Source organism: Triticum dicoccoides, chromosome 1A, assembly GCF_002162155.2.
Source record: "Triticum dicoccoides isolate Atlit2015 ecotype Zavitan chromosome 1A, WEW_v2.0, whole genome shotgun sequence".
Taxonomy (NCBI): Eukaryota; Viridiplantae; Streptophyta; class Magnoliopsida; order Poales; family Poaceae; genus Triticum; species Triticum dicoccoides.
The window spans coordinates 48,700,246-48,772,334 of NC_041380.1; positions in this window are offsets into that span (position 1 = coordinate 48,700,246).

Consider the following 72,089-nt stretch of genomic DNA (forward strand, 5'->3'; position numbering starts at 1 on the left):
ATGGGGATAAACCCAGCAAGAATCCGCCGTAGCAAAACCTCCTTTCAAGGGGTAACGCCTGGTCCGGACACCCATTGTATGGGTTTTCTCCGGCTCAAAGTTATATTCGGCTTTGCCGATAACTTCCGCCGTGAAAAGCTGACCTTCCATATCGTCCCGTTCTCAAGTCGCTATCAAGCACTACTGGGACGCGAAGCTTTCGCCCGCTTTAACACAATACCGCATTATGCATCTCTCACGCTTAAGATGCCCAGTCCACGAGGCATCATCTCTTTGAAGGGTAAGCACTAAAGTGCGCCTCCCCAAGCGGAGGACTGTGCGGCCGCTTTGACAGCCCCACAGTAAAATGGCCTCACCGGCCAAAAAACTTCGAAATAGGTCATTAAAGACCACGAACGTGGATAGACGAGTTCGGGACAAAATCATCATTGATGCAGGCTTAGTGACCATATACCCCCACTAGGGGCTCCATGCATATACAATAAGAGACAATAAAGCTCAATTATATATATTTTACTTTATACTTTGTTTATTTTAGACTTTTGTTCGGCACGACCCGTTTTCAACTCAGTTCCTCTCTTTTACAGATGAACATCGTGCGGCGCCCGTCCAGGATACGGCACAACGGAGACACAGGTGCAGACGTGCAGTAGGGACCCGTCCTAAAGGATTCTTTTTAGATTAAGACCCTGCATAAACCTTTTTTACTGTCTCTTGTTGCTACACATCCCCTGGTTTTTTCTGATATAACCAAAGGAGGAGGCTGGCGTCTTGGCATGTGGCCACGTCAGAATTTTTTGCATGTACCTGGACACTAGGGGCTTTTTTAATAAAGAGTGTTGTTTCGCCCGCACTCATAAAGACCGAACACCTTAGGGAGTGTTCAGCGTCGCGAGTTTTGGCATTATATGCATCAGCTCCGAATCATGTCTTTGGTCAAATGTTGGGTTGCCCGACTCCTGAGTTCGGCTACCTTATGTTCCGCTCTATCGGCTAAGGTAGCACCAGGAGAACTACTATGATTGTGCCCCGGTTCGGCCGGGGGAGCACCTCAGTAGAGAAAGCCGAAAACTGACTGTCATGATGTAGCCTGAGACTGGTCAGCCACTCGATGACCTATCGGAATCTATCGGATTCCTCCGCTTTAACGAAGGGTCGCTTCCCGGTCAGGCACATACGCGCCCCGAACTCGGGCGAGCGCAGTCGCCACCAAGGGGCTACCTAAATAGTCTCACTGTCAAGCTCCTATGGCTAAGTGAAAGTGTTAAAGCATTATAGTCCGGTTGCCTGGCCCGCTGTGCTATCACCTCCTTTGTAGGACCAAGACGTTGGGTTAAGTGTGAAAATGCGTCTTCTGTGAGCACCCCCGCACTATGTGCGTGGGGGCTGAAGCCAACGACTGCCATCTTTCAGATTTTGTATATATACATATATATATCTTAAAACGGCCGCACAGGGTGTTCCCAATACTTGAAGGCACAAGTATAAAAAGGCCACTACAGTTTATCAAAATATTACTTTATAATTACATATGCTATCATAACATAGCATCTTTCGAGCACTTCGTCTCTATTACACGAGCGCCTTCAAGGACTTCCTAAAAATAGTGCTCGGAGGGTACTCGACTTTTGTCCGAATCTCGGGATGCAACAACGGTGGTCTCCATCTCTGCCCAGTATGTCTTGACACGGGCAAGAGCCATCCTTGCGCCCTCTATGCATGCTGACCTCTTCATTGCATTAATATGCGACACCGCGTCAAGGAATTGCTGCACCAAGCTGAAATAACTCTTCGGCTCCGATCTCCCCGGCCACAGATGACCCATGACGTACTTCATGGCTCTGGATTGTGAAACTGCGACCAGAAAAGCTTTTCCACTTCGCGATCTTTCTGATCTCGAAAGTGTGCGGTCGCATCAGCAGCACTCGCTGCCAAATCCAGATAGGTATCCTCCACACTCCACATCCGGTCCAACGAAGCAAACTTCGGATCGCAAAATTTCCTTCGCAGCATAAAGGGCTTTCCAGCCGCAATCTGTTCGGCCTGACGCGGCTCCTCCTTCGCAGCTCTCATCGTAGAGCGCGCGTCCTTGGCATTGGCAACGGCCTTCTCTAAGTCCGTCTGTTTCGCTGGTCTTCTTTCTCAAGAAGTCTGCAACGGTCTGCAGCACTCTTTAACTTTTCGGCCATCTCGGCCATCTCTTCCTTGCTTCGACAATGAGCAGCTTGTTCGGCTCTCAGCTCTTCAAGGGCTTTCTTGGCAGCCGCATCACTTTCTCTGGCTTGTTCTTTAGCTCAGGCAAGTTTTGCCCTAAGACTCTCCATGGCGGCCGCACCATCTGTGTCAAGCACACACATCGTAAGACACTGGCATAAAACTCTTCTTACCTGATGCCGCCCGAGGAATTACATACCTTGAGCCTCATCAAGCCGCTTGTTGACAAGCGCGATGTCGGCATCTGCCACGTCCAGTTGCCGCTTTAGTTCGCAAAATCATCAGTTCGGCTCGATTCCGGACACCTCACCGCCTACATTCAAAGGCGACATCTTAGACCTAGGATTATGATCCTCCGCGTGCCGTCATTTCTTAACGACGCGCAGAGTCTCAGGGGCTACTATCTACACAGGGCGCATCTTATTCATGCACAACTGACAAAAGTGTACATTGTCTAATGTACCTCAAAACCCATCAGTAAACTTTTGATGGCCTCATGCAATCCGCTCTCTGCGGATGAGATCCTTTCAATCACCGTGCCCATCAATGCACGGTGATCCTCCGAGATAGAAGCTCGCCCCAGCAGAATCTTTAGCTCCTCCGGCCGAGCACCAGACAGTGCTGGACTTGTCCCACGACCTCTTTCAAAGGCCGGACGCGGAGAACCTCAGGGGGCCACATAGCTATCTTCTGCCCCTGCTGGATTCGGAGAAACCCTCCGCGACGACACCTCAGGGTCACCCGCCTCGCTAGGCGGCACGGCAGGGGGAGGCGTCCCGCTCTCCATCATCTCCGGAAGGAGATCCCCCGAAGACGAGCTCTGCTGAGAAGAGCTGAGGTCCGAGCTACAAGGAAAAAATTCGGTTAATCTTCTCAGATATAAATCAAGGATTTCCCTCATCCCTCAAAAGGAAAATCTTTATCTACTTACGGCTCGCTGGAGGGTTGATCCCCTTGAGGGCGTAGTCCGGCCGAGGAACTCCCCGGCGTCGGACCCTCTAACGAGGATTTTCCCCCCGCTTCGAGGCCATGGTTTCCGCGTCGTCAGAGCGGCTCTCTTCTTCCCCTTAGGCGAGGAATTGTCGGTTCCTCCCTTCGGAGCAGCCTCCTTCGAGGAGGCCATAGTTTCCTTGTCCTCCCCCTTGCTTCCCTCCAAAGGGATTATCTCCAGCATGCTGACCAGCACGGGATCCGGCCTGGTTTCGGGAAGGGGAGTTGGACACCTGATCAGCTTTGCCTTCTCTATCCACTCCTGTTTAAAAGGACGGCTCTTTTAGGGGCAAGTTTATGACAATTATACGGATAGAAGGTCCGGGCACAAGGTTGCTTACTTGAGTATCCGGGCGATTGCAGCTTAGTCCTGCGTCCTCGGTTAAATCCGGACACATCTCTTGTGATCCGAAGAACCGTTTATACATCTCCGCGGGCGTTGCGCCCATGAAATTCTGGAGAGCTCGCGGTCCCTCTGGATTAAACTCCCACAGGCGAAGGGAACGACATTTGCCGGGCAATATTCGGCGAATCTGCATGACCTGCGTCACCTTGACCAGGCTGAGGTCTCCTTCCAAGAGATCCTTAATGCGGCCCTGTAACAAGGGCACGTCTTTGGGCAAACCCCAATCTAACCCTCTGTTGACCCATGACGCTAGCCGTGGTGGGGGACCCGAGCGAAAGGAAGGAGGCGCCACCCACTTGGTGCTCCAGGGAGCGGTGATATAAAACCACTCTCGTTGCCACAAGCCTAGCTCCTCTTGAAAAGAGCCCTCGGGCCATGGAGCATCAGCATTTTTGCTTATAACAGCGCCTCCGCACTCTGCGTGCCGTCCCTTGATCATCTTCGGCTCCACTTTGAAGGTCTTGAGCCATAATCCGAAGTGAGGGGTAACATGGAGGAACGCTTCACACACGACAAGAAACAAGGAGATATGGAGGATGGACTCCGGAGCTAAGTCATGGAATTCCAGCCTGTAATAAAACAACAGTCCCCTCACAAAGGGATCCATTGGGAAGCCCAACCCCCGAAGGAAGTGAGACATGAACACCACGCTCTCACCGGGCTGGGGACTGGGAATGACCTGCCCTTGAGCAGGCAACCTATGCGAAATTTCGCCGGTCAGGAACTTAGCCTCCCTCAACTTTAGTACGTCCTCCTCCGTGACGGAGGAGGGCGTCCATCGGCCTTGAAGGTCAGAACCGGACATCGTCGAAGGTTCGAAGCGCCTGGAATCTGGAGCCTAGGGTGTTGGAACTCGAGGCGACGGGCGAACTCGCTTGAGATTGAAACAAGGAGTAAGGCCTTGGTCTCTTTATAAGAGGTTGAATACCAAGAGCCCTCCCCGTAACCGTTCAGGACTCGTCTTTAATCGAGGAAACGTGCTAACGGGCACGGTTGGGTTACCCACGTCCGTATTGATGAGAATCCCGTAAAAGGGGTGCACGATCTCTGCTTTGACAAGACGTGCCAAGGAAACCGCCTCGCAAAACGTGCTGAGGTGGAAAAGTAAAAACGATTCGAGTAAAGGACTTGGCCATAGTGTGATGACGCACTGCGGAATACATCAGCAGATTTGATTTGTGTTAATATTATTCTCTCTATGGCAATATGTGCAAACTTATTTTGCAGAGCCGGACACTACTCTTGGTGTTTACAATCTTCTATGAAGGACTTGGAGGAGGAACCCGCCTTGCAATGCCGAAGACAATCTGCGCGTCGGACTCGTCGTCATTGAAGCCTGGTTCATGGGCTACTGAGGGAGTCCTGGATTAGGGGGTGTTCGGGTAGCCGAACTATACCTTCAGCCGGACTCCAGGACTATGAAGATACAAGATTGAAGACTTCGTCCCGTGTCCGGATGGGACTTTCCTTGGCATGGAAGGCAAGCTTGGCGATGCGGATATTCAAGATCTCCTACCATTGTAACCGACTCTGTGTAACCCTAACCCTATCCGGTGTCTATATAAACCGGAGGGTTGTAGTCCGTAGGACATCAACTCCATATACAACAATCATACCATAGGCTAGCTTCTAGGGTTTAGCCTCCTTGATCTCGTGGTAGGTCTACTCTTGTACTACCCATATCATCAATATTAATCAAGCAGGAGTAGGGTATTACCTCCATCGAGAGGGCCCGAACCTGGGTAACAACATCGTGTCCCTTGTCTCCTGTTACCATCCGGCCTTGATGCACAGTTCGGGACCCCCTACCCGAGATCCGCCGGTTTTGACACCGACAATCTCCATCATTATTTTCATAGGAACTAGAAGAACACGCTCTTATAAAGGCATCTTTCTTAGCACGCATCCTAGCGGTTCTTTCTTTGCACTCATCAATAGAAATTCTCATGGCTTTGAGAGACTCATTGATATCATGCTTAGGTGGAATAGATCTAAGTTTCAAAGAATCAACATCAAGAGCAATTCTATCAACGTTCCTAGCCAACTCATCAATCTTAAGCAATTTTTCTTCAATCAAAGCATTGAAATTCTTTTGCGAAGTAATAAATTCTTTAATATTAGATTCAAAATAAGAGGGCATCTTATTATAATTTCCATAAGAATTGTTGTAGGAATTACCATAATTATTAGAGGGATTACTAGGATAAGGCCTAGGATTAAAATTTCCTCTCTACGCGTTGTTACCAAAATTGTTCCTACCAACAAAATTCACATCCATAGATTCATTATTATTCTCAATCAAAGTAGACAAGGGCATATCGTTAGGATCAGAAGAAACACTCTTATTAGAAAATAGTTTCATAAGTTCATCCATCTTTCCACTCAAAACATTAATTTCTTATATCGCATGCACCTTTTTATTAGTGGATGTTTCAGTATGCCATTGAGAATAATTAACCAAAATATTATCTAGGAGTTTAGTAGCTTATCCTCAAGTGATTTCCATAAAAGTGCCTCCCGCGGCCGAATCTAAAAGATTTCTAGAAGCAAAATTCAATCCGGCATAAAATATTTGTATAATCATCCACAAATTTAAACCATGAGTAGGGCAATTACGTATCATTAGTTTCATTCTCTCCCAAGCTTGTGCAACATGTTCATGATCAAGTTGCTTAAAATTCATAATATCATTTCTAAGAGAGATGATCTTAGTGGGAGGAAAATACTTAGAGATAAAAGCATCTTTGCACTTGTTCCATGAATCAATACTATTTTTAGGCAAAGACGAAAAACAAGGTTTAGCACGATCTCTAAGCAAAAAAGAAAATAGCTTCAATTTAACAATATCATTATCCACATCTTTCTTCTTTTGCATATCACATAAATCAACGAAGCTATTAAGATGGGTAGCGGCATCTTCACTAGGAAGGCCGAAAAATGGATCTTTCATGACAAGATTCAGCAAAGCAGTATTAATTTCACAAGATTCAGCATCGGCAAGAGGAGCAATCGGAGTGCTAATAAAATCATTGTTGTTGGTATTGGTGAAGTCACACAATTTAGTATTATCATGAGCCATTGTGACAAGCAAGCAAACTAACACACAAGCAAAAAAAGCAAGCGGGCAAAAAGAGGCGAATAGAGAAAGAGAGGGAGGATAGAGAGAGAGGGCGAATAAAACGACAAGGGTGAAGTGGGGGGAGAGGAAAACAAGAGGCAAATGGAAAATAATGTAAGGCAGGAGATAAGGGTATGTGATGGGTACGTGGAATATTGACTTTTGCGTAGACCTCCCCCGCAACGGCGCCAGAAATTCCTTCTTGCTACCTCTTGAGCACTGCGTTGGTTTTCCCCGAAGAAGAAGGGATGATGCAGCAAAGTAGCATAAGTATTTCCCTCAGTTTTTGAGAACCAAGGTATCAATCCAGTAGGAGGCTACGCGCGAGTCCCTCGTACCTGCACAAAACAAATAAATCCTCGCAACCAACGCGGATAGGGGTTGTCAATCCCTACACGGCCACTTACGAGAGTGAGATCTGATAGATATGATAAGATAATATTTTTGGTATTTTTGTGATAAAGATGCAAAGTAAAATACAGGCAAAGTAAAAAGTAAAGGAAATAACTAAGTAGTAGGATATTAATATGATAGAGATAGACCCGGGGGCCATAGGTTTCACTAGTGGCTTCTCTCGAGAGCATAAGTATTCTACGTGGGTGAACAAATTACTATTGAGCAATTGACAGAATTGAGCATAGTTATGAGAATATCTAGGTATGATCATGTATATAGGCATCACGTCCGACACAAGTAGACCGACTCCTGCCTGCATCTATTACTATTACTCCACTCATCGACCGCTATCCAGCATGCATCTAGAGTATTAAGTTAAAAACAAAGTAACGCCTTAAGCAAGATGACATGATGTAGAGGGATAGACTCATGCAATATGAAGAAAACCCCATCTTGTTATCCTCGATGACAACAATACAATATGTGCCTTGCTGCCCCTACTTTCACTGGGAAAGGACACCGCAAGATTGAACCCAAAGCTAAGCACTTCTCCCATTGCAAGAAAGATTAATCTAGTAGGCCAAACCAAACTGATAATTCAAAGAGACTTGCACAGATAACCAATCATACATAAAAGAATTCAGAGGATATTCAAATATTGTTCATAGATAAACTTGATCATAAACCCACAATTCATCGGTCTCAACAAACACACCACAAAAGAAGATTACATCGAATAGTTCTCGACAAGAGAGGGGGAGAACATTGTATTGAGATCCAAAAAGAGAGAAGAATCCATCTAGCTACTAACTATGGACCCGTAGGTCTGAGGTAAACTACTCACACTTCATCGGAGAGGCTATGGTGTTGATGTAGAAGCCCTCCATGATCGATGCCCCCTCCGGCGGAGCTCCGGAACAGGCCCCAAGATGGGATCTCGTGGATACAGAAAGTTGCGGCGGTGGAATTAGCTTTTTGGCTCCATATCTGATCATTTGGGGGTACGTAGGTACATATAGGAGGAAGGAGTACGTCGGTGGAGCAACAAGGGGCCCACAAGGGTGGAGGGCGAGCCTGGTGGGGGTGGGCGCGCCCCCTACCTCAAGGCCTCCTCTTTTGTGTCTTGACATAGGGTCCAAATCTCCCGGGTCTTGTTTGTTGAGAAAATCATGTTCCCGAAGGTTTCATTCCGTTTGGACTCCGTTTGATATTCCTTTTCTTTGAAACCCTAAAACAGGCAAAAAACAACAATTCTGTGCTGGGCCTTCAGTTAATAGGTTAGTCCCAAAAATAATATAAAAGTGGAAAATAAAGCCCAATAATGTCCAAAACTGTAGATAATATAGCATGGAGCAATCAAAAATTATAGATACGTTGGAGACGTATCAATCGCGAGGGTGTGAGATTGCTGAGTCCCCGTGACTCACAGATAGTTCCAAACAGATGCAGGTGCCGATGATGCCAGTGCAGGGGACGCTACTGAACTCAAGTGGGAGTTCGACGAGGATTCGGTTCGTTACTATGTTTCTTTTCTGGATGATCAGTAGAGGAGCCCAATTGGGACGATCGGGGATCTAGCATTTGGGGTTGTATTTCTTTATTTTGGTTCCGTAGTCGGACCTTTGATTGTACCTTGGATGATGTATGATATATTTATGTATTTTGTGAAGTGGCGATTGTAAGCCGACTCTTTATCCCTTTCTTATTCAGTACATGGCATGTGTAAAGATTACCCCTCTTGCGACATGCCTACCATGCGGCTATGCCTCTAAGTCATGCCCCGACATGTGGGAGATATAGCCACATTGTGGGTGTTACAAGTTGGTATCAGAGCCTTCCCCAACTTAGGAGCCCCCTGCTTGATCGAATCACTGACGTTGTTGAGTCTACATCAAAATGTTTTGAGTCTTAGGATTATATATATCGGAGAGTAGGATTCTTTTTACTCCTCAGTCCCTTCGTCGCTCTGGTGAGGCTTCCTGACATAGAAGTTTTGACTCTCCTCTCCTCAAATTTCACTAAAAAAAATTTAGGATCACACGGGCATCTTGGAATCGTTCCGATAGTCTTGTTTGAGAACATTGTTCTTGGTGCCTCCTGACATTTAGGGGTTGTGGCAGTGTCCCGGGGAGTTGATGTCAGGACCGGATTTTTCAGGATATCAATTTCCCAAAAAAATTGGTCCTTGTGCTCACCATCCCCAGGATTATTGTTAGTTAATGAGGCACCAACTTGATACAGAAATTCCAAGAAAAATACAAAATATGTAGTACAAGACCATTCTGGCCTATGAGTACAACACAAGGTTGCTAGTGGCGGCTGGCGGAAGCAGTTTGTGGTTCATCAGTGTCTATGGGACTCCATTTCTCACAGGAACAGCTAACCTAGATGACTCCTATCTTTGCAAGGCTGCTATCACCATTGCGTAGGTTCCGGGGCTGTCATTGCAACGCTCCTCTACATACAAGAAATCTGGCGAAGACAATAGCCAGGGACAAGCCAGTGAGTACTTTGAATGTACTCGCAAACATTATGAACACAGGTATAATATAATAAATGATAATCATGCTCTGCAATATTATATGATCACAACGTCAGTCACAAAATAAAAATCCTTGATGCTCGCAAGCAGGTTATTCATGAATATGCAATAAGGGAGTAGAAATAGAATGCACCGATCGGGTGTCTGAAACGACGCCTCGAAAGGACAATAATAACAAGCATGCCACAGTCGGGCGTCTGAGCGACACCACATAAAGGGCTTATAAGTAATTTAAATAACAAGCATGCCACAGTCGGGCGTCTGAGCGACACCACATAAAGGGCTTATAAGTAATTTAAATAACAAGCATGCCACAGTCGGGCGTCTGAGCGACACCACATAAAGGACTTATAAGTAATTTAAATAACAAGCATGCCACAGTCGGGCGTCTGAGCGACACCACATAAAGGGCTTATAAAAGAATAATCACAGTAAATATCCAGGAGGTAGAACCGTCCCGGGGATACTCAATAATTCAAATAATACCAATGGTTAGGCTATAGTAATAATATTCATAATCATCATATGTCCCAAGTCATGATCAATGTTCTGGCTTAGCAATTTTTCCTCCGAAGACCGACACTTGACCCATCCCAGACTGTAGTCCTTAACTATGGACACGACTATTCAAATAGATATAATCTCTGCAGAGGGTGTACTCTTTACCCACGAGTAACGGATTCCTTTAGTCCATCGGGACTAATTCCGTCTATGGTCTTTTAATTGAAAACACACCGGACTGCACACACTAGCCTAACTTACCAGTGCCTGGAATCACCCACGACACCCGTTAAGCGAAACTCTAAGTGGGGAGGCTACAACCTCGACTAGCATGGGGTCACAAAATTTATAACGCGCGCAAACTAGGGGAGCTACCCCCTCGGCTCCAACCAGAAACACCCATGCCCCCAGACCTGGTGGCATGTCTACTGGATGCAGCCGGTATCTTCCACCATGGCCTCTCTGTACGGCGTGTGCTAGGAAGAGGTTGACAACTTACTGAACCGTACCCTACCTATGGCAGGGACAAGTGGTAGTACGAAACAAGTATGGGGGTTACTGGAACAAGACTCGATCTACGGTCGACTCAGGAGGTTAAGGCATTCCCTGCAGGATTAGTATAACAAATATATTTCATACCAACAAACAGAATCACCACTCATCATACCTCACCATGCCTTACCGGACATAATCGTCTGAACGAATTATTTGAGACAAGTTCGTGTCTACCCAAGACAGAGACTTTCCCGGATTCCTTCCGGTAGGCATGAAAGGCATACGAGGGTGATTACTATCACAAGCATATCAACAGCAAGGAATCTTCATTATGCACTCATGAGTATGATCATATCCTCACATAAAATAACGAATACTTCGTGTCAAGGTTGTGTCGTAACCGTATCAAACAACACACAACAATATTATGCCAGGGTTCAGAATGCTTGCCTTCCAAGAGTATGTAGGTGGGGTGCACTTTTCGAAAGTTGTTTCCCTCTCCAAACTCCTATTTAAGAAAATTTCAAATTAACACATAGTTTCAAAATAGTACAAAAAAGTTGTTCAGAAAAATTTCAAATAAATATGAAAATAAACTAGACAAAATTTGAGAAACAACAGAAAAAGAATCCAGTCAAATGGACTTGTATTTTAAAAGTTATAGCCAGTCAAAGTTTAGTCAAAACTGCGTTTTAAATAAAACAGAAATATAAAAACGGTTCGAATAAGAATACGTTTTCGAGGCGGGAAGACGTGCTTCTGGGTTTACGTTTCCACTTAAACCAGCGCGGGTCGTCGCTGTGTCACTGACAGTGGGTCCCTTGGGCCCACTGGTCAGGTTTGACTAGTCGCCCGCGCCTCCTGCCTCCTCTGGCCGAGCGGAGGCGGGGCTCCGGCGATTGCCGCCGACGAATGGCGGCTCCCCGTGGGATTTTGAGGGCGGGGGTGGATCCGCTGGTACAAGGCGGTCCTCCCAGTGGTCGAAATGCTGGTGGGGACGAAGGGAGTCACCGGCGGCGAGCTCCGCGGTGGACGGTGGCTTTGGGAGCTAAAGGGGTTTCAGCCTAGGCGGCTCCCGGTTGAGGCTGAGCGGTTGGGCGGCTCCGTACGGTCTAGGGGAGTCGGAAGGTGGCACTGGATGGACTGGAGAGGCCCTGCTCGCGACGAACGGGACCAGAGTGTGGCGGCGGCCTAACTGACCGGAGGAGGGGAAGGCGGCATCCCTCCGTCGATTGCTGGCTGTGGGGGCTCTAGAGGGATGGCCCAAGGTCGCCTGAGGGTCTGGTTGAGCACGGGGTCTCCTATTTATAGGGAGGGGAGGTTGGTTCCGTCTACGGGCGAGGATAAGACCGGCGAACCGCCGTTCTATTGCTGGCAGGGCGACATGGTGGCGACGGGCGCTAGCGGACGGGCTCAGGGATGAGATCGTCCTGCTCCTGGGGCAGCTGGCGCGCTGGAGTGGCTCGGGCGGCGCCGTCCATGGCAGAGGCTGGCGGAGCGGCAGTGGCAGCTTGCGGTGGTGGCGTTGTGGGGTGCCAGGAGGGGGCCAAGGAGACTCTGCGACGAGAGAGGGGTTGGGCGCATTGGCGGCGAGTGGTAAAAGATCAGAACGGGCGCGGGGAGGGCGGCAGCGAGACGCGGCGTCTCGGGCGCACACACGTGCAAAACGCGCGCTCTGGCCGCGCCTAGAGCACGCACGCCATGTGTTCGGCAAAATGCTAAAGCATGCTAGGGGGCCTAGGTGAGGCTGGGAATTAAAAGGGCTAGGTCAGAGGTAGCTAGGAGCTTAGTGGACATGGTTGTTGGGTCAGGGGATCAAGTTCATAATGCAAACTAAAAACTATGTCAAATCTTGCCATGCACACAAGGTGCTCGACAGAATGCCATGGGCATCTGGGCATCCCTTCTGGTGGCCAAAATCTCCAGATCAGAGTCTCTTTAGATGTAGGTGATGGTGGCAAGGTTAGTTTGGCAAGACCAGAAACTTGTTAGTGCAAGTTTTTGAGAAAACCAAATATGGATGGAAAATGAAGGCTACTATTGTATGGACCAAAAGTATTCCAAAGGGCCCAATCTCCTGGACTTAAGGGTTTGGTATGGTGGTTTATAAGTAGGAGAAAAATCATGGGTAATGGGGCAAGATAAAATATGGTTGCAGTAGAAAATACCGAACTGGACCAGAGAGCAAAAGAGGATGATTTGCTCAAATTTTTCAAAAGAACACCAATGGGTTTTTGCATATAGTTCAATTATATACTACTACTAACATCCCCCAGTTTTGGTGGGATCTTTAAACAAATACTTAAATAGATTGTAGTGCAAATTACAAACTGGACCAGATTTGAAAACTTGAGGTAGGGCTCAAAATCTCCAAATGACTAAAAGAGATTTTTGCATAAAAGTGATGTAGGGATATCACATGTCATTCCCAATTTTTTGTGGAATTTTTAAAGAAGTATTTAAAAGGGTTGTAGTGCAAATGGGACTCTAAAACTTATGAAAAATCATTTTTTTAGAAATAAAGCTCAGGAAAAATAATTGTAGAAATAATTCCACTGATAAAAATAAATGGTCTTGGGGAGATATACAAGTCCAACAATATTTTTGAAAGGTTTCCACCTAGAAGGAAAAACTCAAAAATTCAGAGGGACAGGGTGATCTGGAATTAAAAGATAAAACCAGAAAATAAAAAAAAAATTAATTTCTAGCAAAATTTTAATTAATAAATCAAGGTCAAAATTTTTGGGGTGTTACAGTTGAGCTCCGAGGTGTTGTCGTCACAATTTTATCGTTGCAATTCTGGAATACCTGAGTTCGCCGACATCGAAAATCTCTTTTATGCAGTTGTTGGTGAGATAACCTCGACGCCACCCAGTACTGGGGCGGGAGTTCGGAAGTATTGCCATAACTCGTATAACGGATGCTTTTTGAAGGTTGAGGTAAATGATTTCCGAAAGTTTCTTGGTTATGTGTTGAAGGATGGATACAACAGGATGTAGGAATTGTTGGTTTGGGTGAGATATTATGCTTCCCCTGTATCCCCAACACCTGATTGCATAACCAGAAAGTTTCGAGAGTTTATAAGTGGAAATTCAAGTATCACGTAGGATATCCTTCCAACAGACACATGATACGATATGGTATCTATCATATGTTTGTTCCTGCTTATTCTGCAAGCCAATCCTTTGTTTTGTTTTGGTTTGTGGTATTCGAGTTGCTTCAATGTCAAGTGTTGAATCCACAATTTTTCCTAAATGGTGTTCTCATATTTCTATGGGAATATTAATCCTTCTTGATCATCGAGTTTGTCATCTCAATTTCTTCTCAACAGGTGTGCTCCTCTTCAAGTGGATCTGATTATTTTCAACATCCGCAAGATCAACTCAAAGTCTGCTCAAAGTTATTTGTTTCATCCGTCCCAACTTGCCTTTGTTTTCCCGCCCTCCCACCCTTTTCTTCAAGGATTCATATTTCTTAAGCATGTATCCTATTATTTGTGAGAAGTCTCTTCAGTCTTTTCTTTCAACGTTTTACCCGGTGTTTCTTATGAAGATGCTAAGGGAGCTTCAAGTTCGTCACTCTTCACTCGTTTTCTTCTCCGGTGGATTCAATTCAAGCTTTCGGTGTTGATCATATTATTTTCCTTATTTCAAATGTTTTCTCACGTCGGTGCACACCCCTAATCATTCACTTCTCGCTATTCAATTTTTCTGGAGTGCCGAAGATATCTCAGAAGATTCATGTTTCCATTATCAATCCGTTCAAGTTATTTTGAGGTTGTTATCTCATACAAGCCATTTAATTCAACCGATGCAATCTCTCTTTTAAATCATTTCAGCGGTGTTTCTTTTGAGTGGCCCCTAACCCACAGGTCTTTTCTTAGGATCTTACCCGACTCTTCTATTTTTCTAGAGTTATTCTCAAATTCTTTCAAAGTTTGACGTAAGAATGAATTTCATCAGTCACATGTCTTTCTCCAAGATCTTTCAAATTCTTTTCATCTTTGGCTCAACCTTTCCTCTTTTAATCATTCCGGAGTGCCTCAAAAATTAATGGTGGTGTTTCTCGTCGTCATTCTCAACATTTGAAGACCGAAGAAGAGTTTCTCTTCAATCATATCCGTTCTCTTGAAGATTCGTGGTTATAGCTTTATGCCATCCTCTCATAATTGTTTTCGGTTGTGAAAATTCTTTTCACCCATCCAGAGCAATTCAGGAGTCTTTTAATTTTGATTCTCTAGAGCTCATCATCTCAGATTTATTCGTTCTCGACGTTCATCTCTCATTCCCTAATGATACTGGTGCATCATTCAAGTATTCTCTTATCAGCTCGTGATCTCTTCGTTCTCATGTATCTAAATTCCCTCAAGTATCATCTTTCGTTTTCCAATTCTTCCCGGTGTATTGTGCCTTTGCTACCTTCATTTTCAATTCTTACGATGGTTCATTCAAGATTCCTCTTCTCTTGGTATCATATTGATTCATTCGTTGTTTCCAAATCCTACCGGTGGTTCGTTAAAGTCTTTTCTCAAGTTTGTGCTATATCTCTCTTAATCCTTTCTATGAGAATAAGTAGTATGCCAAATCCGTTGCTTGTCATCAAGTTAAGTTGATGAAGGATAAACATACAGTAAGTCTGATTCTTGTTTTCTTTGAGGTGATTCAATTCTTTTATTCCGGAGTTCATTCATGATATCAATTTGTCGGTGCTATTTTTTTCATCTTTCTTTTCCGAAGTTTCAAGTTTTCTTGTTTATATCATCGCGAGGCTCCATCTGATCATTGCAAGACTTCAATCTTGTTCGCTTCAAAACTTAAAATTCTTTTATGTTATCATTTCCTATCCGGAGTTCTTCATGGAGGTTACATGGGGGTTCGTTAAGGATTATTTTCATTCTTCAATTGTTCTTCAAGATTTCTCACGAAGTTAAGTTCCACCAAGCTATACTCAAAAACTAACATGGTGTTAAACACATGTCTTGTTTTGAGGAGTTCAAGCATTCTTCTTCTTGCATTCCAAAGATCAATTCTTTCTACCTTATCTTTTGAGGTGGTGTTATGTCATTTTTGACAATTTCCTTCATGTTTCATGATTCAAAAGTTGTCAAGAATGAGATAGATAAACACATCAATTTCTTCGAGCATGAGCTCTTCTCAGTCCATCAATCTCTTCGTTGGAGTTATCTTGGGTTATATTTCACCTAAAGCGTTCCCTAAGGAATGTTGCTATTTATGGTGGTTATAAACGACCCAAGTTCTTCATTTATCATTCAGGTGAAATAAGTTTCACGTCTCCTTGTTGTTTTCAATCCAATCTTTTGTTTCTGTAGTGGCAGGATCAAGTTTTGGGATGTTTTCCATAAGCCCACAACAAGCTTATTGTTTTCGTTGTTGATTTTTCAACAACTCCGTCCAAGCCTTCATCGTAAGGATGTTTCTTTCAAATTCATTTGTGGGAGTTATCATTTTCTTCTCCGTTCTTTCGTTCCATCAATCTAGATTCTATTCTTTCTTCCAGAGGCATTATGATGTTGCTCTCTTCAACCCATCATCTTGTTTTGTCAAGATCTTGTTCTTTCCTTTGCTTATCTATTCAACCGGAGTGTCGTTTCATCCATCCAAGTTCTCTAATCTTATCAAGTTTTGCCTCCCTTCTCAACCGGAGTGTTGTCTGAAATCTTTCTTACCTCTTGTGCCACTCTTCTAATAGTTCCGGAGGAAGTGTGTTGTTGATTTCATCAAGTATCTTCTCATCTTGTCAAGCTCATCTTCAATTCCTTCCATTTACAGTCGGAGTGCTGCCCAAATTATATCATTCTTTTTCCTTCTCTATCATGTTTTAACCGGAGTGTTGTGGCTATCATTCCTCTTCTAACCGGACTCTCATCCAAGTGCTTTCATTTTTCCAAGCGCATATTCTTTACCTTCCTTTTCCAACCAGAGTGTTGTCGTAATTGATCCTTATCGTTCCTTGTGCATCTCGTTTCTACCGGAGTGCTTGCATGTACTTCTTGTCCATTGCAACCCTTTTCTTATGTCTTTCAACCTACAAGATTCTAGTAACGTTCCTTGTTCCTCTTTCCTAACGAAGTGTTTTCAACTTTGTTCATCTTTGTTGTATTCTTTCTTTCAATTTGTTCAACCTCTCAAGGTTCGTGGTTTCACTCTTTTGTCAAGAAGCAACTTAGTTTTACCTCTTCTCTTCCTCTTCCATTTCTCTCCGGTGCCATCCTACATCTCGGGACGAGATCCTCTTGTAGTGGTGGAGTGTTGTGACGCCCCAAGACCAGAGCTCCAGATGCCTTCCTTGGTTTCCGAGATTCGTGATGTGATTTGTTTTTGCTTGTTGCATTCATCACTGCATCATGTCATCATGCCTTCATTTTTTCAAAGCTAACTAAAACTCAACCAATTAAATTGTATGGATCTTCGATTCATTTAAATTGAGGGAACTCATATGGTGGTTTCTCTTTAAAACATACCCTCCCAATATTTAGGGAGATATTAGAAAATATTTCATTGTTTTGGAATCACCCATGAACCCACTTGCATATGAAATCCCTTGGCCTGTTCCTTCTTCAAGTTTCGACTCTCTAGCCTTGCCAATAATTCTTTTACCATTTTCTGGAGCTCTACCAAAATTCACAACATTTTTGGATACTCCAAAAACCTCGTCCTAGTTCAAACACATTGGTATTAAATTCAAATGAGTTTGAATTCTTATTGTTCGATCTAGCCTTTTCTAATTTTCTCGGACCAAAGCATATTTCTGAGAGTCCAAGAAAATGACCCACATGCTCAAATTCGTTCCCTAAACCCCTCTTCCTTTTTTTCCTTTCTCTCTATTGTTTTCTGTCAAAGTAGTTTTAAGAGGGGGAAGAGAGAAGCCCATCCGGCCACTTAGGCCTCCCTACCTCCCGCGCCGGCCGAAGGCCAAACCCCAGACGCATCTATGGCCAACCCTAGCCCGAAACCCTTGCAGCCTCTCCTCTCCCTTGATCCCCATCTCCCTCCTCAGCACCGCCTTCCCCTCGTTTCTTTCCGCTCGATCTCCTCTCTCCCCTTCGTCCTCCTCCTGCGCCGCACACACAGTCAGGGAGAAGCGAGAGCCTCCTATCAATCCCACTTCTCCACCTTGCCTCGCGCCGCCTCTCCCCCCTTCCTCCCGTCGCCGTTTCTCTCAAGCCGCCTCGTCGCGCAGGTCTCCCGTTGCCGTCTTCGGCGGGAGTAGGAGCTCCCTGCTACCGCTCTAGTTAGCGAGTCCAAGCCGCCGAGCAGCACCGTGCCCTCGTCACGTTCCCCTCTCCCTCCTCCTTTGTCAGCCTCGTTGCCGGCCGACCGAACCGGCAGGAGTTCCCTACCGCACCCGTCCCTGATGATCGCGTTGGCCGGCGCCCGACGCCATCGACCTCGAGCTCCCGTGCCCTGCCCTGTCCGCGCGCCTCTGGCGAAGCTCCGGGAGCAGCCATGGCCATGGATGTCGTCCTCCGCCTCCAGCAAGAAGCTCCGGCGCGCCCAAGCCTCGAAGGTGACCGGATCGACCTCCCCAAGCCCTCGTCGCTGGCCTACCCTACTTCTGTCTGCTGAACCACGACGAGCAGCACCATCCCCCCTGCTTGCCCTACTGTCATGCCTTTGTTCTGTCTCCTGGTGAAGCAGACGACTAGCCGCACCCAACCCCGTTGACCGCTGCACGCGCAGGCCCAGTGCACCCACCATGGCCTCCCCTCTTTGCGTGGGCTACGCCCCTCTCCATGGTCAAGACCGGGACCTCATGAACGTCAAGTTCCTCCATGATGCCCGAACGACTACATGATGACCCTGGACATGGGATTGCAAAACGCCAAGTACATGGATATGCCAAGTTCCTCTCCGAAACGTGTATGAATACGCCCGGCGATGCGACAAGTACCTCTACCGGCGACCTTCGAAGAGTTCGGATTCGTCAAGTTCGACAACCGTGGCGTGAGCCACTACTCCCACGACGTCGTGTGTACCCCTACCATCACCCCGAAGACGTTGGAGTCATCAAGTACCTCTCCGAACGAACGTGAACTACTACTTCCGCTACTATCAAACCGAATCCGCTTCCAAAATGAACGCTTCGAAGGTATAACAGCCGGAACGACGCCCGTGGACCGAATGCATGTGTTGTATGAGATGAACTCCGTGTTTGCACCGTGCCCGTTTGTTTCATGCACGTCCCCGTTTGCCATGCCGTCGACCCGTGGAAACCCAGTAACCGGAACCACCCCACCATCTTTTGCACGCTCCCGCCACACTTCCTTTGCACCGGTATCTCCATGAGCTACATGAACCGTTATGTCGCCGTGGCAACATTTTCGGATTCGTTCCCGTGGCCCCTTTTCCTTCTGCCGTGGCGAAAAATGCTCCATATCATGTTCATATCAACATTTTCATAAAATTGCTTAAAACTTGCAATGTCATCCGCATCATGATAACAACTTCAAGAATGTTTAATTTGTTGTTTGCTTCAAATTACTAAATTCATATGGGGAATTACCGGCATTGTTGTTTGATGTTTCCGGCTTCATTTAAAATGCCTAGCTGTGTTTTATTCTCATGCTTCACCCTCTTGCCATGTTTAAACAACATTTAATATTGTTGAGTACCTAACGGGAGAGAACTAAATAAATGTATGTGGTGTTTCGTCAATATGCAACTCGTTGCATATTGAGCTCCACTTAATTTGTAGTATTGTTTGTGCAATTTGCCATGCCATGCATATTTAAACCGGACATGCATCATACTTGTTTGCGCATCATGCTATTTTATGTGATGGTTGTTTACTATGTTGCTTTCTTCTTTCCGGGTTGCTTCTCTCGTTAGCTTCGGTTTTGTTCCGGAGTTGTGAGGATTCGTTCGACTATGTTCGTTTGTCTTCTTCATGGACTCGTTCTTCTTCCTTGTGGGATTTCAGGCAAGATGACCATATCCTCGAAACCACTTCTATCTTTGCTTGCTAGTCGTTTGTTCTATCGCTATGTCGCGCTACCTACCACTTGTTATATCATTCCTCCCATTTTTCCAAGTCAAGCCTCTAACCCACCTTCCTAGCAAACGGTTGTTTAGCTATGTTACCGCCTTTTCTCAGTCCCTCTTATAGCGTTGCTAGTTGGAGGTGAAGCTGAAGTTTGTTCCATGATGGAACATGGATATTGTTGGGATATCACAATATATCTTATTTAATTAATGCATCTATATACTTGGTATAGGGTGGAAGGCTCGGCCTTATGCCTGGTGTTTTGTTCCACTCTTGCCACTCTAGTTTCCGTCATACCGGTGTTAGGTCCCTTGATTTTGCGTTCCTTACGCAGTTGGGTGTTATGGGAACCCCTTGACAGTTCGCTTTGAATAAAACTCCTCCAGCAAGGCCCAACCTTGGTTTTACATTTGCCTAACAACCTATAACCTTCCCTTGGGTTTTCATGAGCCCGAGGGTCATCTTTATTTTAAACCCCCCTGGGCCAGTGCTCCTCTGAGTGTTGGTCCAAACCGAGCCGCCTGCGGGGCCACCTCGGGGAAACTCGAGGGTTGGTTTTACTCGTAGCCTGTCTCATCTGGTGTTGCCCTGGGAACGAGATACATGCGACTCCTACCGGGATTTGTCAGCACATCGGGTGGCTTTGCTGGTCTTATTTTACCATTGTCGAAATGTCTTGAAACCAGGATTCCGAGACTGATCGGGTCTTCCGGTGAGAAGGAATATCCTTCGTTGATCATGAGAGCTTGAGATGGGCTAAGTTGGGACACCCCTGCAGGGTTTTGAACTTTCGAAAGTCATGCCCGCAGTTATGGGCAGATGGGAATTTGTTAATATCCGGTTGTAGAAAACTTGACACATAACTTAGTTAAAATGAATCAACCGCGTGTGTAGTTGTGATGGTCTCTTTTCGGCGGAGTCTGGGAAGAGAACACGGTCTCGTGTTATGCTTGAACCTAAGTAGCTTCAGGATCACTTCTTGATCACTATTAGCTTCTCGACCGTGCTTTGCTTCTCTTCTCGCTCTCTTTTGCGTAAGTTAGCCACCATATGTGCTTAGTGCTTTCCCGCAGCTCCACCTCACTACCCTTTCCTACCTTTAAGCTTAAATAGTCTTGATCGCGAGGGTGTGAGATTGCTGAGTCCCCGTGACTCACAGATACTTCCAAATAGATGCAGGTGCCGATGATACTGGTGCAGGGGACGCTACCAAACTCAAGTGGGAGTTCGACGAGGATTCGGGTGGTTACTATGTTTCTTTTCCGGATGATCAGTAGAGGAGCCCAGTTGGGACGATCGGGGATCTAGCATTTGGGGTTGTCTTTCTTTATTTTGGTTCCGTAGTCGGACCTTTGATTGTACCTTGGATGATGCATGATATATTTATGTATTGTGTGAAGTGGCGATTGTAAGCCGACTCTTTATCCCTTTCTTATTTAGTACATGGGATGTGTAAAGATTACCCCTCTTGCGACATGCCTACCATGCGGCTATGCCTCTAAGTCGTGCCCCGACACGTGGGAGATATAGCCGCATTGTGGGTGTTACAAGTTAGTATCAGAGCCTTCCCCGACGTAGGAGCCCCCTGCTTGATCGAACCGCTGACGTTATTGAGTCTAGATCAAAATGTTTTGAGTCTTAGGATTATATATATCGGAGAGTAGGATTCTTTTTACTCCTCAGTCCCTTCGTCGCTCTGGTGAGGCCTCCTGACGTAGAAGTTTTGACTCTCCTCTCCTCAAATTTCACTAATTTTTTTAGGATCACACGGGTATCTTGGAATCATTCCGATAGTCTTGTGACAAGAACATTGTTCTTGGTGCCTCCTGACATTTAGGGGTTGTGGCAGTGTCCCAGGGAGTTGAGCTCTTAGGTGTTATCGTCACAATTTTATCGTTGCAGTTCTGGAATACTTGAGTTCGCCGACATCGAAAATCTCTTTTATGCAGTTACTGGTGAGATAACCTCGACGCCAGCCAGTACTGGGGCGGGAATTCGAGAGTATTGCCATAACTCGTATAATGGATGCTTTTCGAAGGTTGAGGTAAATGATTTCCGAAATTTTCTTGGTTATGTGTTGAAGGATGGATACAACTGGATGTAGGAATTGTTAGTTTGGGTGAGATATTATGCTTCCCTTGTATCCCCAACACCTGTTTGCATAACCAGAAAGTTTCGGGAGTTTATAAGTGGGAATTCAAGTATCACGTAGGATATCCTTCCAACAGACACATGATACGATATGGGATCTATCATATGTTTGTTCCGGCTTATTCCGCAAGCCAATCCTTTGTTTTGTTTTGGTTTGTGGTATTCGAGTTGCTTCAATGTCAAGTGTTGAATCCATACTTTTTCCTAAATGATGTTCTCATATTTCTATGGGAATATTAATCCTTCTTGATCATCGAGTTTTTCATCTCAATTTCTTCTCAATCGGTGTCCTCCTCTTCAAGTGGATCTGATTATTTTCAACATCCGCAAGATCAACTCAAAGTCTGCTCAACGTTATTTGTTTCATCCGTCCCAAGTTGCCTTTGTTTTCCCGCCCTCCCACCCTTTTCTTCAAGGATTCAGATTTCTTAATCATGTATCCTTTTGTTTGTGAGAAGTCTCTTTAGTCTTTTCTTTCAATGTTTTACCCGGTGTTTCTTATGAAGATGCTAAGGGAGCTTCAAGTTCGTCACTCTTCACTCGTTTTCTTCTCTGGTGGATTCAATTCAAGCTTTCGGTGTTGATCATATTCTTTTCCTTATTTCAAATGTTTTCTCATGCTGGTGCACACCCCTAATCATTCACTTCTCTCTATTCGATTGTTCCGAAGTGCCGAAGATATCTCAGAAGATTCAAGTTTCCATTATCAATCCGTTCAAGTTATTTCGAGGTTGTTATCTCATACAAGCCATTTAATTCAACTGGTGCAATCCCTCTTTTAAATCATTTCAATGACGTTTCTTTTGAGTGGGCCCTAACCCACAGGTCTTTTCCCAGGATCTTACCTGACTCTTCTATTTTTCTGGAGTTATTCTCAAATTCTTTCAAAGTTTGACGTAAGAATGAATTTCATCAGTCACATGTCTTTCTCCAAGATCTTCAAATTCTTTTCATCCTTGGCTCAACCTTTCCTCTTTCAATCATTCCGGAGTGCGTCAACAATTCATGGTGGTGTTTCTCGTTGTCATTCTCAACATTTAAAGACCGAAGAAGAGTTTCTCTTAAATCATATCCGTTCCCTTGAAGATTCGTGGTTCTAGCTTTATGCCATCCTCTCATAATTGTTTTCGATTGTGAGAATTATTTTCACCCATCCAGAGCAATTTAGGAGTCTTTTCAGTTTGATTCTCCGGAGCTCATCATCTCAGATTTATACGTTCTCAACGTTCTTCTCTCATTCCCCAATCATACCGGTGCATCATTCAGGTATTCTCTTATCAGCTCGTGATCTCTTCGTTCTCATGTATCTAAATTCCCTCAAGTATCATCTTTCGTTTTCCAATTCTTCCCGGTGTATTGTGCCTTTGCTACTTTCATTTTCAATTCTTACGGTGGTTCATTCAAGATTCCTCTTCTCTTGGTATCATATCGATTCATACGTTGTTTCCAAATCCTACCGGTGGTTCGTTGAAGTCTTTTCTCAAGTTTGTGCTATATCTCTCTTGATCCTTTCTACGAGAATGAGTAGTATACCAAATCTGTTGCTTGTCATCAAGTTAAGTTGATGAAGGATAAACATACAGTAAGTCTTATTCTTGTTTTCTTTGAGGTGATTCAAATCTTTTCTTCCGGAGTTCATTCATGATATCAATTTGTCGGTGCTAATTTGTTCATCTTTATTTTCCGGAGTTTCAAGTTTTCTCGTTTATATCATCGCGAAGCTCCATCTGATCATTGCAAGACTTCAATCTTGTTCGCTTCAAACCTTTAAATTCTTTTATGTTATCATTTCCTATCTGGAGTTCTTCATGGAGGTTACATGGGGGTTCGTTAAGGATTATTTTCATTCTTCAATTGTTCTTCAAGATTTCTCACGAAGTTAAGTTCCACCAAGCTATACTCAAAAACAAACATGGTGTTAAACACATGTCTTGTTTTGAGGAGTTCAAGCATTCTTCTTCTTGCATTCCAAAGAGCAATTCTTTCTACCTTATCTTTTGAGGTGGTGTTATGTCATTTTTGACAATTTCCTTTATGTTTCATGATTCAAAAGCTGTCAGGAATGAGATAGCTAAACACATCAATTTCTTCAAGCATGAGCTCTTCTCAATCCATCAATCTCTTCGTTGGAGTTATCTTGGGTTATATTTCACCTAAAGCGTTCCGTAAGGACTGTTGCTATTTATGGTGGTTATAAACGACCCAAGTTCTTCAATTATCAATCCGGTGAAATAAGTTTCGCGCCCTTGTTGTTATCAATCCAATCTTTTGTTTCTGTAGTGGCAGGATTTCATCTCAAGTTTTGGGATGTTTTCCATAAGCCCACAACAAGCTTATTGTTTTCGTTGTTGATTTTTCAACAACTCCGTCCAAGCCTTCATCGTAAGGATGTTTCTTTCAAATTCATTTGTGGGAGTTATCATTTTTCTTCTCCGTTCTTTCGTTCCATCAATCTAGATTCTATTCTTTCTTCAAACTGGACTCTCATTCCTCTTCAAACTGGACTCAAATTATATCATTATTCTTTCTTCAAACCGGCGTGTTGTGGCTATCATTCCTCTTCAAACTGGACTCTCATCCAAGTGCTTTCATTTTGCCAAGCGCATATTCTTTACCTTCCTTTTCCAACCGGAGTGTTGTTGTAATTGATCCTTATCGTTCCTTGTGCATCTCATTTCTACCGGAGTGCTAGCATGTACTTCTTGTCCATTGCAACCCTTTTCTTATGTCTTTCAACCTACAAGGCTCTATTAATGTTCCTTGTTCCTCTTTCCTAATATAGTGTTTTCAACTTTGTTCATCTTCGTTGTATTCTTTCTTTCAATTTGTTCAACCTCTCAAGGTTCGTGGTTTCACTCTTTTGTCAAGATGCAACTTAGTTTTACCTCTTCTCTTCCTCTTCCATTTTCCCCCGGTGCCATCCTAGATCTTGGGACGAGATCCTCTTGTAGTGGTGGAGTATTGTGACGCCCCAAGACCGGAGCTCCAGATGCCTTCCTTGGTTTCCGAGATTCGTGATGTGATTTGTTTTTGCTTGTTGCATTCATCATTGCATCATGTCATCGTGCCTTCATTTTTTCAAAGCTAACTAAAAATCAACCAATTAAATTGTATGGATCTTCGATTCATTTAAATTGAGGGTCTCACATGGTGGTTTCTCTTTAAAACATACCCTCTTGATATTTAGGGAGATATTAGAAAATATTCCATTGTTTTGGAATCACCCATGAACCCACTTGCATATTAAATCCCTTGGCCTTTTCCTTCTTCAAGTTTCGACTCTCTAGCCTTGCCAATAATTCTTTTACCATTTTCCGGAGCTCTACCAAAATTCACAACATTTTTGGATACTCCAAAAACCTCGTCCTAGTTTAAACCCATTGGAATTAAATTCAAATGAGTATGAATTTTTATCGTTCAGTCTGGCCTTTTCTAATATTCCCGGACCAAGCATATTTTTGTGAGTCCAAGAAAATTACCTGCATGCTCAAATTCGTTCCCTAAACCCCTCTTCCTTTTTTTTCCTTTCTCTCTATTGTTTTCTGTCAAAGTAGTTTTAAGAGGGGGAAGAGAGAAGCCCAGCCGCCCACTTGGGCCTCCCTACCTCCCGCGCCGGCCCAAGGCCAAAGCCCAGCCGCACCTGTGGCCAACCATAGCCCGAAACCCTTGCAGCCTCTCCTCTCCCTCGATCCCCAGCGCCGCCTCCCCCTCATTTCCTTCTGCTCGATCTCCTCTCTCCCCGTCATCCTCCTCCTGCACCGCACACATAGTCAGGGAGAAGCGAGAGCCTCCTATCGATCCCACTTCTCCACCCGGCCTCGCGCCGCCTCTCCCCCTTTCCTCCTGTCGCCGTTTCTCTCAAGCCGCCTTGTCGCGCAGGTCTCCCATCGCCGTCTTCGGCGGTAGCAGGAGCTCCCTGCTGCCGCTCTGGTCAGCGAGTCCAAGCCGCCAAGCAGCACCGCGCCCTCGTCACGTTCCCCTCTCCCTCCTTCGTCAGCCTCGTCGCCGGCCGACCGAACCGGCAGGAGTTCCCTACCGCACGCGTCCCTGATGAGCGCGTTGGCCAGCGCCCGACGCCATCGACCTCGAGCTCCCGTGCCCTGCCTTGTCCGCGCGCCTCTGGCGAAGCTCCAAGAGCAGCCATGGCCATGGATGCCGTCCGCCGCCTCCAGCTCGAAGCTCCGGCGCGCCCAAGCCTCGGAGGTGACCGGATCGACCTCCCCAAGCCCTCGTCGCTGGCCTACCCTGCTTCTGCGTGCCGAACGACGAAGACCAGCGACATCCCCCTGCTTGCCCTGCTGTCGTGCCTTTGTTCTGTCTCCTGGTGAAGGAGACGACTAGCAGCACCCAGCCCCGTTGACCGCTGCACGCGCAGGCCCAGTGCACCCACCACGGCCTCCCCTCCTTGCGTGGGCTGCGCCCCTCTCCATGGCCAAGACCAGGACCCTGTGAACGTCAATTTCCTCCACGATGCCCGAACGACTACATGATGACCATGGACATGAGATTGCAAAACGCCAAGTACATGGATATGCCAAGTTCCTCTCCAAAACGTGTACGAATACGCCCGGTGATGCGACAAGTACCTCTACCGACGACCCTCGAAGATTTTGGATTCGTCAAGTTCGACTACCGGGGCGTGAACCTATAACATCCCGATTCTCAGAATGTTTAAGAAAAAGTTTTTCAAAAATCAGGGCGAGAAAATTTCGTTTGTTTTATTTGTTAGCAAAGCTTAATTGGACTTTTATTATTTGAAGGATTTAATTTGAACTAATACCAACCTAAATTAAAAATTGCAGTTTTGTTCTTCTCTTGTAGTTGGATTTGTTTTATTGCCTCCGGCATATTAAATTATGCGTCACTAATTTTTTAAGTTGTTTGCTATTGCTCCAACTTTAATCCCTTTCTAGATTTTCCTTTTCTAAAAGGAAAATCAATTTGTGATTACTTATTCTCTCTATCAAACCCTGGCCATAATTTTTCAAGGTACAATCTGATTTCTTTTTTTCTCATTTTCTTTCGCCCGATTGGGCGATGCCCATTTTTATTTTCTTGCTAACTATGTTGGGCTATGGCAACTCATCCCTCTTACCTTATGGGCTGGCCAAACTGGCCCAACTCTCCGGAGCGAACCCCTCTTCTTCTTTCTTTGTACGTTCACAACAACTCAAGGAAAGAGGAAACATCAACAGTCACGTACATGTAGAAAAGGAAAGGACACAAGGAATTTGCTACCTTCCTTAATTCCATAAACCCATCGGTTTCCAAAACGGAGAGGGTTATCATGCGCCTCCACTTCCTCTTCCATCGCAAGGGCTTCTTCTTTCTCCACTCACATGTACGTGCACACATTACAGAGAAGAAGAAACGTTCACCCACTCTTATGCCCTCCCCTCAACTCCCATAAATCTCAATCATTTTCAGTTTTGAAGATACCTAGACGTCCACCACGATCTCCTTTCTCATTCTCATGAGTCCTCATACCCTCTCTCTTCCTCCTCTGCCCAAGAACCCTCACTGAACTTTCGAAGCTCCATGGACGCAAGGTTTCAATCCCGGTGGCTCGGACCATCTCCATCCATACCCTTGCGCCAGAAGGTTCCCCTGCACACCATGGTTCCATTCAGGGAAGAATGAACGCGATCCGTCAAGCATACATGAAGAATTTTGCATGTCCGCGTACACTGTTCATCAAGTTCGTCGCACTGTTCCATCAAACTCGGTGAGCCTCTATAAAATTCCTTTTGCATGCGTACTTGTCATCACCTAGTGTATCCCGTAGACATCATGATTCAACCTATCTCTGTCGTTGGCCGCGTGTGTCCAAAACCGAATTCGATTCGATGTCATAGGCATAATTCTTTTGTTTTGTTCATCATATGACTTTGAGCCCAATAGATAATATTCTCCATATGACCGTAGAAATCCAGTGATGGGGTTATATTGTGGGTTCTATCTTGTGATCGGTAGAAGAGATATAATCTTAGTCGTTTTTTTGTATGGAATCCAAATAGGTTTGTGTTGGTAAAACTTTTCTATTGGTATGTTATTTCTATGTCTCTCGTTATGCCTAGGAGTATAAAATGTTTTACTCGATTGATTTGAAGATGTGTTTTATTTTTTTTGTAGCATTTCTTGTAGATAACTTTGTGCATCATCTAAAAATATGATATGCCTTTGTATTAGTTCCTTCGAGCTATTACCTTGTGTAGGAGTTGATTGGTGCATTAGTTATCATCCCTCATACATGATTGGCACGTGTTATTATTTTAATTAGATTTAGAGCATTATTAGTGTAATCTTATTATCATTATTTTGGTTATATTTGATACTTATTGTTTGCGAGCGTACAATATTTGGTGAACGCTCGACATGCTTATATTTATGTGGAATTATTCTAAACTTTGCTTTATGTATCGAATAATGGAATATTTCATGTTCCGATTATTTCTTTTGATTAGAATGAATATATCTTAGATATATTTTCTATATTCATTTACATCCATGTAGCATGTGTGTTTTATATATTCAAAACCATGTCATGCCTATGATAGTGGTCCGTCAATCTATTATTTTGTTGTTTAGTTTCTTTATAGTAGTTGTCTTGAATTGGCATGTTAACTTGGAACATAGCCATGGTTGTGATGAATTACTTGTTGTAGGCACTCTATTAGCATTTTAATTATCTATCACATCATGCGTGGTTCAAGCTCACTTTCTCACTTTGCTAAGTTGTGTGACATGTCATGTTTTATGTGTTATTTTGGTAGCAACTTTTGAGTAATTGTTAACGCGATTTTGTAGATGTTTATTGTTTAGTATTGCATGGATAGTTGCTTTATGTCATTGTTATATTTGCATTCTATATAGAATTTATTCGTTGTGACATAGAGTTCAATTTATTGTTTCTTGGTAATTAGCAAACATGTTATATTTACCTAGGATAGTAGCTATGCATGCTTAGTTGATTAATGTGTCATATTAATATTTACTCAAGTAGAAGGCGTATTTGGTTGTATGCCTACCATGTGTTATATCATTGATAGTTTGTACCTTATGTTCATACATTTGGTTAATGTTTACTTGGTAGACATATCATAGTGAGTTGTTGATACCATACATTCTTTTATTTAGGAATTTCTTGCCTTATCAATACCATGTCATGATGATCGATTGTATAACTTGATTGCATAACGCGTGTGTGTACCAATCTGTGTGTTTTATGATGCTTAGTTGTGTACCTTTTGTATATTTGCAAGTGTATGATGACTACATAGAAATGCATGTCATCTTGTTATTCATGCTTCTATAACACATGTTGATTTGGTTGATGAGATGATCTAGTTGTATACTTTCCTACATGCTTAGTATGCTTCCATGTTCTTATTTATCATGACTAGCATGGTAGTGTTGTATGCTAACGTCGTGCTTGATCTTTAGGTCACTTGTTATCAACTAGGTTATCTCATAGTTACACGTTGCATTTTATTAGTAGAATATTTTGGTATCTCGTGCCATGATCATCCATGCTTAGCATCATATCTGGTTTAGCTTACTGTTGCATTTGTGGTATGCCTAAGTCTAGACATCAAGTCATGCTAGTTATCTTTCATGTGTTATTATATTCCATGTGTTATAGTTGTACTTGTGTTGCTCATATATTGTAACATCCCAAATTTTCAATTTGGAATGTTATACATTAGGTCATCATGCATATCATATTTTATTTTGCTTTTGGTTTTGATCCTAGAAAATCCTAAGCAACTCAAGGACCCACGGAGAGAGTTGGGAATTTTGTTATTTACATATTTGAGTTTTCTCAAATTTTGTAAACAGGATTATTTGATTTTATTTATTTTATCATCAATTATTTCTATTACAAAAATATGAGAGAGGGAATAAAATGACTTTCCCAAAATATAGAAATATTGAGGATTTAATAAAAAATCAAATAAAATTTATTTCGGAGTTTTTCGGTATTTTTAATTGAATTTAGGAAAAATGCGCGTTTTCCAAATTGTAGTTTGGGCCCAGATAAATGTTCACTTTATCGGGCTTGATTTTAGAAACCCGGGAAAATTTATTTCGTGATTTTTGGAGTTCGTTTAGTATTTCTTTTTATTTCTCTTCCGAGTGGATTTAAAAAAAACGCGGAACCGACTTTGGGCCGTACTCGGCCAGGACACCACCTGGCCGGGGCCTTTATAATGTGCGCCCGAGGCCCGAGCCGAGCCAGCCCACCCCCGCCGCCCTAACCCTAGCCGCCGCCGCCAGCCGCCGCCACCGACTCGCCGGAGCAGCGCGCCGCCCGAGGTTCGCCGCCGCCTCGTTTTCCATGCCGTTTAAAAAAAAATTCTGTTCGTTGTTTTTTTTTTCGTCGGATTTTCGCGGTTATTTTCTGATCGCGATTTCGGATCCAATTTTTGCTTTAGTATAACTTTTCGCTCGTTTATTGGAATCAGGCGATTCAAGCGCCTGGAGTTTCGTCTCGAAACCCTCTTTCCGGATAATCAACTTAAATATGTTTTTGCTACTGTAAAATTTGGCTTAGATCCAGATTACTAGAACGAAGTTGTTTCTTTCGCCGTTTGTTTTCTTTTGCTTCGTTCGGTTTGATTCTTTTTGCCAACCAGGGTTCTTAAGTTGAACTTTCTGGTTAGATCTTCTATTTGCGTTTTACCTGTGCATTAGATGAGTACTTATTATATGCTTGTTTGTTTGTCTGCGCTAGAGTACCCAGAGTGCGCCGCTTGTTAGTTGAATCTCTAGGTTTCGCGGATCATCAGCAAGGCAAGTAACACTTTGATCATACCTTTTTCTACAACCCAGTTTTATTGCATTAGATCAATCCTCACACATTGCATGAATAGGATCTAATTAAATTGTGGGATGGGAAGTAGATGAGGTAGTACCTATTACCTGTTTATTACCAAACCTTTGGGAGTTACTTCTACGTTTGCTTATTATACCGTGCTATGCTAGTAGACGTGGATTGGGTGAGTGAAATCCATGACAGATGTGAGATTGTTAATTAATGGTTTATCTAAGGTGGCAACCTAACACACATCTGGGTGGATTGAGGCACCTGGGGTTTCCAGGACTTGCCTGTTTTTCTTTTGGACCGCCACCCAGGCTCAAAGGGATCATGAGATTATTCATACTAGAAACTTCCGTGTGCAGCCACAAGCCATTATGGGCTCTGGCATAGTTGACTAAGTTGTGCGAACTCTTATAGTGGTAGACTAGCAGATGTAGGGGATGTAGGTGGTACGGTCTACCCGATCGTAAGGTGCTAGCGCTTCTGAAAGACTATGTCTCGGTCATCCGTCTTCTCAAACACCCTGTAGTGCGAGAAACCAAACGGAGGCGATCGAGTCTTATGGGGAAAAGTGCGCAAACCTCTGCAGAGTGTAATAAACTAATCATGATTAGCCGTGTCCTCGGTTATGGACATCTTGAGTATCTAGTACCTGGATTATCATGTGAATCTCAACATGTTACTCTAAAGTTAATTTTGTTGGGCTTAATGATGCTACTTTAATTGGGATTGAGAATGCTGTCAACCATTCTCAATGTTTAACAACCACCATGATAGTAATTAAATTTATGCCTTTGAAGTAGGGAAAAATTGGCTTTACGCAAAAACAGTAACCATAGAGCTTTTCACCAGCCAAATGTGCATATAGTATAGTTGTTGCATTCTATTACTCTCTATGTGTTACCTTGCCAGCATATTCCATGTGCTGACCCGTTTTCGGGCTGCAACGTTAATGTTGCAGATTTTTCAGACGACGATTAAGGAGTAGTAGGTCGTGGTCCTATACTCAGTGATGCCGTTGGAGTTGATGGACTCACTTATCTTCCAAGCCTTCCGCTGTTATCATCACTAGATGGCCTTAAGCCATATTTATTGTAATAAGTTCTCTTTTGAGACACTCGATGTAATAAGTGTGTGATTGCTACTCTGCTATAAATCCTCCGAGTACTGTGTGGTGTCAGCATTACTGATCCAGGGATGACACCGGAGCACAGAGATCAGACTGTTTGAGGTCTGGTCGCTACAGAGATGGTATCAGAGCACACGCTGACTATAGGACACGACCACTAAGCTAAAGACCTAGATCACTACTCACTCTCTTCTCTTCTGACTTCTCATCTTTTCTACTCTTTAGGATGGCGGATGCAAGGAACAAGTTCACACAACCAGATGAAGATACACCCTTTGGGCGCCACTTGAAGGAAGTCACTAGATACCTGAACATAGGAGTACCAAGCTTCACGGGAACCTACGACGCCACTTTACCTGAAGAAGAGCGCTGGATGATTCAAGTTCAAGTTCCAGGAAGGACGTTCATGCCAGTCACTGAGCCCATAGAGTTTTCTTTTGATGCACCAACTTGGAGTCTAGGAAAGAGTATGGCAGCTCACATCGCCATGGGACACATTGTAGAAGTCTACCACAAGGATCTCAAGGATACTATCTACCAGATTTGTGGGCGCCGAGATGAACACTGGGAGATGATCAGCACCAGGAAAGATAGATCAATTGCAGCTTTTATCCAGGAGTTAAACCAGCACATTCGACGACAGGAGAATCAGATGTGTGCCGACATGATAGATCTGAAGAAGGCTAAGACTAGAATCAAGGAACTGGAGGAAGAACTCAAGGCTACACGTGAAGATTATGAAGAAGAAATTGAAGTATTGGTGGATAAGAATGCCGACCTAACTATGAAGCTAGCAGTATTTATGGGAGGCCCGACCCCAGTAGATGAAGACGAAGAACCCAAGAAGATTAGCCCAGAAGACTACATCATCATTGACGGCACCAACTCGGAACAAGATAGTAGCGATGATGATTATGTTGATGAAGCAGGAGCAGATATCATGGAGTCTACAACCGTAGAATATTTCTAGTAGACCACCTCAACAGTAGTAGTAGTCCACCATGTAAATATAGTAGTCCGAGCACTCTTGCGATAGTTAGATCGATTGTATGCCTTTGTTTGATTGAATGAAGTGAATTGTTTGCTTTTGCCTCATGAGCATATGGGTAGTGTTTTCTCTTTAGACCCCCTCTATTCTTACATCTCATCTTTTCTAAACCCTCAGATGCCTCCGAGACGTGACCCCGGATTTGCCTTTCCGCCGGAGCTCACCTAGTTGATCCAACAGCAGAACACCTTGATGCAGTTGCTAGTTTAGAATCAGAATCGGGGAAACAACAACAACAACCCACCACCACCACCTGTTGACCACTTAGCCCGTTTTCTTAGGCTGAATCCGCCGGTGTTTTCCAGTAGCACCGAGCCGATAGTAGCAGATGATTGGCTCCGCAAGATAGCTAGGGAGTTAACCACAGCAGGATGCACAGATGCGGAGAAGGTGAAGTTTGCCGCACATCAGTTAGAAGGACCCGCAGCATCCTGGTGGGAGAATTTCACAGCCACTTTCCCAGTCGACACTGTCACATGGGACCAGTTTCAGTAGGCTTTTCGTACTGCCCATGTTTCAGCAGGAGCAATGGCCATGAAGAAGCGTGAGTTTCGTAATTTGCGCCATGGAGGATGGACAGTTGGCCAGTATGTGGAGGAGTTTAGTAAGCTAGCACGTTATGCCCCAGATGACGTTGCTACGGATGCAGCTAAGCAGGAGAAATTCCTAGAAGGACTGAATGATGAGTTGAGTATGCAGTTGATGGTAGCCACCTTCAACAACTACCAGGAGTTGGTAGATCGTGCTCTTATGATTGAAGGGAAGCAACAGCAAATTGAGAACCGCAAGAGGAAATATGGACAAGGAAAGTATAATTCAGGAGCTCAGCAGAAGCCACGTTTTACCCCTAGACCGGGAGGACATTTTCAGCATACCCATGGAGTAGGTAGCTCGCACAATCACAATGGCACCAAGAATGGTAATGCGAATGGAGGAAGTAATGGACAGAACCGCAACACCCCATCAACCCCAGCCAAGAAGGACCTAAGCCAAGTCACCTGTTTCAAGTGTTCCAAGACCGGACACTATGCCAATGAATGTCCTGAAGGCCAAAATGGCAATGGAAGTTCTGGGAAGAAGCCGAACCCTTTCAACAGGGGATAGGTGAACCACGTTAATGTGGAGGAGGTTGAAGCTCAACCCGATGCAGTAATAAGTAAGTTTTTGGTTAAGTCATTTACTGCACTCGTTCTTTTTGATACTGGTGCATCGCATTCATACATCTCAAGGGGATTTGTGGATAAGTATAACCTACCAACCCAAGCCCTTAGGTCACCCATGTTAGTAACCTCGCCCGGAGCAGAATATGTGGCTAGTCTATGGTGTGATCGGTTACCATTAAGGATTGGTAACTATGTTTTTCCCTCAGACCTAATAGTATTGGAATCTCAAGGATTGAATGTGATATTAGGCATGGATTTGTTATCAAAGTATAAAGGGAATATTGAGTGTGCTAGTAAGTCAATTTTGCTTACCACACCAGAAGGGAGAAGGATCAAGTATGTCTCTCGGCATGTGCCAAAGAGGACCCAAGTAAATTGCCTAACAGGAGTTGTGCAGGAGGAAGTACCAGTGGTAAAGGATTTTCCTGATGTATTTCCCGAAGAGTTGCCAGGCATGCCACTGGATAAAGACATTGAGTTTTTGATTGAGCTTTTGCCAGGCACTGGGCCAATATCGAAGAGACCATATAGGATGCCAGCAAAGGATTTGGTGGAAATTAAGAAGCAAATTAAAGAGTTACTGGATAAGGGATATATTCGCCCAAGTTCTTCGCCTTGGGGATCACCAGTACTTCTAGTGGAGAAGAAGGATGGATCGTTAAGGATGGTTGTTGATTATCGAGGATTGAACGAAGTAACGATCAAAAACAAGTACCCACTACCAATGATAAACGATTTGTTTGATTGATTGCAAGGAACTAAAGTGTTTTCCAAGATCGATTTGCGATCAGGATACCACCAGTTGAAGATTCGAGAACAGGATATTCTGAAGACAGCTTTTACCACCAGGTATGGGCTGTATGAGTATACCGTTATGTCATTTGGCCTGACTAACGTGCCTGCCTATTTTATGAACATGATGAACAAAGTGTTTATGGAGTTTTTGGATAAGTTCGTCGTAGTGTTCATTGATGATATCCTGGTTTATTCGAAGAATGAAGAGGAGCATAAGGAGCATTTGCGTTTGGTACTTGGAAAGCTCAGAGAACATCAATTATATGCCAAGTTCAGCAAAGGTGAGTTTTGGTTGAAGGAAGTAGGATTCCTCGGACACGTTATATCCGGAGAAGGTATAGCAGTAGATCCCGCTAAATTTGAAACCGTGACCAAGTGGGAAGCCCCAACTACCGTTGGAGAGATCCGGAGTTTTCTTGGACTCGCAGGATACTACCGGAGGTTTATTGAGAATTTCTCAAAGATTGCGAAGCCTATGACGGAGTTGCTGAAGAAGGATACCAAGTTCAAATGGACTGAGGAGTGTGAGGCTAGTTTCCAGGAGCTGAAGAAATGTTTGGTGACCTCATCAGTGTTGATTTTGCCAGATCAAACCAAGGATTATGAGGTGTATTGCGACGCTTCATGTCGAGGACTTGGAGCAGTGCTTATGCAGGAAGGGAGAGTTGTTTCGTATGCTTCACGACAACTGAAGCCTCACGAATTGAATTATGCCACGCATGATTTGGAGTTAGCAGCCATAGTGCATGCATTGAAGACATGGAGACATTTCCTCATTGGAAATCATTGTGAGGTGTACACGGATCATAAGAGTTTGAAGTACATTTACACACAGAAGGAGTTGAATCTCAGACAAAGGAGATGGTTGGAGCTTATCAAGGATTATGATATGAAATTGAATTATCATCCCGGGAAGGCTAATGTAGTAGCTGATGCATTAAGCCGCAAGAGCCATGTCAATACGTTAATAACGGGAGAAATACCCAAGGAGTTAGCAGAAAATCTTCGTGAACTATGTGTGGAAATAGTTCCGAGAGGCTATGTAGCAGCGTTGGAAATTCAGTTAACTTTGATGGATAGAATCAGAGAAGCTCAGAAAACTGATAAAGAGATTGCCGCTATAAAGGGGAAACTGAGCAAAGGAAAAGCTAAAGGATTTAGTGAGGATGAGCACGACACCCTATGGTTTGAAGACCGTGTTTATGTACCCAACAACCCGGAGATCAGGAAGTTGATTCTGCAAGAGGCACATGATTCACCGTATTCGATTCACCCAGGAAATACCAATATGTATTTGGATTTGAAGGATATTTTCTGGTGGACCGGAATGAAGAAGGATATTGTGGAGTATGTAGCAGTTTGTGACGTATGTCAGAGAGTAAAGGCAGAGCATCAGAAGCCAGCAGGATTGTTGCAACCATTACCGATACCCGAATGGAAGTGGGATAAGTTAGGCATGGATTTTATCACGGGATTACCAAGGACTCGTTCAGGCTATGACTCGATTTGGGTTGTAGTTGATCGATTGACGAAGGTAGCTCATTTCATCCCAGTAAAGACCACTTACACCAGTGCTAAGTTGGCAAAGATATACATGACCAGGATCGTATGTTTGCATGGAGTTCCGAGGAGCATCGTATCATATAGAGGAACTCAGTTTACCTCAAAGTTCTGGAAGCAGTTGCATGAGACTTTGGGTACTAGGCTAGAATTTAGTACAGCTTATCATCCGCAGACAGATGGACAGACCGAGAGAGTCAATCAGATTTTGGAGGATATGCTGAGAGCTTGTGCGCTAGATTATGGATCTAGTTGGGACGATAATTTGCCATATGCAGAGTTCTCTTACAATAATAGCTATCAGACCAGTTTGAAGATGGCCCCTTTCGAAGCTCTGTACGGAAGGAGGTGCAGGACACTGTTGTCATGGGACGAAGTTGGAGACCGCCAGTTGTTTGGACCAGATCGGATTAAAGAGTCTGAATAGAAGGTGAAGTTGATTCGTGATAGGCTCAAGGTAGCCCAGTCCAGGCAGAAGAGCTACGCAGATTCTAAACGCAAGGAGACAGTTTACGAAGTCGGAGACAAAGCTTATCTTCGAGTATCCCCACTTCGAGGGATTAAGCGCTTTGGAGTTAAGGGGAAGTTAGCGCCACGATTTGTAGGGCCATATCGAGTTTTGGAGCGTATGGGAGAAGTGGCCTACAAGTTGGAATTGCCATAAGGATTGACAGGAGTTAATGATGTGTTCCACGTTTCTCAGTTGAAGAAGTGTCACGCGGAGATGGCTGACATACCTTTGAGAGACACAGTACCATTAGAAGCAATTCAGTTGGATAACAATTTGACCTATGAGGAGAAACCAGTCAAGCTTCTCGAGTTTGCCAGCCGAGTCACTCGCAGCAAGGTTATCAAGTTTTGCAAAGTTCAGTGGAGCCACCACACGGAGGATGAAGCCACCTGGGAGCGAGAGGAAGATTTGCTCAAAGACCACCCTCACCTATTTTCTAGCCAACCCGAATCTCGAGGGCGAGATTCATCTTAAGGGGGGTAGGTTTGTAACATCCCAAATTTTCAATTTGGAATGTTATACATTAGGTCATCATGCATATCATATTTTATTTTGCTTTTGGTTTTGATCCTAGAAAATCCTAAGCAACTCAAGGACCCACGGAGAGAGTTGGGGATTTCGTTATTTACATATTTGAGTTTTCTCAAATTTTGTAAACAGGATCATTTGATTTTATTTATTTTATCATCAATTATTTCTATTACAAAAATATGAGAGAGGGAATAAAATGACTTCCCCAAAATATAGAAATATTGAGGATTTAATAAAAAATCAAATAAAATTTATTTCGGAGTTTTTCGGTATTTTTAATTGAATTTAGGAAAAATGCGCGTTTTTCAAAGTTGTAGTTTGGGCCCAGATAAATGTTCACTTTGTCGGGCTGGATTTTAGGAACCCGGGAAAATTTATTTCGTAATTTTTGGAGTCCGTTTAGTATTTCCTTTTATTTTTCTTCCGAGCGGATTTAAAAAAAACGCGGAACCAACTTTGGGCCGTACTCGGCCAGGACACCGCCTGGCCGGGGCCTTTATAATGCGCGCTCGAGGCCCGAGCCGAGCCAGCCCACCCCCGCCGCCCTAACCCTAGCCGCCGCCGCCGCCGCCGACTCGCCGGAGCATCGCGCCGCCCGAGGTTCACCGCCGCCTCGTTTTCCGTGCCGTTTAAAAAAATATGTTCATCGTTTTTTTTCGTCAGATTTTCACGGTTATTTTTTGATCGCGATTTCTGATCTTATTTTCGTTTTAGTATAACTTTTCGCTCGTTTATCGGAATCAGGCGATTCAAGCGCCTGGAGTTTCGTCTCGAAACCCTCTTTTCGAATAATCAACTTAAACATGTTTTTGCTACTGTAAAATTTGGCTTAGATCCAGATTAGTAGAACGAAGTTGTTTCTTTCGCCGTTTGTTTTCTTTTGCTTCGTTCGGTTTGATTCTTTTTGCCAACCAGGGTTCTTAAGTTGAACTTTCTGGTTAGATCTTCTATTTGCGTTTTACCTGTGCATTAGATGAGTACTTATTGTATGCTTGTTTGTTTGTCTGCGATAGAGTACCCGGAGTGCGCCGCCTGTTACGTTGAATCTCTAGGTTTCGTGGATCATCAGCAAGGCAAGTAACACTTTGATCATACCTTTTTCTACAACCCAGTTTTATTGCATTAGATCAATCCTCACACATTGCATGAATAGGATCTAATTAAATTGTGGGATGGGAAGTAGATGAGGTAGTACCTATTACCTGTTTATTACCAAACCTTTGGGAGTTACTTCTACGTTTGCTTATTATACCGTGCTATGCTAGTAGACGTGGATTGGGTGAGTGAAATCCATGACAGATGTGAGATTGTTAATTAATGGTTTATCTAAGGTGGCAACCTAACACACATCTGGGTGGATTGAGGCACCTGGGGTTTCCAGGACTTGCCTGTTTTTCTTTTGGACCGCCACCCAGGCTCAAAGGGATCATGAGATTATTCATACTAGAAACTTCCGTGTGCAGCCACAAGCCATTATGGGCTCTGGCATAGTTGACTAAGTTGTGCGAACTCTTACAGTGGTAGACTAGCAGATGTAGGGGATGTAGGTGGTACGGTCTACCCGATCGTAAGGTGCTAGCGCTTCTGAAAGACTATGTCTCGGTCATCCGTCTTCTCAAACACCCTGTAGTGCGAGAAACCAATGGAGGCGATCGAGTCTTGTGGGGAAAAGTGCGCAAACCTCTGCAGAGTGTAATGAACTAATCATGATTAGCCATGTCCCCGGTTATGGACATCTTGAGTATCTAGTACCTGGATTATCATGTGAATCTCAACATGTTACTCTAAAGTTAATTTTGTTGGGCTTAATGATGCTACTTTAATTGGGATTGAGAATGCTGTCAACCATTCTCAATGTTAAACAACCACCATGATAGTAATTAAATTTATGCCTTTGAAGTAGGGAAAAATTGGCTTTACACAAAAACAGTAACCATAGAGCTTTCCACCAGCCAAATATGCATATAGTATAGTTGTTGCATTCCATTACTCTCTATGTGTTACCTTGCCAGCATATTCCATATGCTGACCCGTTTTCGGGTTGCAATGTTAATGTTGTAGATTTTTCAGACGACGATTAAGGAGTAGTAGGTCGTGGTCCTATACTCAGTGATGCCGTTGGAGTTGATGGAATCACTTATCTTCCAAGCCTTACGCTGTTATCATCACTAGATGGCCTTAAGCCATATTTATTGTAACAAGTTCTCTTTTGAGACACTCGATGTAATAAGTGTGTGATTGCTACTCTGCTATAAATCCTCCGAGTACTGTGTGGTGTCAGCATTACTGATCCAGGGATGACACCGGAGCACAGAGATCAGACTGTTTGAGGTCTGGTCGCTACATATATGCTTGACTTGTCTCATGTTAGTGTTATGAGTGTTTGGCACATGTTGCATTAGTTCATCACGTGATTAGGATAGTTCACCTTTCAATAGTTAAGTTGTGTCTTTCTCATATGCTTAGTGCACATTATTGCTTTGTTGTTAATCATGTTTTGGTAATATTTTTGCTAGAGGTCATTTGGATATTAGTTGTTTCCTTTATTATAAAGAGTGTCCTAGTTTACTATCTTCTCATGGTCACTCATATGTTTAGTGCTTTTTTTATTAGATAAGACCTCTTCACGATTCTATACTCACATGCCTTGTATGATGTGTCTGGTTATTTAATTTTCCAATTAGTTTTGTGATACCATTGGCTGTCTTTTGTCATAGAAATGCTTGCTAATAGTTGTTATGGTTGGTGTTTAGTCTTTGATTATTTTTAACCATAATAAATATTTGGATACATCCAAATATTTACTTGTGGTTGATTATTAATCTTAATCATATCAATAGTAGTTCACTCTTTTGTTCCATTTCTTGTATAGTTTCTTGTTAATTATTTGACAAATGACTTGGTTTGTTATAATAGAGTTGATCCTATTTTATATTAATAATGTTATAGGGTTAGACCTAGGTCAATTCGATTCATGTTGTTGAGTGATGTTTGATTGCTTAACTAGTATGGTTTGTAATGTTTGTTCGCTTGTCTTACGGAACTATTGCCTTTTGAATTATTATATAGTTGATGTATATGTTTGACTACTATTGACCATTATAAATATTTAGAATCTATCTAAATATCTTCATCATGTCATGTTGTAATTGTGTGGTTAAATGCATAGGATGGTTCCTTTTCATGTGTGTTGATGCCATTGTGATTGTTAGATAGTAGTTTCCTATATAGTTTGTCGAGATGTGTAGTGGGTACTACTAGTGGTTAGTACCATAGTTCGTATTAGAACATTGGTCTTGATCGCCAAGCCTTCCATAGTTGTGTCAACCTAAACCTTGTCACTTCATTGAATCCTCTCTACTTACCTCCCTATCATGCTATCTCATTTCAGAATCTCCATCTGATCGATATCTCGCTATCCATCCACTCTTAATTTGTTTTGGGTGTTATTTGGATTTACTATTGTTATGGTATTTATTTGTTTTCCATTTGCTATCGTTATGACGAGTAGGGAGTGGCGAGGTTGGACAAGGACAGAAACAGGTTACCGAAGGACTCAACAACGAAGGCATGCCTCCTTCTTTGATCATACTTATCCTATGGTTTACAAAATTGCATTGAGTTTTATTGTTACTATGTGCATGCTATTTTAATTCTCGTAGCAAGCGTGTCGATTGACACATTACCCTGATCCGCTTGTCGCCTATTTACTTGACACCTGAGTAGAAGTATATAATTCCGGTAGAGTAGAAATGCTTAGCCATGCTTATCACCCTATAGGTGCCTTGTTGAATGACCTCCGAGTCATTGACAGTTGAAACTTAATGTTGAGCTAGGCCAGTTGGCCCTTGTTGACCCTCTCTATCCTCTTCTACTCTGGGTGAAACTTACCATCTGAATACTGGAGCGGGCGATAGCTGAATCAAGGATTGAAGGAGCGATTGGCCGCCCTTCACGAGTTGAAGGGGGCAATCAGTCGTCCATGCCGCATAAGACCTAATAAGTCTTGGATTTGAAGATTGTGATAATAGTACAACCACATGCTATATGGGCACTGGCTTGGTCAAGTAAGCTAGTTAGCCATAGGTGTCGATGTTGTCGTACCGCAGATGGGATATCTGCCTTGCGAGGAGTATCCTCGGCACAGATGGGGGGACCGGTTTGAGGACGTACTCTCAGTTCCGTGCGCCAGACCCGGTGGGCATGTCACATCTTTGGGGGATCTAGTCTAAAGACCTTGTCACAATCTCCCTCCCGGTATACCAAATGGTGTACTATACCAGTGGCCACTGGTGGCATCAAGACGAGATTGTGTCGTGTGGGTAAAGTGTACGACCTCTGCAGAGTGTAAAACTATTCGAATAGTCGTGTCCACGGTCATGGACAACACATGAATCTTTCTTGACGTACAGGACCTGTCTTGCTAATTCCCTCTTTGCCCCTATTCTTGAAACCTATGAAGGACGTGAGCTGATCGAGGATCCTCACATGATGAAAGTTGTTCTGGAAATAAAACATGTTTTCATCTAAAACTGCATTTATCCAACTACTTTATTTGACAAACAAAATTAGCTTTATGCAAATAAGCCATATAGCCTTCCTTTGAAGACACATGTAGCTATTAGGTCCTTGCCCAAAGGGAGGCATGTTGAGTAAGTAATGTACTCATTGCAATAATTTTGTTGACAACAGAGTTGCATGAAGATGAAGGACTACGACTACTATGGCGATCCGTAGGAGTGAGGTCACGTGGACTACATCGATTGCCTGTGGCTGAGATGGAGTCGCTACGCATTGTACTTTCCGCTGTTTTCCTGAATGTAATAAGTGTCATGAGACATTTATCTAGGTATACCTTGTGGCAAGATATATTTAAAATTGTAATACCTTTTATGTATTGTGCAATGATATCATTTCTCTGTGTTGTCAACAATGATCCCGGGGTTGACAAATATACACAGGAGGGTCTGGAAGTTAATTCCGGGTTCCCACATAAGTGGTATCAGAGCCGATGTCGACCTAGTTGCGTGGCCTTAGTTAGAAATGGAAAGCCTTAGGGACTATTCTTATGAGAAAAACTATTTTGAAAAAGGATCATTCTCGTTCTCTTTTCCTTCACTACTGCTATTGTCATCTCATCTTATTCAATTGAAATTTAAACTCTACTTCTCTACCATCTTCATTGTAGTATGTGAAACCCTTTTCCCTTGCCGTTGGTGTTAAAAATTTAGAAGTTTCAAAAGATGTGCCAAGAATTTCAAGATTACTTCAACACCTGAAGCTTCGAGTAGCAACACTACCCCAAGAGAAGACACCACGGGAACTCAAGAGGTCAACACCATCGATCATGGTCCGTTCGTCAATGTTGAAGATTTTCCCCAAGATTTATTGTGACCAGCCATATAGGATTAGGTTGGTTTAACACCCCTATAGTGATAGAACTCGTAGCTTGTAGACGTAAAACCTTTCTTGTGTGAGTATTGTCTGCATATTTTTGGTGTTTTCCTATGCAGTGATACTAAAACCCTATTTGCCAAAAATGAGTTTCTTTTGAGTTTTATTTGGATAGTTTCGTGATTATATGGGTGTTATTTTTATTTATCTTCCGGGGCATCTCTGCCTTGTGTAGGACTCTCACTCCTTTTATGTTCTTTCCCTCTTCTCAATAAACGCCGGAGGACACTTTCAGAGGTAAGAAGTTGCAACAACAAGCTTAGAGGTCTATTATCAATGTGAACCCCATAGAAAACCTCTTTTAAGGGGGGTAGTAGACAATGATTGTGTCAAGATTGAAGATTTGAAGACCTTCATTCACAAGGAAGACGAAGATTGAAGACCTTCACTACACCTACCATAACGTTCAAACTTGAAGGATCAATTAGCCTAGCCGGACCAAAGCTTCACCAACAGAAGAAGGACAAGACTGAAGAATGTTCAACTAGTTACAAAAGCTATCAGATTACCATCGCCAAGATCAAAGGATTGATTTACATGTTTTGAAACCTAGAAGAATTATGCCAAGAGAAGTATCTCCAATGAAGACCCAAAGCCACCTATCACCAAGTTCAGAATGAGCAATGATTCCACAAGTTTTCGAGAAGAACTATGTCGAAGACGAAGCTAATACAAACCCATTCTCTTTAGTCAGCCCAAATCTCGGGGACGAGATTTCTTTTAAGGGGGGTAGATCTGTAACATCCCGATTCTCAGAATGTTTAAGAAAAAGTTTTCCAAAAATCAGGGCAAGAAAATTTCGTTTGTTTTATTTGTTAGCAAAGCTTAATTAGACTTTTCTTATTTGAAGGATTTAATTTGAACTAATACCAATCTAAATTAAAAATTGCAGTTTTGATCTTCTCTTGTAGTTGGGTTTGTTTTATTGCCTCCGGCATATTAAATTATGCGTCACTAATTTTTTAAGTTGTTTGCTATTGCTCCAACTTTAATCCCTTTCTAGATTTTCCGTTTCTAAAAGGAAAATCAATTTGTGATTACTTATTCTCTCTATCAAACCCTGGCAATAATTTTCCAAGGTACAATCTGATTTCTTTCTTTTCTCATATTCTTTCGCCCGATTGGGTGATGCCCATTTTTATTTTCTTGCTAACTATGTTGGGCTGTGGCAACCCATCCCTCTACCTTATGGGCTGGCCAAACTGGCCCATCTCTCCGGAGCGAACCCCTCTTCTTCTTTCTTTGTAAGTTCACAACAACTCAAGGAAAGAAGAAACATCAACAGTCATGTACATGTAGAAAAGGAAAGGACACAAGGAATTTGCTACACTCCTTAATTCCATAAACCCATCAGTTTCCAAAACGGAGAGGCTTATCATGCGCCTCCACTTCCTCTTCCACCGCAAGGGCTTCTTCTTCCTCCACTCACATGTACGTGCACACATTACAGAGAAGAAGAAACGTTCACCCACTCTTATGCCCTCCCCTCAACTCCCATAAATCTCAATCGTTTTTAGTTTTGAAGATACCTAGACATCCACCACGATCTCCTTTCTCATCCTCATGAGTCCTCATACCCTCTCTCTTCCTCCTCTGCCCAAGAACCCTCACTGAACTTTTGAAGCTCCATGGATGCAAGGTTTCGATCCCGGTGACTCGGACCATCTCCATCCATGCCCTTGCGCCAGAAGGTTCCCCTGCACACCATGGTTCCATTCAGGGAGGAATGAACACGATCCGTCAAGCGTACACGAAGAATTTTGCATGTCCGCGTATAGTGTTCATCAAGTTCGTCGCACTGTTCCATCAAACTCGGTGAGCCTCTATAAAATTCCTTTTGCATGCGTACTTGTCATCACCTAGTGTATCCCGTAGACATCATGATTCAACCTATCTCTGTCGTTGGCCGCGTGTGTCCAAAACCAAATTCGATTCGATGTCATAGGCATAATTCTTTAGTTTTGTTCATCATATGACTTTGAGCCCAATAGATAAAATTATCCATATGACCGTAGAAATCCAGTGATGGGGTTAGATTGTGGGTTCTATCTTGTGATCGGTAGAAGAGATATAATCTTAGTCGTCTTTTTGTATGGAATCCAAATAGGTTTGTGTTGGTAAAACTTTTCTATTGGTATGTTATTTCTATGTCTCTCGTTATGCCTAGGAGTATCAAATGTTTTACTCGATTGATTTGAAGGTGCGTTTTATTTTTTTTGTAGCATTTCGTGTAGATAACTTTGTGCATCATCTAAAAGTATGATATGCCTTTGTATTAGTTCCTTCGAGTTATTACCTTGTGTAGGAGTTGATTGGTGCATTAGTTATCATCCCTCATACATGATTGGCACGTGTTATTATTTTAATTAGATTTGGAGCATTATTAGTGTATTCTTATTATCATTATTTTGGTTATATTTGATACTTATTGTTTGCGAGCGTACAATATTTGGTGAACGCTCGACATGCTTATATTTATGTGGAATTATTCTAAACTTTGCTTTATGTATCGAATAATGGAATATTTCATGTTCCGATTATTTCTTTTGATTAGAATGAATATATCTTAGATATATTTTCTATATTCATTTACATCCATGTAGCATGTGTGTTTTATATATTCAAAACCATGTCATGCCTATGATTGTGGTCTGTCAATCTATTATTTTGTTGTTTAGTTTCTTTATAGTAGTTGTCTTGAATTGGCATGTTAACTTGGAACATAGCCATGGTTGTGATGAATTACTTGTTGTAGGCACTCTATTAGCATTTTAATTATCTATCACATCATGCATGGTTCAAGCTCACTTTCTCACTTTGCTAAGTTGTGTGACATGTCATGTTTTATGTGTTATTTTGGTAGCAACTTTTGAGTAATTGTTAACCCAATTTTGTAGATGTTTATTGTTTAGTATTGCATGGATAGTTGCTTTATGTCATTGTTATATTTGCATTCTATATAGAATTTATTCGTTGTGACAGAGAGTTCAATTTATTGTTTCTTGGTAATTAGCAAACGTGTTATATTTACCTAGGATAGTAGCTATGCATGCTTAGTTGATTGATGTGTCATATTAATATTTACTCAAGTAGAAGGCATATTTGGTTGTATGCCTACCATGTGTTATATCATTGGTAGTTTGTACCTTATGTTCATACATTTGGTTAATGTTTACTTGGTAGACATATCATAGTGAGTTGTTGATACCATACATTCTTTTATTTAGGAATTTCTTGCCTTATCAATACCATGTCATGATGATCGATTGTATAACTTGATTGCATAATGCGTGTGTGTACCAATCTGTGTGTTGTATGATGCTTAGTTGTGTACCTTTTGTATATTTGCAAGTGTATGATGACTACATAGAAATGCATGTCATCTTGTTATTCATGCTTCTATAACACATGTTGATTTGGTTGATGAGATGATCTAGTTGTATACTTTCCTACATGCTTAGTATGCTTCCATGTTCTTATTTATCATGACTAGCATGGTAGTGTTGTATGCTAATGTCGTGCTTGATCTTTAGGTCACTTGTTATCAACTAGGTTATCTCATAGTTACACGTTGCATTTTATTAGTAGAATATTTTGGTATCTCGTGCCATGATCATCCATGCTTAGCATCATATCTGGTTTAGCTTACTGTTGCATTTGTGGTATGCCTAAGTCTAGACATCAAGTCATGCTAGTTATCTTTCATGTGTTATTATATTCCATGTGTTATAGTTGTACTTGTGTTGCTCATATATGCTTGACTTGTCTCATGTTAGTGTTATGAGTGTTTGGCACATGTTGCATTAGTTCATCACGTGATTAGGATAGTTCACCTTTCAATAGTTAAGTTGTGTCTTTCTCATATGCTTAGTGCACATTGTTGCTTTGTTGTTAATCATGTTGTGGTAATATTTTTTCTAGAGGTCATTTGGATATTAGTTGTTTCCTTTATTATAAAGAGTGTCCTAGTTTACTATCTTCTCATGGTCACTCATATGTTTAATGCGTTTTTTATTAGATAAGACCTCTGCACGATTCTATACTCACATGCCTTGTATGATGTGTCTGGTTATTTAATTTTCCAATTAGTTTTGTGATACCATTGGCTGTCTTTTGTCATAGAAATGCTTGCTAATAGTTGTTATGGTTGGTGTTTAGTCCTTGCTTATTTTTAACCATAATAAATATTTGGATACATCCAAATATTTACTTGTGGTTGATTATTAATCTTAATCATATCAATAGTAGTTCACTCTTTTGTTCCATTTCTTGTATAGTTTCTTGTTAATTGTTTGACAAATGACTTGGTTTGTTATAATAGAGTTGATCCTATTTTATATTAATAATGTTATAGGGTTAGACCTAGGTCAATTTGATTCATGTTGTTGAGTGATGTTTGATTGCTTAACTAGTATGGTTTGTAATGTTTGTTTGCTTGTCTTACGGAACTATTGCCTTTCGAATTATTATATAGTTGATGTATATGTTCGACTACTATTGACCATTATAAATATTTAGATTCTATCTAAATATCTTCATCATGTCATGTTGTAATTGTGTGGTTAAATGCATAGGATGGTTCCTTTTCATGTGTGTTGATGCCATTGTGATTGTTAGATAGTAGTTTCCTATATAGTTTGTAGAGATGTGTAGTGGGTACTACTAGTGGTTAGTACCATAGTTCGTATTAGAACGTTGGTCTTGATCGCCAAGCCTTCCATAGTTGTGTCAACCTAAACCTTGCCACTTCGTTGAATCCTCTCTACTTACCTCCCTATCATGCTATCTCATTTCAGAATCTCCATCTGATCGATATCTCGCTATCCATCCACTCTTAATTTGTTTTGGGTGTTATTTGGATTTACTATTGTTTTGGTATTTGTTTGTTTTCCATTTGCTATCGTTACGACGAGTAGGGAGTGGCGAGGTTGGACAAGGACAGAAACAGGTTACCGAAGGACTCAACAACGAAGGCATGCCTCCTTCTTTGATCATACTTATCCTATGGTTTACAAAATTGCATTGAGTTTTATTGTTACTATGTGCATGCTATTTTAATTCTCATAGCAAGCGTGTCGATTGACACATTACCCTGATCCGCTTGTCGCCTATTTACTTGACACCTGAGTAGAAGTATATAATTCCGGTAGAGTAGAAATGCTTAGCCATGCTTATCACCCTATAGGTGCCTTGTTGAATGACCTCCGAGTCATTGACAGTTGAAACTTAATGTTGAGCTAGGCCAGTTGGCCCTTGTTGACCCTTTCTATCCTCTTCTACTCTGGGTGAAACTTACCATCTGAATACTGGCGCGGGCGACAGCTGAATCAAGGATTGAAGGAGCGATTGGCCGCCCTTCACGAGTTGAAGGGGGCAATCAGTCGTCCGTGCCGCATAAGACCTAATAAGTCTTGGATTTGAAGATTGTGATAATAGTACAACAACATGCTATATGGGCACTGGCTTGGTGAAGTAAGCTAGTCAGCCTTAGGTGTCGATGTTGTCGTACAGCAGATGGGATATCTGCCTTGCAAGGAGTATCCTCGGCACAGATGGGGGGACCGGTTTGAGGACGTACTCTCAGTTCCACACGCCAGACCCGGTGGGCATGTCACATCTTTGGGGGATCTACTCTAAAGACCTCGTCACAATCTCCCTGCCGGTATACCAAATGGTGTACTATACCAGCGGCCACTGGTGGCATCAAGACGAGATTGTGTCGTGTGGGTAAAGTGTACGACTTCTGCAGAGTGTAAAACTATTCGAATAGCCGTGTCCATGGTCATGGACAACACATGAATCTTTCTTGACATACAAGACCTGTCTTGCTTATTCCCTCTTTGCCCTTATTCTTGAAACCTATGAAGGACATGAGCTGATCGAGGATCCTCACATGATGAAAGTTGTTCTGGAAATAAAACATGTTTTCATCTAAAACTGCTTTTATCCAACTACTTTATTTGACAAACAAAATTAGCTTTATGCAAATGAGCCATACAGCCTTCCTTTGAAGCCACATGTAGCTATTAGGTCCTTCCCCAAAGGGAGGCATGTTGAGTAAGTAATGTACTGATTGCAATAATTTTGTTGACAACAGAGTTGCATGAAGATGAAGGTGATGACTACGACTACTACGGCGATCCGTAGGAGTGAGGTCACGTGGACTACATCGATTGCCTGTGGCTGAGATGGAGTCGCTACGCATTGTACTTTCCGTTGTTTTCCTGAATGTAATAAGTGTCATGAGACATTTATCTAGGTATACCTTGTGGCAAGATATATTTAAAATTGTAATACCTTTTATGTATTGTGCAATGATATCATTTCTCTGTGTTGTCAATAATGATCCTGGGGTTGACAAATATACACAGGAGGGTCTGGAAGTTAATTCCGGGTTCCCACATAAGTGGTATCAGAGCCGATGTCGACCTAGTTGCGTGGCCTTAGTTAGAAATGGAAAGCCTTAGGGACTATTCTTATGAGAAAAACTATTTTGAAAAGGATCATTCTCGTTCTCTTTTCCTTCACTATTGCTATTGTCATCTCATCTTATTCAATTGAAATTTAAACTCTACTTCTCTACCATCTTCATTGTAGTATGTGAAACCCTTTTCCCTTGCCCTTGGTGTTAAAAAGTTAGAAGTTTCAAAAGATGTGCCAAGAATTTCAAGATTACTTCAACACCTGAAGCTCCGAGTAGCAACACTACCCCAAGAGAAGACACCACGGGAACTCAAGAGGTCAACACCATCGATCATGGTCCGTTCGTCAATGTTGAAGATTTTCCCCAAGATTTATTGTGACCAGCCATATAGGATTAGGTTGCTTGAACACCCCTATAGTGATAGAACTCATAGCTTGTAGACGTAAAACCTTTCTTGTGTGAGTATTGTCTGCATATTTTTGGTGTTTTCCTATGCAGTGATACTAAAACCCTATTTGCCAAAAATGAGTTTCTTTTGAGTTTTATTTGGATAGTTTTGTGATTATATGGGTGTTATTTTTATTTATCTTCCGGGGCATCTCTGCCTTGTGTAGGACTCTCACTCCTTTTATGATCTTTCCCTCTTCTCAATAAACGCTGGAGGACACTTTCAAAGGTAAGAAGTTGCAACAGCAAGCTTAGAGGTCTATTATTGATGTGAACCCCATAGAAAACCTCTTTTAAGGGGGTAGTAGACAATGATTGTGTCAAGATTGAAGATTTGAAGACCTTCATTCACAAGGAAGACGAAGATTGAAGACCTTCACTACACCTACCATAACGTTCAAACTTGAAGGATCAATTAGCCTAGCCGGACCAAAGCTTCACCAACAGAAGAAGGACAAGACTGAAGAATGTTCAACCAGTTACAGAAGCTATCAGATTACCATCGCCAAGATCGAAGGATTGATTTACAAGTTTTGAAACCTAGAAGAATTATGATAAGAGAAGTATCTCCAATGAAGACCCAAAGCCACCTATCACCAAGTTCAGAATGAGCAATGATTACACAAGTTTTCGAGAAGAACTATGTCGAAGATGAAGCTAAGACAAACCCATTCTCTTTAGTCAGCCCAAATCTCGAGGACGAGATTTCTTTTAAGGAGGTTAGATCTGTAACATCCCGATTCTCAGAATGTTTAAGAAAAAGTTTTCCAAAGTTCAGGGCGAGAAAATTTCGTTTGTTTTATTTGTTAGCAAAGCTTAATTGGACTTTTCTTATTTGAAGGATTTAATTTGAACTAATACCAACCTAAATTAAAAATTGCAGTTTTGTTCTTCTCTTGTAGTTGGGTTTGTTTTATTGCCTCCGGCATATTAAATTATGCGTCACTAATTTTTTAAGTTGTTTGCTATTGCTCCAACTTTAATCCCTTTCTAGATTTTCCTTTTCTAAAAGGAAAATCAATTTGTGATTACTTATTCTCTCTATCAAACCCTGGCAATAATTTTCCAAGGTACAATCTGATTTCTTTCTTTTCTCATTTTCTTTCGCCCGATTGGGTGATGCCCATTTTTATTTTCTTGCTAACTATGTTGAACTGTGGCAACCCATCCCTCTACCTTATGGGCTGGCCAAACTGTCCCATCTCTCCGGAGCGAACCCCTCTTCTTCTTTCTTTGTAAGTTCACAACAACTCAAGGAAAGAGGAAACATCAACAGTCACGTACATGTAGAAAAGGAAAGGACAATAGGAATTTGCTACCCTCCTTAATTCCATAAACCCATCGGTTTCCAAAACGGAGAGGCTTATCATGCGCCTCCACTTCCTCTTCCACCGCAAGGGCTTCTTCTTCCTCCACTCACATGTACGTTCATACATTACAGAGAAGAAGAAACGTTCACCCACTCTCATGCCCTCCCCTCAACTCCCATAAATCTCAATCGTTTTTAGTTTTGAAGATACCTAGACGTCCACCACGATCTCCTTTCTCATTCTCATGAGTCCTCATACTCTCTCTCTTCCTCCTCTGCCCAAGAACCCTCACTGAACTTTTGAAGCTCCATGGACGCAAGGTTTCGATCCCGGTGACTCGGACCATCTCCATCCATGCCCTTGCACCAGAAGGTTCCCCTGCACACCATGGTTCCATTCAGGGAAGAATGAACGCGATCCGTCAAGCATACACGAAGAATTTTGCATGTCCGCGTACATTGTTCATCAAGTTCGTCGCACTGTTCCATCAAAATCGGTGAGCCTCTATAAAATTCCTTTTGCATGCGTACTTGTCATCACCTAGTGTATCCCGTAGACATCATGATTCAACCTATCTCTGTCGTTGGCCGTGTGTGTCCAAAACCAAATTCGATTCGATGTCATAGGCATAATTCTTTAGTTTTGTTCATCATATGACTTTGAGCCCAATAGATAAAATTATCCATATGATCGTAGAAATCCAGTGATGGGGTTAGATTGTGGGTTCTATCTTGTTATCGGTAGAAGAGATATAATCTTAGTCGTTTTTTTGTATGGAATCCAAATAGGTTTGTGTTGGTAAAACTTTTTTATTGGTATGTTATTTCTATGTCTCTCGTTATGCCTAGGAGTATCAAATGTTTTACTCGATTGATTTGAAGGTGCGTTTTATTTTATTTTTGTAGCATTTCGCGTAGATAACTTTGTGCATCATCTAAAAGTATGATATGCCTTTGTATTAGTTCCTTCGAGTTATTACCTTGTGTAGGAGTTGATTGGTGCATTAGTTATCATCCCTCATACATGATTGGCATGTGTTATTATTTTAATTAGATTTGGAGCATTATTAGGGTATTCTTATTATCATTATTTTGGTTATATTTGATACTTATTGTTTGCGAGCGTACAATATTTGGTGAACGCTCGACATGCTTATATTTATGTGGAATTATTCTAAACTTTGCTTTATGTATCGAATAATGGAATATTTCATGTTCCGATTATTTCTTTTGATTAGAATGAATATATCTTACATATATTTTCTATATTCATTTACATCCATGTAGCATGTGTGTTTTATATATTCAAAACCATGTCATGCCTATGATAATGGTCCGTCAATCTATTATTTTGTTGTTTAGTTTCTTTATAGTAGTTGTCTTGAATTGGCATGTTAACTTAGAACATAGCCATGGTTGTGATGAATTACTTGTTGTAGGCACTCTATTTGCATTTTAATTATCTATCACATCATGCGTGGTTCAAGCTCACTTTCTCACTTTGCTAAGTTGTGTGACATGTCATGTTTTATGTGTTATTTTGGTAGCAACTTTTGAGTAATTGTTAACGCAATTTTGTAGATGTTTATTGTTTAGTATTGCATGATAGTTGCTTTATGTCATTGTTATATTTGCATTCTATATAGAATTTATTCGTTGTGACATAAAGTTCAATTTATCGTTTCTTGGTAATTAGCAAACGTGTTATATTTACCTAGGATAGTAGCTATGCATGCTTAGTTGATTGACATGTCATATTCATATTTACTCAAGTAGAAGGCATATTTGGTTGTATGCCTACCATGTGTTATATCATTGGTAGTTTGTACCTTATGTTCATACATTTGGTTAATGTTTACTTGGTAGACATGTCATAGTGATTTGTTGATACCATACATTCTTTTATTTAGGAATTTCTTGCCTTCACTAGTAGAAAAACGGGGCTTTGGTCCAGGCCGGGTAACCCATTTAGTCCCGGTTCAGTCCAGAACCGGGACCAATGGGTGCATTAGTCCCGGTTTGTGCGGCTAAGGCATTAGTCCCGGTTCACCTGGGCCCTTTAATCCCGGTTCATGCCACGAATCGGGACTAAAGGGTGCGATGCCCATTAGTCCCGGTTGGTGGCACCAACCGGGACTAAAGGTCTAACCTTTAGTACCGGTTGGTGCCACCAACCAGGACTAATGGCCTTTGAGGCATTAGTACCGGTTCATGGCACGAACCGGTACTAAAGGTCCAATTCTCAAACTCTCCCCCCCCCCCAAGTGGATCGCCTTTTCAGTTTTAGAAAAAACAAAAGAAAATGATGGAAATGTCAAAAAAATAAAATAAAATAAGTTTCCCATGTGATATGTGGTCTAGTTGTTGGGAAAATTTACAAATATGAATTTCGACTTTATTTACAAAATCTCTCTGGAATTTGTAAAATGGGCATAACTTTTGCATACGAACTTGGATTAAAAAGTTTTTTATACAAAAAATCATCTATTCGAAAAGTTACATCCGATGGAGACCGCCTACAGCTTGTTTGCAAATTTGTAGAATCCTCAAATTCCAAAAGGAAAAACAATTATGCTCAAATTTCAGTTTTTTTAAATTTTCATTAAATCTGGTCAAACTACTTATTCAAGAAGTATTAGTTTTACTAAATAATTATTCAAGAATATTAGTGTTATTAAATAATTATTTCAGTTTTTTTGAGTTTTGGTCAAATCTGATCAAACTATGGTCAAACTGTGGTCAAACAATGGTCAAACTACTTATTCAAGAACCGGGACTAAAGGCCCTTATGAACCGGGACTGCAGGCCCTTTTTCTACTAGTGCTTACCAATACCATGTCATGATGATCGATTGTATAACTTGATTGCATAACGCGTGTGTGTACCAATCAGTGTGTTGTATGATGCTTAGTTGTGTACCTTTTGTATATTTGCAAGTGTATGATGACTACATAGAAATGCATGTCATCTTGTTATTCATGCTTCTATAACACATGTTGATTTGGTTGATGAGATGATCTAGTTGTATACTTTCCTACATGCTTAGTATGCTTCCATGTTTTTATTTATCATGACTAGCATGGTAGTGTTGTATGCTAACGTCGTGCTTGATCTTTAGGTCACTTGTTATCAACTAGGTTATCTCATAGTTACACGTTGCATTTTATTAGTAGAATATTTTGGTATCTCGTTCCATGATCATCCATGCTTAGCATCATATCTGGTTTAGCTTACTGTTGCATTTATGGTATGCCTAAGTCTAGACATCAAGTCATTCTAGTTATCTTTCATGTGTTATTATATTCCATGTGTTATAGTTGTACTTGTGTTGCTCATATATGCTTGACTTGTCTCATGTTAGTGTTATGAGTGTTTGGCACATGTTGCATTAGTTCATCACGTGATTAGGATAGTTCACCTTTCAATAGTTAAGTTGTGTCTTTCTCATATGCTTAGTGCACATTGTTGCTTTGTTGTTAATCATGTTGTGGTAATATTTTTGCTAGAGGTCATTTGGATATTAGTTGTTTCCTTTATTATAAAGAGTGTCCTAGTTTACTATCTTCTCATGGTCACTCATATGTTTAATGCTTTTGTTATTAGATAAGACCTCTTCACGATTCTATACTCACATGCCTTGTATGATGTGTCTGGTTATTTAATTTTCCAATTAGTTTTGTGATACCATTGGCTGTCTTTTGTCATAGAAATGCTTGCTAATAGTTGTTATTGTTGGTGTTTAGTCTTTGCTTATTTTTAACCATAATAAATATTTGGATACATCCAAATATTTACTTGTGGTTGATTATTAATCTTAATCATATCAATAGTAGTTCACTCTTTTGTTCCATTTCATGCATAGTTTCTTGTTAATTGTTTGACAAATGACTTGGTTTGTTATAATAGAGTTCATCCTATTTTATATTAATAATGTTATAGGGTTAGACCTAGGTCAATTCGATTCATGTTGTTGAGTGATGTTTGATTGCTTAACTAGTATGGTTTGTAATGTTTGTTCGCTTGTCTTACGGAACTATTGCCTTTCGAATTATTATATAGTTGATGTATATGTTTGACTACTATTGACCATTATAAATATTAAGATTCTATCTAAATATCTTGATCATGTCATGTTGTAATTGTGTGGTTAAATGCATAGGATGGTTCCTTTTCATGTGTGTTGATGCCATTGTGATTGTTAGATAGTAGTTTCCTATATAGTTTGTCGAGATGTGTAGTGGGTACTACTAGTGGTTAGTACCATAGTTCGTATTAGAACGTTGGTCTTGATCGCCAAGCCTTCCATAGTTGTGTCAACCTAAACCTTGTCACTTCGTTGAATCCTCTCTACTTACCTCCCTATCATGCTATCTCATTTCAGAATCTCCATCTGATCGATATCTCGCTATCCATCCACTCTTAATTTGTTTTGGATGTTATTTGGATTTACTATTGTTTTGGTATTTATTTGTTTTCCATTTGCTATCGTTACGACGAGTAGGGAGTGGTGAGGTTGGACAAGGACAGAAACAGGTTACCGAAGGACTCAACAACGAAGGCATGCCTCCTTCTTTGATCATACTTATCCTATGGTTTACAAAATTGCATTGAGTTTTATTGTTACTATGTGCATGCTATTTTAATTCTCGTAGCAAGCGTGTCGATTGACACATTACCCTGATCCGCTTGTTGCCTATTTACTTGACACCTGAGTAGAAGTATATAATTCCGGTAGAGTAGAAATGCTTAGCCATGCTTATCACCCTATAGGTGCCTTGTTGAATGACCTCCGAGTCATTGACAGTTGAAACTTAATGTTGAGCTAGGCCTGTTGGCCCTTGTTGACCCTCTCTATCCTCTCTCTGGGTGAAACTTACCATCTGAATACTGGCGCGGGCGAAAGCTGAATCAAGGATTGAAGGAGCGATTGGCCACCCTTCACGAGTTGAAGGGGGCAATCAGTCGTCCGTGCCGCATAAGACCTAATAATTCTTGGATTTGAAGATTGTGATAACAGTACATTCACATGCTATATGGGCACTGGCTTGGTCAAGTAAGCTAGTCAGCCTTAGGTGTCGATGTTGTCGTACCGCAGATGGGATATCTGCCTTGCGAGGAGTATCCTCGGCACAGATGGGGGGACCGGTTTGAGGACGTACTCTCAGTTCCGTGCGCCAGACCCGGTGGGCATGTCACATCTTTGGGGTATCTAGTCTAAAGACCTCGTCACAATCTCCCTGCCGGTATACCAAATGGTGTACTATACCAGCGGCCACTGGTGGCATCAAGACGAGATTGTGTCGTGTGGGTAAAGTGTACGACCTCTGCAGAGTGTAAAACTATTCGAATAGCCGTGTCCACAGTCATGGACAACACATGAATCTTTCTTGACGTACAGGACCTGTCTTGCTTATTCCCTCTTTGCCCCTATTCTTGAAACCTATGAAGGACGTGAGCTGATCGAGGATCCTCACATGATGAAAGTTGTTCTGGAAATAAAACATGTTTTCATCTAAAACTGCATTTATCCAACTACTTTATTTGACAAACAAAATTAGCTTTATGCAAATGAGCCATACAGCCTTCCTTTGAAGCCACATGTAGCTATTAGGTCCTTCCGAAGGGAGGCATGTTGAGTAAGTAATGTACTCATTGCAATAATTTTGTTGACAATAGAGTTGCATGAAGATGAAGGTGATGACTACGACTACTATGGCGATCCGTAGGAGTGAGGTCACGTGGACTACATCGATTGCCTGTGGCTGAGATGGAGTCGCTACGCATTGTACTTTCCGTTGTTTTCCTGAATGTAATAAGTGTCATGAGACAATTAGCTAGGTATACCTTGTGGCAAGATATATTTAAAATTGTAATACCTTTTATGTATTGTGCAATGATATCATTTCTCTGTGTTGTCAACAATGATCCTGGGGTTGACAAATATACACAGGACGGTCTGGAAGTTAATTCCGGGTTCCCACATAAGTGGTATCAGAGCCGATGTCGACCTAGTTGCGTGGCCTTAGTTAGAAATGGAAAGCCTTAGGGACTATTCTTATGAGAAAAACTATTTTGAAAAGGATCATTCTCGTTCTCTTTTCCTTCACTATTGCTATTGTCATCTCATCTTATTCAATTGAAATTTAAACTCTACTTCTCTACCATCTTCATTGTAGTATATGAAACCCTTTTCCCTTGCCCTTGGTGTTAAAAAGTTAGAAGTTTCAAAAGATGTGCCAAGAATTTCAAGATTACTTCAACACCTGAAGCTCCGAGTAGCAACACTACCCCAAGAGAAGACATCACGGGAACTCAAGAGGTCAACACCATCGATCATGGTCCGTTCGTCAATGTTGAAGATTTTCCCCAAGATTTATTGTGACCAGCCATATAGGATTAGGTTGGTTTAACACCCTATAGTGATAGAACTCGTAGCTTGTAGACGTAAAACCTTTCTTGTGTGAGTATTGTCTGCATATTTTTGGTGTTTTCCTATGCAGTGATACTAAAACCCTATTTGCCAAAAATGAGTTTCTTTTGAGTTTTATTTGGAAAGTTTCGTGATTATATGGGTGTTATTTTTATTTATCTTCCGGGGCATCTCTGCCTTGTGTAGGGCTCTCACTCCTTTTATGATCTTTCCCTCTTCTCAATAAACGCCGGAGGACACTTTTAGAGGTAAGAAGTTGCAACAGCAAGCTTAGAGGTCTATTATCGATGTGAACCCCATAGAAAACCTCTTTTAAGGGGGGTAGTAGACAATGATTGTGTCAAGATTGAAGATTTGAAGACCTTCATTCACAAGGAAGACGAAGATTGAAGACCTTCACTACACCTACCATAATGTTCAAACTTGAAGGATCAATTAGCCTAGCCGGACCAAAGCTTCACCAACAGAAGAAGGACAAGACTGAAGAATGTTCAACCAGTTACAGAAGCTATCATATTACCATCGCCAAGATCGAAGGATTGATTTACAAGTTTTGAAACCTAGAAGAATTATGACAAGAGAAGTATCTCCAATGAAGACCCAAAGCCACCTATCACCAAGTTCAGAATGAGCAATGATTCCACAAGTTTTCGAGAAGAACTATGTCGAAGACGAAGCTAATACAAACCCATTCTCTTTAGTCAGCCCAAATCTCGGGGATGAGATTTCTTTTAAGGGGGGTAGATCTGTAACATCCCAATTCTCAGAATGTTTAAGAAAAAGTTTTCCAAAAATCAGGGCGAGAAAATTTCGTTTGTTTTATTTGTTAGCAAAGCTTAATTGGACTTTTATTATTTGAAGGATTTAATTTGAACTAATACCAACCTAAATTAAAAATTGCAGTTTTGTTCTTCTCTTGTAGTTGGATTTGTTTTATTGCCTTCGACATATTAAATTATGCGTCACTAATTTTTTAAGTTGTTTGCTATTGCTCCAACTTTAATCCCTTTCTAGATTTTCCTTTTCTAAAAGGAAGATCAATTTGTGATTACTTATTCTCTCTATCAAACCCTAGCAATAATTTTCCAAGGTACAATCTGATTTCTTTCTTTTCTCATTTTCTTTCGCCCGATTGGGTGATGCCCATTTTTATTTTCTTGCTAACTATGTTGGGTTGTGGCAACCCATCCCTCTACCTTATGGGCTGGCCAAACTGGCCCATCTCTCCGGAGCGAACCCCTCTTCTTCTTTCTTTGTAATTTCACAACAACTCAAGGAAAGAGGAGACATCAACATTCATGTACATGTAGAAAAGGAAAGGACACAAGGAATTTGCTACCCTCCTTAATTCCATAAACCCATCGGTTTCCAAAACGGAGAGGCTTATCATGCGCCTCCACATCCTCTTCCACCGCAAGGGCTTCTTCTTCCTCCACTCACATGTACGTTCACACATTACAGAGAAGAAGAAACGTTCACCCACTCTCATGCCCTCCCCTCAACTCCCATAAATCTCAATCGTTTTCAGTTTTGAAGATACCTAGACCTCCACCACGATCTCCTTTCTCATTCTCATGAGTCCTCATACCCTCTCTCTTCCTCCTCTGCCCAAGAACCCTCACTGAACTTTAGAAGCTCCATGGACGCAAGGTTTCGATCCCGGTGACTCGGACCATCTCCATCCATGCCCTTGCACCACAAGGTTCCCCTGCACACCATGGTTCCATTCAGGGAAGAATGAACGCGATCCGTCAAGCATACACAAAGAATTTTGCATGTACGCGTACACTGTTCATCAAGTTCGTCGCACTGTTCCATCAAAATCGGCGAGCCTCTATAAAATTTCTTTTGCATGCGTACTTGTCATCACCTAGTGTATCCCGTAGACATCATGATTCAACCTATCTCTATCGTTGGCCGTGTGTGTCCAAAACCAAATTCGATTCGATGTCATAGGCATAATTCTTTAGTTTTGTTCATCATATGACTTTGAGCCCAATAGATAAAATTATCCATATGACCGTAGAAATCCAGTGATGGGGTTAGATTGTGGGTTCTATCTTGTGATCGGTAGAAGAGATATAATCTTAGTCGTTTTTTTGTATGGAATCCAAATAGGTTTGTGTTGGTAAAACTTTTCTATTGGTATGTTATTTCTATGTCTCTCATTATGCCTAGGAGTATCAAATGTTTTACTCGATTGATTTGAAGGTGTGTTTTATTTTTTTTGTAGCATTTCGTGTAGATAACTTTGTGCATCATCTAAAAGTATGATATGCCTTTGTATTAGTTCCTTCGAGTTATTACCTTGTGTAGGAGTTGATTGGTGCATTAGTTATCATCCCTCATACATGATTGGCACGTGTTATTATTTTAATTAGATTTGGAGCATTATTAGTGTATTCTTATTATCATTATTTTGGTTATATTTGATACTTATTGTTTGCGAGCGTACAATATTTGGTGAACGCTCGACATGCTTATATTTATGTGGAATTATTCTAAACTTTGCTTTATGTATCGAATAATGGAATATTTCATGTTCCGGTTATTTCTTTAGATTAGAATGAATATATCTTACATATATTTTCTATATTCATTTACATCCATGTAGCATGTGTGTTTTATATATTCAAAACCATGTCATGCCTATGATAGTGGTCCGTCAATCTATTATTTTGTTGTTTAGTTTCTTTATAGTAGTTGTCTTGAATTGGCATGTTAACTTAGAACATAGCTATGGTTGTGATGAATTACTTGTTGTAGGCACTCTATTAGCATTTTAATTATCTATCACATCATGCGTGGTTCAAGCTCACTTTCTCACTTTGCTAAGTTGTGTGACATGTCATGTTTTATGTGTTATTTTGGTAGCAACTTTTGAGTAATTGTTAACGCGATTTTGTAGATGTTTATTGTTTAGTATTGCATGGATAGTTGCTTTATGTCATTGTTATATTTGCATTCTATATAGAATTTATTCGTTGTGACATAGAGTTCAATTGATTGTTTCTTGGTAATTAGCAAATGTGTTATATTTACCTAGGATAGTAGCTATGCATGCTTAGTTGATTGACATGTCATATTAATATTTACTCAAGTAGAAGGCATATTTGGTTGTATGGCTACCATGTGTTATATCATTGGTAGTTTGTACCTTATGTTCATACATTTGGTTAATGTTTACTTGGTAGACATATCATAGTGATTTGTTAATATCATACATTCTTTTATTTAGGAATTTCTTGCCTTCACTAGTAGAAAAAGGGGGCTTTGGTCCAGGCCGGGTAACCCATTTAGTCCCGGTTCAGTCCAGAACCGGGACCAATGGGTGCATTAGTCCCGGTTTGTGCGGCTAAGGCATTAGTCCCGGTTCACCTGGGCCCTTTAGTCTCGGTTCATGCCACGAACCGGGACTAAAGGGTGCGATACCTTTAGTCCCGGTTGGTGCCACCAACCGGGACTAATGGCCTTTGAGGCATTAGTACCGGTTCATAGCACGAACCGGTACTAAAGGTCCAATTTTCAAACTCTCCCATCCGGTGGATTGCCTTTTCAGTTTTAGAAAAAAGAAAAGAAAATGATGGAAATGTCAACTAAATAAAATAAAATAAGTTTCCCATGTGATATGTGGTCTAGTTGTTGGGAAAATTTACAAATATGAATTTCGACTTTATTTACAAAATCTCTCTGGAATTTGTAAAATGGGCATAACTTTTGCATACGAACTTGGATTAAAAAGTTTTTTATATGAAAAATCATCTACTCGAAAAGTTACATCCGATGGAGACCGCCTACGGCCTGTTTGCAAATTAGTAGAATCCTCATATTCCAAAAGGAAAAAAAGTTATGCTCAAATTTCAGTTTTTTTTATTTTACATTAAATCTGGTCAAACTATAGTCAAACTACTTATTCAAGAAGTATTAGTGTTACTAAATAATTATTCAAGAATACTAGTGTTATTAAATAATTATTTCAGTTTTTTTGAATTTTGGTCAAATCTGATCAAACTATGGTCAAACTGTGGTCAAACAATGGTCAAACTACTTATTCAAGAACCGGGACTAAAGGCCCTTATGAACCAAGACTGCAGGCCCTTTTTCTACTAGTGCTTATCAATACCATGCCATGATGATCAATTGTATAACTTGATTGCATAACGCGTGTGTGTACCAATCTGTGTGTTGTATGATGCTTAGTTGTGTACCTTTTGTATATTTGCAAGTGTATGATGACTACATAGAAATGCATGTCATCTTGTTATTCATGCTTCTATAACACATGTTGATTTGGTTGATGAGATGATCTAGTTGTATACTTTCCTACATGCTTAGTATGCTTCCATGTTCTTATTTATCATGACTAGCATGGTAGTGTTGTATGCTAACGTCGTGCTTGATCTTTAGGTCACTTGTTATCAACTAGGTTATCTCATAGTTACACGTTGCATTTTATTAGTAGAATATTTTGGTATCTCATGCCATGATCATCCATGCTTAGCATCATATCTGGTTTAGCTTACTGTTGCATTTGTGGTATGCCTAAGTCTAGACATCAAGTCATGCTAGTTATCTTTCATGTGTTATTATATTCCATTTGTTATAGTTGTACTTGTGTTGCTCATATATGCTTGACTTGTCTCATGTTAGTGTTATGAGTGTTTGGCACATGTTGCATTAGTTCATCACGTGATTAGGATAGTTCACCTTTCAATAGTTAAGTTGTGTCTTTCTCATATGCTTAGTGCACATTGTTGCTTTGTTGTTAATCATGTTGTGGTAATATTTTTGCTAGAGGTCATTTGGATATCAGTTGTTTCCTATATTATAAAGAGTGTCCTAGTTTACTATCTTCTCATGGTCACTCATATGTTTAATGCTTTTGTTATTAGATAAGACCTCTTCACGATTCTATACTCACATGCCTTGTATGATGTGTCTGGTTATTTAATTTTCCAATTAGTTTTGTGATACCATTGGCTGTCTTTTGTCATAGAAATGCTTGCTAATAGTTGTTATGGTTGGTGTTTAGTCTTTGCTTATTTTCAACCATAATAAATATTTGGATACATCCAAATATTTACTTGTGGTTGATTATTAATCTTAATCATATCAATAGTAGTTCACTCTTTTGTTCCATTTCTTGTATAGTTTCTTGTTAATTGTTTGACAAATGACTTGGTTTGTTATAATAGAGTTGATCCTATTTTATATTAATAATGTTATAGGGTTAGACCTCGGTCAATTCGATTCATGTCGTTGAGTGATGTTTGATTGCTTAACTAGTATGGTTTGTAATGTTTGTTCATTTGTCTTACGGAACTATTGCCTTTTGAATTATTATATAGTTGATGTATATGTTTGACTACTATTAACCATTATAAATATTTAGATTCTATCTAAATATCTATTTGTGGTTAACTATTACCTTCATCATGGCATGTTGTAATTGTGTGGTTAAATGAATAGGATGGTTCCTTTTCATGTGTGTTGATGCCATTGTGATTGTTAGATAGTAGGTTCCTATATAGTTTGTCGAGATGTGTAGTGGGTACTACTAGTGGTTAGTACCATAGTTCGTATTAGAATGTTGGTCTTGATCGCCAAGCCTTCCATAGTTATGTCAACCTAAACCTTGTCACTTCGTTGAATCCTCTTTACTTACCTCCCTATCATGCTATCTCATTTCAGAATCTCCATCTGATCGATATCTCGCTATCTATCAACTCTTAATTTGTTTTGGATGTTACTTGGATTTACTATTGTTTTGGTATTTGTTTGTTTTCCATTTGCTATCGTTACGACGAGTAGGGAGTGGCGAGGTTGGACAAGGACAGAAACAGGTTACCGAAGGACTCAACAACGAAGGCATGCCTCCTTCTTTGATTATACTTATCCTATGGTTTACAAAATTGCATTGAGTTTTATTGTTACTATGTGCATGCTATTTTAATTCTCGTAGCAAGCATGTCGATTGACACATTACCCTGATCCGCTTGTTGCCTATTTACTTGACACTTGAGTAGAAGTATATAATTCCGGTAGAGTAGAAATGCTTAGCCATGCTTATCACCCTATAGGTGCCTTGTTGAATGACCTCCGAGTCATTGATAGTTGAAACTTAATGCTGAGCTAGGCCAGTTGGCCCTTGTTGACCCCCTCTATCCTCTTCTACTCTGGGTGAAACTTACCATCTGAATACTGGCGCGGGCGACAGCTGAATCAAGGATTGAAGGAGCGATTGGCCGCCCTTCACGAGTTGAAGGGGGCAATCAGTCGTCCGTGCCGCATAAGACCTAATAAGTCTTGGATTTGAAGATTGTGATAACAGTACAGCCACATGCTATATGGGCACTGGCTTGGTCAAGTAAGCTAGTCAGCCTTAGGTGTCGATGTTGTCGTACCGCAGATGGGATATCTGCCTTGTGAGGAGTATCCTCGGCACAGATGGGGGGACCGGTTTGAGGACGTACTCTCAGTTCCGTGCGCCAGACCCGGTGGGCATGTCACATCTTTGGGGGATCTAGTACAGAGACCTCATCACAATCTCCCTCCCGGTATACCAAATGGTGTACTATACCAGCGGCCACTGGTGGCATCAAGACGAGATTGTGTCGTGTGGGTAAAGTGTATGACCTCTGCAGAGTGTAAAACTATTCGAATAGCCGTGTCCACGGTCATGGACAACACATGAATCTTTCTTGACGTACAGGACCTGTCTTGCTTATTCCCTCTTTGCCCCTATTCTTGAAACCTATGAAGGACGTGAGTTGATCGAGGATCCTCACTTGATGAAAGTTGTTCTGGAAAAACATGTTTTCATCTAAAACTGCTTTTATCCAACTACTTTATTTGACAAACAAAATTAGCTTTATGCAAATGAGCCATACAGCCTTCCTTTGAAGCCACATGTATCTATTAGGTCCTTCCCCGAAGGGAGGCATGTTGAGTACGTAATGTACTCATTGCAATAATTTTGTTGACAACAGAGTTGCATGGAGATGAAGGTGATGACTACGACTACTATGGCGATCCGTAGGAGTGAAGTCATGTGGACTACATCGATTGCCTGTGGCTGAGATGGAGTCGCTACGCATTGTACTTTCCGCTGTTTTCCTGAATGTAATAAGTGTCATGAGACATTTATCTAGGTATACCTTGTGGCAAGATATATTTAAAATTGTAATACCTTTTATGTATTGTGCAATGATATCATTTTTCTATGTTGTCAACAATGATCCTGGGGTTGACAAATATACACAGGAGGGTCTGGAAGTTAATTCCGGGTTCCCACAGAACCACTACTCCCACGACGTCGTGTGTACCCCTACCATCACCCCGAAGACGTTGGAGTCATCAAGTACCTCTCGGAACGAACATGAACCACAACTTCCGCTACTATCGAACCCAATCCGCTCCGAAAATGAACGCTTCGAAGGTATAAACACCGGAATGACGCCCGTGGACCGAATGCATGTGTTGTATGAGATGAACTCCGTGTTTGCACCGTGCCCATTTGTTTCATGCACGTCCCCGTTTGCCATGTCGTCGACCCATGGGAAGCCAGTAACCGGGATCACCCCACCATCTTTTGCACGCTCCCGCCACACTTCCTTTGCACCGGTATCTGATACGTGTCTGTCGTAGCTACTTTTCCAAACACTTTTGCCCTTGTTTTGGACTCTAACTTGCATGATTTGAATGGAACTAACCCAGACTGACGCTGTTTTCAGCAGAATTGCCATGGTGTTATTTGTGTGCAGAAACAAAAGTTCTAGGAATGACCTGAAACTTCACGGAACGTCCTTTTGGAAATAATAAAAAATCATTTTAAAAGATGAAGACCAGGGGGCCCACACCCTAGCCACGAGGGTGGGGGGCGCGCCTGCCCCCTGGGCGCTTCCCCTACCTCGTGGGCCCCTGGAGCTCCTCCGACCTCAACTCCAACTCTATATTTACTTTCGGGGAGAAAAAAATCAGGGAGAAGGATTCATCGCGTTTTACGATAAGGAGCCGCCGCCAAGCCCTAAAACCTCTCAGGAGGGCTGATCTGGAGTCCGTTCGGGGCTCTGGAGAGGGGAATCCGTCGCCATCGTCATCATCAACCTTCCTCCATCACCAATTTCATGATGCTCACCGTCATGCGTGAGTAATTCCATCGTAGGCTTGCTGGGCGGTGATGCGTTGGATGAGATTTATCATGTAATTGAGTTAGTTTTGTTAGGGTTTGACCCCTAGTATCCACTATGTTCTGAGATTGATGTTGCTATGACTTTGCTATGCTTAATGATTGTCACTAGGGCCCGAGTGCCATGATTTCATATCTGAACCTATTATGTTTTCATCAATATATGAGAGTTCTTGATCCAATCTTGCAAGTCTATAGTCACCTACTATGTGTTATGATCCGGCAACCCCGAAGTTACAATAATCGGGACTACTCCCGGTGATGACCGTAGTTTGAGGAGTTCATGTATTCACTATGTGTTAATGCTTTGGTCCGGTACTCTATGAAAAAGATGCCTTAATATCCCTTAGTTTCCGATAGGACCCCGCTGCCACGGGAAGGTAGGACAAAAGATGTCATGCAAGTTCTTTTCCATAAGCACGTATGACTATATTCGGAATACATGCCTACATTACATTGATGAATTGGAGCTAGTTCTGTGTCACCCTAGGTTATGACTGTTACATGATGAACCGCATCCAGCATAATTCTCTATCTCCGATCCATTTCCTACGAGCTTTCCATATAGTGTTCTTCGCTTCTTTACTTTTCCGTTGCTATTGCTATCATCACTACAAAATACCAAAAACATTACTTTTGCTATCATTACCTTTTGCTACCGTTACCACTACTATCATATTACTTTGCTACTAAATACTTTGCTGCAGATATTAAGTTTCCAGGTGTGGTTGAATTGACAACTCAGCTGCTAAAACTTGAGAATATTCTTTGGCTTCCCTTGTGTCGAATCAATAAATTTGGGTTGAATACTCTACCCTCGAAAACTGTTGCGATCCCCTATACTTGTGGGTTATCAAGACTATTTTCTGGCGCCGTTGCCGGGGAGCATAGCTCTATTCTTTGAGTCACTTGGGATTTATATCTGCTTATCATTATGAAGAACTTGAGAGATCCAAAAACCAAGATTTCTCCCTCAACTACGAGGGGAGGTAAGGAACTGCCATCTAGCTCTGCACTTGATTCACCTTCTATTTTGAGTAAGATTGCGACACCTAAACCTGCTTCTGCTATTCATTCTGATATTTCGCATGTTATTGATGATGCCACTTCTGCTATGCATGATACTTATGATGAAACTACTTCTATGCTTGATACTACTGTGCCACTTGGTGAATTTCTTGATGAACAACTTGCTAGGGTTAGAGAGAATGAAAATATTGAAACTAATAATATCGATCAAAGTGATGATGAAGACTCTCCCCCTAATAAATATGAATCGTCTGTTATTCCTGAGGGTTATGTTTTGGAAAAGGAAGCTGCTCTAGCTATTTTACCTTGCAAAGATAGATACGAGCTCAAGAGGTTATTAGCTAAATGGAAGCAGCAATCTCTTAATGCTAGAATGAAACCTGACCCTGCTTTTGCTACTTATCCTATCTGTGTTACTGATAAGGATTATGAATTCTCTGTTGATCCTAATATAATTACTTTGGTTGAATCTGATCCTTTTCATGGCTATGAATCTGAAACTATTGTGGCACATCTTACTAAATAAATGATATAGCCACCCTGTTCACTAATGATGAGAAATCTTGCTACCTTTATATCCTTAAAATATTTCCGTTCTCATTAAAGGGTGATGCTAAGATATGGTTTAATTCTCTTGATCCTGGTTGTGTGCGTAGTCCCCAGGAAATGATTTATTACTTCTTTGCTAAATATTTCCCTGCTCATAAGAAACAAGCTGCTTTGAGGGATATATATTTTTTGTGCAAATTGAAGAAGAGAGTCTCCCACAAGCTTGGGGGAGGATTCTCCAATTACTTAATGCTTTGCCTGATCGCCCTCTTAAGAAAAATGAAATACTTGATATCTTTTATAATGGACTAACCGATGCTTCCAGAGATTACCTGGATAGTTGTGTTGGTTCTGTTTTCAGGGAAAGAACACCGGATGAAGATGAAATTCTATTGAATAATATGTTGACAAATGAAAATAATTGGACACTTCCTGAGCCTATTCCTAAACCAACTCCAAAGAAGAGAGGTGTTCTATTTCTCAGTCCTGAAGATATGCAAGAGGCAAAGAAATCTATGAAAGAAAAAGGTACTAAAGCTGAAGATGTTAAGAATTTACCTCCTATTGAAGAAATACATGGCCTTAATTTACCGCCTGTTGAAGAAACATATGATCTTAATCCATTACCTATTGAAGAAATACATGGTCTTGATAACCCGACACAGGTAGTAAAGGTAAATTCTCTCTATAGATATGATAAAGCTGAAATCCCATTTACTAAGTTTGCTAGCTCATGCTTAGATGAGTTTGATAAATTTATGGTTAAGTAAGAAGACTTCAATGCTTATTTTGGTAGACAATTGAAATACAATTCAAATATGCTTGAACACTTGGGTGATTATATGGCTGATGTCAAAGATGAACTTAAACTTATTAGTAAACATGCTTCTATGGTTACCACTCAAGTAGAAAAAGTACTTAAAGCTCAAAATGATTTGCTCAATCAACTGAATAATAAGAATAATGATTATGCTGTTAGAGTGGCTACTAGAACTGGTAGAATGACTCAGGAACCTCTGTATCCTGAAGGCCACCCTAAGAGAATTGAGCAAGATTCTCGGAGAAATAATATAGATGCACCTAGTCCTTCTAAAAGGAAGATAAAGAAAAATGATAGGACTTTGCATGCTTCTAGTGAACCTATTGCTGAAATACGTGAGAATCCAAATGATATTTCTATTTCTGATGCTGAAACACAACCTGGTAATGAACCTGAAACTAGTGATAATGTTAATGATAATGTTCATGTTGATGCTCAACCTAGTAATGGTAATGATATAGAAATTGAACCTGATGTTGATCTTGATAACCCACAATCAAAGAATCGACGTTATGATAAGAAAGACTTTGTTGCTAGGAAACACGGAAAGGAAAAAGAGCCTTGGGTTCAGAAATCCATGCCCTTTCCTCCCAAACCATCCAAGAAAAAAGATGATGAGGATTTTGAGCGCTTTGCTAAAATGATTAGACCTATCTTTTTGCGTATGCGAATAACTGATATGCTCAAAATGAATCCTTATGCTAAGTATATGAAAGAAATTGTTACAAATAAAAGAAATATACCGGAAGCTGAAATTTGCACCATGCTTGCTAATTATACTTTTAAGGGTGGAATACCAAAGAAACTTGGGGATCCAGCAGTACCCACTATACCATGCTCCATTAAAAGAAACTATGTGTAAACTGCTTTATGTGATCTTGGAGCCGGTGTTAGTGTTATGCCTATCTCTTTATATCGTAGACTTGACTTGAATAAGTTGACACCTACTGAAATATCTTTGCAAATGGCTGATAAATCAACTGCTATACCTGTCGGTATTTGTGAGGATGTGCCTGTTGTGGTTGCAAATGTTACTATTTTAACGGACTTTGTTATTCTTGATATTCCTGAGGACGATAGTATTTCTATTATTCTTGGAAGGCCTTTTTTGAATACTGCAGGGACTGTTATTGATTGCACCAAAGGCAATGTCACTTTTCATGTTTATGGTAATGAGCATACGGTACACTTTCCAAGGAAACAACCTCAAGTTCATAGTATCAACTCTATTGGAAAATTTCCATCGATTCTTATTGGAGGTACTAAATTTCCTCTACCCGCTGTCAAAAAGAAATATGATATTCTTATTATTGGGGATGTGCATATCCCCGTTGAGGTAACATAGTGTTATTCGAAATTTCTCCGATTCCATGTTATTCGGAATCAGTTTGTTAACAAGACATGATCAACCTTGTTAGTGGATTCCTTTTGATGAGCATGAGATGGATGAAACTAGAAGGCACAACCTTCTGTACCCTCCTTTTTCTTTCTGTAATTTATATTAAATAAAATAAAAATAAGTATTTTCCGTCTGTTATCTAATTTATCCGTGCAATATAAAAATACCCCGAAATAAAAGTTCTCCAAATGCCCTGAAATTTAAATATGATTTTTTCTGGAATATTTGAGAATATTTGACACTGAGAACACAGCACGGGGGGCATCCACCTGGCCACGAGTGTGGAGGGCGTGCCCTACCCCCTGGGCGCGCCCCCTGCTGCATGGGCCCACGGTGGCCCTCCTCCACTTATTCCTGGACCCACACACTCCTTCCTCCCACAAACACCAATATCCAGCTCAAACCCGAGTCCAAGCTCATTTTGCTGCCATTTTTGATCTCCTTGCTCGAAGTACCTCTCACAAAACTGCTTGGGGGATTGTTCCTTGGTATGTGACTCCTCCATTGGTCCAATTAGTTTTTGTTCTAGTGCTTTATTCATCACAAATTTATGCTGCCTAGGTGACCATGTTCTTGAGCTTGCATGTCAAATTTATATGGTTAAAAGTAGTTCTAATGCATGATATATGCTCTACGCACTTGTAGGAGTAGTTGCTATCAATTTTGTTGAGTTTGGTTTACTTTTATTTTGAAGTTACTAAAAATTTTAGAATTTTTCAGAAAATAATGAAGAGCTTTTGAGGGGCTCATCGAGCCGAAGCACGAAGGAAAAGCAAAATGAAAAAGCAGAGAGGCCCAAATATAATCTACCTCGCACCGCAGAGGCCTCACCGCCTTCCTCCACGACCGACGCGAACAGTAAGTACCTTGTTCCGCTAGAGGCCATTCACGCCTACCGGAACCCTACATCAGCCACAGAGCCAGAGTCGGAACCACAAGTTGATCATCCACGACAGTCTAATTACCAGTGGGATCCGGAGATGATTGCCAACCAGTGGCAATCAGAGTCTTCTTCTTCACAGTACGACCCCAACTATTACTATGGATATCCGCCAGGACAACTGTGGCCATAGACCAACTTAGGCCAAAAGCCTAAGCTTGGGGGAGTACGTACTTCTCACCGACATTGTATTCATGTTCACACACTCATTTCTAGATGTCGGTGCTCATACTTTTTCATTGTATCATCCATGCTAGTTTATTTTCCTTTTTATGCTTTCTTCTTGTGTGCTTAATAAACCTTAAGAAAAACCCAAAAAAATAGTTGTAGCTTTTAGCTAGTTTTAATTTCCATGCTTGTAGTAGTAATTAAAAAGAAAACCCAAAAAGATTTCTTGTTCTTCTTTTTTCTTGTTGGGAGATTTCCCGTGTAAATAGTTTTATTTCTTTTCTTTTCTTTGGGGTTGATAAGAGAAGACCATGATTTAATTGTTGAAGTGGCTCTTATATGCATTATTATTGATTTAACCAAGAGCCCATATTGTCTTGTCTTCTCCTGTTTATTGAATGCTCACAGATTCCAGCTTAGTCCAATGCACACGCACTATTATTATTATTCACATCGTTCGGTCGTGCAAGTGAAAGGCAATTATGATGATATATGATGGACTGACTGAGATGAGAAAAGCTTGTATGAACTCGACCTCTCTTGTTTTTGTAAATATGATTAGTTCATCGTTCCTGATTCAGCCTATTATGAATAAACATGTTTGCAATGACAACTAGAGATCATAGTTTCTTATGCCATGCTTGATTAGCTAGGAGCTTATAATGGTTTACCTTGCGTGCCAACATGCTATTAAAATGGTTGTAATGTGGTATGATAGGGTGGTATCCTCTTTTGAACGATTCGAGTGGCTTGACTTGGCACATGTTCACGCATGTAGTTGGAATAAAATCAACATAGCCTCTATGATATTTGAGTTCATGGTGCATTATATCCTACTCATGCTTGCATTCAGTATTGATTAATTTTAATGCATGTTCATGACTGTTGTCGCTCTCTAGCTGGTCGCTTCCCAGTCTTTTGCTAGCCTTCACCTGTACTAAGTGGGAATACTGCTTGTGCATCCAACTCCATAAACCCCAAAGTTGTTCCATATGAGTCCACCATACCTACCTATATACGGTATCTACCTACCGTTCCAAGTAAATTTGTATGTGCCAAACTCTAAACCTTCAAATAATTATCCTGTTTTGTGTGCTCGAATAGCTCATGTATTAACTAGGGTTGTCCGTATCTTCCATGTTAGGTGGGTTATTCTCAAGAGGAGTGGACTCCGCTCCTCACTCACGAAAAAATGGTTGGTCACCGGGATTCCCAGTCCCATGCTTTATGCAAACTAAATCAAAATAATTGCAAACAAAAACTCCCCCTGGGACTCTTGTTAGTTGGAGGCACTCGTTCTTTAGAGCAAGCCATGGATTGATGCTTGTTGGTGGAGGGGGAGTATAAACCTTACCATTCTGTTTGGGAACCGCCTATAATGTGTGTAGCATGGAAGATATCGCCATCTCTTGGTTGTTATGTTGACAATGAAAGCATACCGCTCAAAATATTATTCACCTCTATTTCAAAACCGAGCTCTGGCACCTCTACAAATCCCTACTTCCCTCTGTGAAGGGCCTATCTATTTACTTTTATGTCGAGTCATCATCCTCTTATT